This window comes from Myodes glareolus, chromosome 2 (assembly GCF_982192425.1).
Source record: "Myodes glareolus chromosome 2, mMyoGla1.1, whole genome shotgun sequence".
Taxonomy (NCBI): Eukaryota; Metazoa; Chordata; class Mammalia; order Rodentia; family Cricetidae; genus Myodes; species Myodes glareolus.
Window position 1 is genome coordinate 97,412,516 of NC_142027.1, and position 61,485 is coordinate 97,474,000.

At 47.0% G+C, this 61,485-nt stretch overlaps 1 long non-coding RNA gene and 1 pseudogene across 3 annotated transcripts; one reads left to right on the top strand and one right to left on the bottom strand.

Moving 5' to 3' along the window:
- Positions 1-18,500: 18,500 nt before the first annotated feature.
- Positions 18,501-21,264, bottom strand: LOC125411865 (uncharacterized; annotated as a pseudogene). The gene is made up of 2 exons (XR_015000192.2): positions 21,131-21,264; positions 18,501-20,367 (listed from the first exon to the last, which is right to left on the bottom strand). The product of XR_015000192.2 is annotated as an uncharacterized LOC125411865 (transcript).
- Positions 21,265-22,136: 872 nt separating this feature from the next.
- LOC146895517 (uncharacterized) lies at positions 22,137-32,853 on the top strand. Of its 2 annotated transcripts, none has more exons than XR_015000194.2 (3): positions 22,137-24,169; positions 25,485-25,682; positions 28,699-32,853. It is a non-coding gene; the product is annotated as an uncharacterized LOC146895517 (long non-coding RNA). The 2 variants fall into 2 exon arrangements; XR_015737249.1 differs by having other exon boundaries at positions 22,137-22,894.
- Positions 32,854-61,485: the final 28,632 nt, after the last annotated feature.

Consider the following 61,485-nt stretch of genomic DNA (forward strand, 5'->3'; position numbering starts at 1 on the left):
ATCTAGATTCCATCAGGATACTAGGTGGAGGCCCTGGTGAGTTTAAGGCTAAGAACCAAATAGCAGCAGAATTTAATTAGTGGTCTACCATAATGAAAATGCAGACCCAGCCAATAAAGAGTTGTGAATTACACTAGGAACACTACAGCCCATCAGTGGATGCCTCCAGGCAAATGGTATGATGGTTTGAATGGGAATGGCCCCATAGGCTCCTGTTTGATTGTTTGGTCCCCAGTTGGAAGAACTGTTTTGAGAGGATTAGGAGGAGGTGTGGCCTTTTTGGAGAAGATGTATTAGGGTGGGCTCTGAGGTTTCAAAAGACTCCCATTATTTCCAGTGTATGCCTCTTTCTCTCCGCCTTGTGGTTTTGGATGAAGATGTGAGCGCTCAAGCTGTTCCTTTGCTCCTCCATCACAGACTCTAACCCTCTGAAACTGTAAGCCAGTTAACTGCTTTCTTTTATAAATTACATTTTCCATGTGTGTTACCACAGCTATAGAAAAGTGATACAAACAGCCTGGGAAAACAGACTAACTACACAGGGTGTCAGCAGAACAGGCGTCTGTGTGGTGAGCAGCAGGCAGTATTGGGCTTCCACTCTGCACACCGGCTCACCATCAGGACCGTTCCTCGGGGCTGTTTCATCCAGTGAGTTATCTGAAAATCATGGAATAAGGGAATAGGGAATAAGGGAATAGGGAAAAGGGAATAAGGAATAAGGGACCCTTTTCTAATCTTAAGGAATGATGGTTTAAAAAATAGAAAGGGGTCTTGACTTCCCTGGCTGTGAAGATAGGAACCAGGCTTACAGCATGATATTGTGCAATCCCACACAGATGATAATTAATCCAACAACTAATTAAAATTGCAATTAATTAGTACAATTCCTGCATCTTGTATATGGTCCACACTTCAAACAGGGAAGTCAGAGGATGTTAATGGAATTTGAAGGATGAAAACATAACTGTGAAGGGGGAAATTATCTGGATAGAAACGAAATGTATCATCCTTGCTATCAGAGGCCTAAAAGGGTCAAAAGGAATTCCATTTTAAAAGAAATTTTGTTCTACAAACACCATATGCAAAAATCCCTTCCCAGTCGGCACTCTTTTCGGATCAAAATTCTTTGCTTGCAGCTGTGCTGTTACACAAGCGTGTGAGGGCAAGTGCTGAGCACGCAGGGACACACAGGACCCCTTTGCACTAACAGTAATGCTTGCCTGCTCCGTTTGAGCACGCAGGGACACACAGGACCCCTTTGCACTAACAATAATGCTTGCCTGCTCCGTTTGATACAGCAACATATCCTTCAGCCGAAAACATTTTCCCTGGAAAGACTTGGATTGTGTGGTAACTTTCTTGAGACTCCAGACCCATTTTTAATACTCTACTTCCTGGGAAAGATCCTGCATGGGCCATGACCCTCTGGGATGAGACACTCCCCAGGCAGAGTTTGGGGGTCCCCATGTACTTTAATCCCTCCACAATTCAGTCATCTCCAGGACGGTCTCTCCGACTGGTGGCTCCATTGCTGGCCCTGTCTGTGTTCCTCATGCCTTTCCCTAATCAGATGCCTCATCGTTAATCCTTAGCCTGCCTTTAAAGTGAGGAGGGAGGGACAGGCCAGCTTCCTGCACCTGTGAGCCCCCGGTGTTGCCACCTGTCAACGCCTAGGGGAAGACTCCGGTCACAAGCAATTTTATTCTGACTCTCTCTAGGAAAACTCTGTCTTTTCATTCCCTTCAGATACAGTTCCTAGATGAGACTTCTGTCTCCCTCACGGTTGTGCCCTGGACAACATACACTGTGTGGCCTCAAACGAGCAGGATGGCATTCTCCAGGGCTGAGTGTGGGCATGCGCTTCCCTTGCTAGGAGAGAGGGAGGTTGTGCTGCAAGGTGGGCCAAAGGAAACGCCCGCCAGCTGTGGGGCAGAAGAGCACCCGCCCCCATCACTGCCCGACAGAACTTGAAATACAGCTGCTTTGGAGTTCCCTCCTAAGAATGCATGTCAAGATGTTTATAAAAATGCAAATACAAAATGAGACAACTGCCCGTCTGAGGGTCTCTCAGATGGTGAAGTTTCTTGTACCTAATAGAATTGGATGGCTTCACTGGGACCAATATTTTCCTACCATAAGAACAAGCAGAAAGCAGGGAAAGATAGAGAAAATCATGGGACACAGGACTGGGAAAGAGACTCTCGCCCCGGGGTCTGAAACCTTCCCAGATGAGAAGTAGGAATCCAAGCACTACTAACATTTGCTGCGAAGGCCCCCAACAAGAGCCTTCCTCTCGTCCACAGATGCTTTGTGCGAAAGTAACAGAGTAGGGATTAGGACCTTGAGAAGGGTCCCTCTTCCCAGCCATTTACTGAGAATCTTGGAGTGCTACTTTTGTTTACAGTGACAATATCCTGCTTCCTGTGCCCCTGTGGTCTAGACTTTAACCTTATCAACTGTAATCCTGTCAGGGGTCCTCAAGAACCACCCTGTGCTCCATTTAGATCCTTAGCCACCCTTCTGACGACAGCTTCAGACCCCACCGAAGTCCTACATACAGCCATCGCACAACAAACGACGTTGATTCTCTCTGCTCTCAGGTGTGTTGTATTTGCTTCTGAGCATCCTGCTTCTCTTTAATGCTCACCCTTGAGTCCATATTTAAGTCTTCATTAAACCTGGACTCTGCTTCATAATGGCGAGTCCTGAAATTTCTTTCTGAATCAAAGCCACAATCCCCAATTTGGCTTGAGCCAATGTCCCCAAAGATTCGGGTCCCATCAGTGGCCCTGTGGAGCTGTGCCTTTTCCTCTATTCCCCACAGGGCTGACAGGACTTGACGGAATGGCAGACATGCTTTTCACTGTCAGTTTGCCCTAAGCCCCACCCTCTGTAATGGTTTTCCCCAGTGCTTGAAGGATTGATCTAACTAAATGCCTAAAGAGAGCTACAAAACTGGGGACCAGGGGAAGGCACAGGCAGCTGGCCAGCGTAGTCCACAGCAGAGGCAAGCTTGGGGCTGCGGTTGAACATCTCAGAAGGAGAACGATATCGAGCCTGGAAGTTCTCCAGTAGCCGGGTAGGTGGAGATCACCACCTGAGTCCAGCCATGGCCGTTTATCTTGGCGCTCCTTCCACATGAGAAGGATACAGGGGGCCATGGCTGAAATCTCTGCACAATGCAGGCATCTTCTGAGCTATCCGAGGAGACACAGTTACTCCCCTGTTCCATTTCTTCTCCAGCTACGAGGGCGTGCCAGGCACCTTCCTTTGTGGGATCTGGTGGGAGGCAAGGTAGGAGTCAGGGTCCTGCTCCTCAGACCCAGACTGCAAAAACAGATATCGAAGGGCAGGCAGATAGGGGGCTCTAAGACCTGGTTCACCTGAAACCAGGACGTGGCCCAGCTCCTATTTTTCTCCTGCTCTTAGAAGTCACCCGTAAGCAGCCCTGGTGCTGAACCTGCTAACCAATGGTTCTTCTACCCAGAACCACATTTAAACGGAAAGCCACAGGAGGCCACTTCACTAGTACAGTTGCTGAACAGACTGGCTGCAGGGAAGCCAGGGGCCATGGGCCCCAGTGAGGACACACTTCACCTAGCAACAGAGCAGCCTCTCAGTCATCTCTGCTGTTCCATTGGATGGCCCTGACAGCATCGTTGACACATGTTAAGATGGTCAGTTCCAAACTATGTTCTGCTCACAGAGAGAGGGATCTTGGTCCTAGTCACTGCTCCCGCATAGGACTCTCCTCGGGACTCTCATTACTATGCACAGCTTGTCCCCACGAGTTTCTGATGCTCGTGGCTGGGATCTCCCTCAGGTGTGTGAAAGTGTGCTGAGTCACACCTGTGCATATACCTGCCCAGGGCTTCAACACAGGGCCAAGAGACAGGAGGGTGGGGTCCCAGGTACCACAGCCTGCCCTCTGTATCCCACTACACCGATGTGTTGAGTGTTCACAGGGCTCTCCCATCCCGTGTGCATTGCTGGGCTTCTTCTGCCCTAGATGCAGCCTTCATTATTTCAACACCCCTAGGGCCTCACAGAGTGCATGTACCCAGGGAATATCCACAAATAAGAGATCCCTACCCAGGAGCCAACTCTTCCACAGCGGAAGCCCCAGGACAGAGAATCCTGTCTTCCTCATCCTCAGACTCTAGAGGCCTGTGCTATCCAGTATGGCCACTGTATGAACATGCTTTGTAATTAATGTGTTTGAGCAATTAAAGAGAGTCTAATCCTTTAGTCACCCTTGCCCCATCACAAATGCCCCATAGAGCTGCACGCCACTGACGATCAAGAACGCACTCTTTGCTTGGGACACCTGCGGGCATCTCTGACTCAACTTCTGCCATGGCCTGCTTTCCAAGCTCATGCCAAGTATGTCTGTCATGGTGGAGCATCAGGGCAGTGTGGCTGGAGGCGGAGCTGTCGAGGCCGGCAGGCCATGAGGAAGTGACATTTGCACCGACTGACTTGGCTCCCCTCCCTCGTCTTCAAGTTTGCAATGGCTTGCAGTACATTGTTAAAGACCTCTGACTGGAAAGCCTGGGGTGGGGGGGTGAACCCAAGAGTCCTGAGGAAGGAGCCAGGGTGTTGTGCGAGCCGTGGTGATCTTAACGGGTACAGGCAGAGGAGTACCGGTCACTACTAACTTGCTGCTTCTGTGTGTGAGCCTAAGCATCGTGACTCCAAGATGAGAAAGACGACTCTCAGGCAGGGACCTGTTCTCCAGGTAGGGCCCAGGGGAGACAGAATCACGAGCAATCAGGCGCCACCCACTGCTTCCAAGGCTGAACATTAAGATGGGAAGTAAAAGAAAATGTGTGCCAGTGTCTGCCTGTCACCTGCGTCTGCCGATAGCCTCTGGCGTGGAGTGTGCTGGCGCCGGCTCTACAGTCATCTTCCCTTGCTCTGGTGTTTAAAACTGCTTTTTCCGGGGAGGCCATATCTTTCCCACCTTTGCCCCAGCAAACATCAAACCAGATGTGCTGGTGGCACCTTCTGAGAACTCAGCACAAGCCATGAGCAACTGGGTCTAGGACGTTGACCCAGCAGAGAAATCTGCTGTGACAAGAGTTGCTCCGTAGGCACAAACTTGAACCTGCGGACAGCTTCCCCGTCAAGCGTACCCAGCGGAGGCAGGAAGTTGACCCTCACATGTGCCCAGTGGAGACAGGAAGTTGACCCCTCACATGTGCCCAGTGGAGACAGGAAGTTTACCCTTCATATGTGCCCAGTGGAGACGGGAAGTTGACCCCCTTGGAACTTTCAGCACTTCTAGGTTATAGCACAGACCAGGCCTGAGAGGTGTGAGGTGCAAGACATTGATGAATTGTTGTGTTGTTTGAATTTGCTGAAAAGCTGGCTTTAGAAGTCAAGGTAGCCCCCTCAGTTCAGACCTAAGCAAGTTTGCCTTAACTTGTCCTTTAGACTCCTTTGTCTGGGGATGTACTGGCCTCCCTAACTCTGTGAGGGATAGCAGAGAACAGCAAAAGAGCCACAAAAGCAACACTGTGTCCTTCAGGAAGCAGAGAACAACAAAAGAGTCACAAAAGAAACAATGTGTCCTTAAGAACAACTAGAAGGCGAATCACTTCCAAAATAAGTTACCACTGTTTATTTCATGATATAAAAAATGCCGGCAGTGGGAAGACAGGCAGTGGTGGTGCACACCTTTAATCCCAGCAATCAGGAAGCAGAGACAGGTGAATTTGTGAGTTCTACAGAGTGGGTTCCAGGACATCCAGGGCTAGACAGAGAAACCTTGTCTTGATAAAACAAAGCAATGCCTGCAATAGAAAATGGAGGAAAGTTGGAAGTTAGGTCATGGAGAGAAAGCTCAATCAGTAACTCCAGTTTACTGCCTCAACTTCACAAATTTGATCTCCCATGGATGGTGCAGGAGAATTATCTGTATTCTGTCAGTCATGTATTTTAATAAAGCGCTGATTGGCCAGGCAGGAAGTATAGGCGGGTCAACCAGACAGGAAGTAGAGGTGGGGCAATGAGAACAGGAGAAGGCTAGGAAGGAGGAAGCCCATTCCTCCATTCCTGCCCAGACCACAGAGAAGCAAGATGTAACTTGCCCTGCTGAAAAAGGTACTGAGCCATATGGCTAACACAGACAAGAATTATGGGTTACCATAAGATATAAGAATTAGTTAATAAGAGGCTGGAGGTAATGGGCCAGGCAGTGTTTAAAAGAATACAGTTTCTGTGTAATTATTTCGGGTAAAGCTAGCCGGGAGCCGGCGGGACACCGCCAGCAGTTCCTGTTACACATGGATGATTCGAGTGCCCTATTTAACGACCCCCCCCATTATCTATCACCCATCTATCTATCCATTCCCTGGTATGTATCTTTTCCTTTGCTCACTATGCACTTAGCTCCTTCTCTGGATCCTACAGAACTGACAAGGACGAGAAGGTCCCCCTAGAGATTGCTGTGTATGCCCCAGAATCCTAGGGCAATGAGGGAGAAGCATAACCTGAGCTCATGGGGGCCTCCACCACTCTCCCAACCCTATCTTGACTTGCTCGTTTCTATGAGACCTGAGTCTGGCTTGCCCCTCTGTAGCCAGGCAAGATCCCAGAAAAGTGTGGGAAGGGCCAGTCACTGGCCTCTGGGAAGCAGGACAGAGTTTCCCTGTCCTGAGACACAGTGCCCCAAGTGCAGTGCTACCGAGCTCCCTAGTTCCGATACCCTCATTTCTGTCAGATACACCCTCCTTCCAGTCCCTGGGCACCAGTGCAGACTCCAGCACCCACTGTCATGGCTTCAGCTTCTTGCCTTACCTGCCGAGTAAGGGGGTTTGAACAAGTCATGACACCTCTAGTCCTGGCTTTGTTATCTTTAATTTCTCTAAATGCAGAGTTTGTATGAGGATTAAACTCTCAAGAACAACCCCAGATAATCAGCACAACTGAAACCCTTCAGTGTCCCTGCTCTGTGCCATTCAGAAGGTGACAGTGAATGGTGAACAAAGAGCATGTGATTGCGTCCACTTTGTCCCTTCCCCTCTTGGCCTCTTGGACCAGCTCCACCCCACCCCCTTCTGCACTTCCATCAATTTCCTCCTGTCCACACAGCTGAGGTCCAGGGGACATCACCGCATAAAAATGTCTCCCTCCAGAGCCTCCTCTCAGTGTTAACCTCTTTCATACTATTGAACAAAGGAGCGAGCAATCCTGAGGAACTAGGTTGTGGGTTGCAACAGTTGGCCTTGGTCCTGCTACCCTGGACACGCCCACCCCAACCCCAGGTCTGCACTGAGACCTTGGACACTCATCAGCCTTCTTCTCTCTGTGGAATCCCCAGAGAGCGGTGAGGACCTCAATGGATGTGAGGAGAGGGAGGAAGGGCGTTAGGAGGAGAGAGGGTGAAGGCAGCGAGCACACTCCATGGGCTGAGCAGCGCTGAGGCAACCTTGACCACCTTCTCTTGGGCTACTTGGGGGAAGGACAGTCCACTTGCTCCAACATGCCGATTCCCACGGGGTGCTGAGCAGATCCAGTGATCCAGTGATCCAGTGAGCGCCACTGCGGCATCCCAGACAGTTGGGATGTGAGTGAGCTCTGGGGTATTCAGCCTCAGTGGAGCCTGGATGGCTCTGGGGAAGACCTGGTGGTGCTGAAGGTGCTGGAGTTTAGAGTTTTCATATGTGTATAACAAACAAAGCAAAGCCATGGCAGCTTCAGCTCGGCTTATGTTGAGGGCAGGACCCTGAAGAATTATGTGTGCTTATATAACAGTTCATCCAGGTCTAGTCAGTTAAATCCAAGCTTATACTTGGATTTATTCTATTTTAAGTGGCATTTTCTGCATTATTATACTGAAAATAAGTATATATATATTATATATATATATAGTATATATATATATATATATAAAAACTACCACAGAGTAATTGTTTCTACTGAAAGACAGATGACGTTTTATGGCAATGGAGAAATTAACTGTTTTTCAGGAAGAGGAAAGAACTGCTGGAAGCTGTCCATGTTCACAGTGCAAGCCCTGGCTCCATCACAGTCAGCGGAGCCCATTCCTTGGGTGCCTGCTGGAGCTAAGTGCTTTCCATCCTGAAGCTGTAAAAACCTCTTCCGGCTGTGCCAAGTCCACTGTCACTGGAGAGATCTACCTGGATGAAGGATGGGAGGTGAGCTTGTAAGAAGCTGTCAGGTCATAACTTGGAGGGGTTTGTGCTTTCCCTTCTGAAAATAGGCCTTCCAGGTGGCAAAGCCCTAAGCAAAGACTGCAAAAGAAATTTAATTGGGCCTTTTTTTTTTTGTGGAATTTCCCCACATAGTTACCCAGAAATGCCCTAAGAACTTGCTAAATACCTAGCACAGCCCAAGTATTGTACAACAAAGTAGTGTTTTCAACCTAGTTAGATGATGTCAAAAGATCGTGGGCCCCTCCAGGCACAAAACAGCACCCCACTTCTACATCATTCCCCAAGACTAAAAGATGACACAGTGTCCCCCTAGTGGCTGAAGCCTTTAGACTCTGCCAGACCTTTTGCCTGCCCCAGGCTTTTCCCTACACCTAACCATTTATAGTAACCACAGTGTCCGCATCTGATAAAAGGAGTCTGGCCTTGGTGCCAGGGTTGCTGAGGCCTGGACTCCTACCCAGCTTTCCCACAAGGTACCCCTGCTCCCTCACCTCTGTGTCCCCCGGTGATAAGATCCTGTGTCTGTGTTACAGATGCTAGAGCAACATGTGGGGGAGCAGTGACCTGAGGTCCCCAAAATGAGGCATTCACATCAAGCCTGAGGTCAGAGGACAGGGGCCATCTTCGTGTCTTGTCCTCTAACCAGATTTAAATTTGTGATCGTTTACTTTTTAGTTGTATAGATTTAGAACTAGCTTCAGAAAAACATTGCATATTTAAAACTGAAGTTTTCATTGTTGTTAAAAATAAATACACATATATCAAAACACAAGCAGCCCACACAAGGTAGACCTTAGTGAATTTTGTGAGCACAGTCACCAAGCTTTGGCAGCTCAGCTCCACAGCAGAAAGTCTGGGAAACATTGAAATCAGCCCCTTGCCCCACCCCCCAGCGAACTGCCGCACCCACTCATGCTAACTGTGCTCAGAATGCGCATGTCCTAACTCATTTCACTCTTGTAACCTTTCAGTTTAGACACTGATACTCCTTCACCCACCAGGAGACTGCTATTGTGACTGAACGAGATCAGGACTCTACCCTGACTGTCGGCATCAGGTGTATAAACTGACAGGGGCCAGTATTCCATATGTAGTCATACTGTGGAGTAATAAGCATCAGTTAAAACAGAAAGGTGCATCTTTCAATGAAGCACTCTTTCTGCCAGGGAGCTACATCTGAATTCTACCCAATATTTCAGGCAGAAATGAAGCCCTCTCCAACAAGGCAGGGACCTGAGGGGAGGAAACATTGCCACCCTGTTCTCCTTGCATCAGTAGTAAACACCACAGGAAAGGGGAATTAGAGACTGAACTGGGCCTGGTCAGGTTTGCCAAATCTGACGCCAGCCATTGACGCTCTGGCAGAGTGTTCAGAAAGGGAAGAAATTTGAGAGGCACGGGTAGGAAGTTCACGGAGCTGATGAGAGCGTGATCCCTCTGTTGGGCACTGCTGGGGGTGAGGAGGAGGAACAGTGGGCATTTGGTTGTAGCAGGGCTTAGGAAATCTGTGAATAGGGCAGTCTGGTCCAGCAGCTATCAAGTGACTCTTTAGAGGAGCACCTGGGCTGGCCGACAGGCTGTGGGGTGGGTTCTGCTGAAGAGGGAGGGGGTTGGGAAGGAGCACACTTAGACTGGATGCAGATGCTTTCTCTTCTCAGCCAGGTCTGCCTCTGCCTGCTGTCAGATCAGCAGGGACCACACATGAATACGTGCCAGCTTTCTCTACTAGCTTCTGTGGCATGGGGCAATCGGGTCACTTTGTCCCTAATAATTAGCAGTAACATTCACCCAGGCCTGGCTAGTTAAATCCAAGCTTATTCCTTGTGAAAGCATTCTGTAAGTGGTTTGGGAAAGGCCTGAGATCTGAGCCGCTTTGGAGCCAGAGGAAGCGTTAGCTGTCATCTGACCTCTAGGAGGAAGCCGACAGGTAGAAACGCTGGGGAAGAGAGATCGGAAGTGGGCTGCCCTGGTTTTTGCAGAGGGAAAATGGCATAGCTTATTTGGTCGGGATTGACTTGGGAAATGGAGTGGAGGCCTTTGCCTCTGGTCAGAGGGCTCAGGAGAACCAATGCTTCACATCTTGGGCCTATCACCCCCTGTCCAGCTGGAACAGTGGGCACGACCCACTACTCAACTCATGTACAGCCCTCCCTGCAGGTCAATGTGGTGATAACAGATCCTCCATATAAGCTACAAGGCACCAGACCCATGGGAACCCTGGATGGTGACATATCTTCCAAGTAACACCTTCCACCCCCATTTTCTTGCAAGATACAGCCACCTCATAATCTGGCTCATGCTCTGACCCCATGATGCATTCAGCTTAGGCACACCCCAAATGCACCAGACATTCTTCCTCAGGCTCTGTCTACGGTTTTATGTTGCACCTCGCAACACAGCACTAGTAAGTAGGCCCTAAGAGGATTCCAGTATCACAGAGTAGAAACTGAAGACAGTTCCCTGGGTCACACGGCTCGTGTGGGACCTGAGTACACGCTAGGCAGCAATCATGCCCACGCTTTGGTCATTGTATCGCCTCCTCTCAGTAAGAGCTGTGCTCTCCTATCAGCCCCTCCGCCCATGTGCGTTAAATTCATGGCACACTGGGAGACTCTTCTTCCTACGTCTAGCATGGACTCATCTGGTCCCGGGAGGTCAAGAACAAAAGAACCAGGAACCTGGAAAAAATAATACTTTCTTATGGCCTTCTGCCACCTGTGTGTCCAAAATCACCCATTGTGAGTTTGTTTCCTAAGACTGCGGATTAAGAAGCAAAGACACTAAAACATTCAAACATAAGACACACCGGAAACTGAGTCCCCAGTCTAGGGAAGCTACCACCTGTGCCAGCAGGGCCTGCAGCCTCCTAACAGCCTCAGGAAAAGACCACGAAGACTGTCAGCACAGGCTGGGACAGGACAGAGCAAGAAGTGGGCACCTTGCTGGCAGCTCTCAGCCCGGCCTCTGTCTACCTGCTCAGCCACTAGGTCAGACTTTAGTCAACAAAGACCCTGGGAGTCCAAAGACTTTTCCTGAGACATCTGAAGCCAACCAGCCACCTTCCTGCTTCTTTGGGCTTAAAGTCTTGTCTCCGGACTTGGTCAGTTAGGGAGAGGCTTAACTATCTATGCAACTGCCGTGTTGGCAGTTGGTTTGGAATGCTCCGAGTTCTGAGCCAGTTGGCAGTCCAGCAGTCCACAAACCCTCAGGGTGGCGCTGAAGGGCAGCGGGCCTCCTGGGCGTGCGAGTGCATGTGATGAATTTGAATAGGAGGAAGGTCCTGGGTGGGAACACACAGTAAGAGCTGGAGTGAAGAGAGGAAGGAATAGAAATTATGTAAATGCATTATACTCACATATGAAAGTCTCAAAAATTAAGATGAAGATTAAAGGCATTTCTATATATTCGATCTTTGTATTTTAAATGCACACTGTGGTGGTTTGAATGAGAATGGCCCCACAGGCTCATATGTTGAAAGCTTAGACCCCAGTTGGTGAACTGTTTTGGGAAGAATCAGGAGGTTTGGTCTTGTTGGAGAAGGTGTGTCACTGGGGGTGGGCTTTGAGGTTTCAAAAGTCCACTCCAGGCCAGTCTCTCTGTCCCTATCTCCTGCTTGTGGACCAGATGTAAGATCTCAGAGCTGTTTCAGCACCACGTCTGTGTGCCTGTTGCCATTTTCCCCATCGTGAGGATTGTGGACTCACCCTTTGAAACTGAGCAAGCCCCCAATTAAAATCTTTCTTCTACAAATTGCCTTGGTCATGGTGTCTCTTCACGGCAATAGACAGTGACTGAGACACACATCAAAATGCAAGGTCTGCTGTCATAATCTCTGCTGTGACCCAGTGGCTCCCCACCTAGAGATGAAGAGATTCCAATAACCCTGCTTCTACCAGAAATATGAGCTGCCATCCCCATGAAGGCATTTCCCTGCACCTTGTTGCAGAACATGGGAAAGATAACAATGAATTCAAAGTTTTGCAGGTGGGAGCTGATCCCCCCCCCAAACAAAATGAGTTGTCTTTCCACTCAAAAGCATCCACAATGAGCAGCTGGAACGGGAGTTAAAGTCTCAGTCTCCCACTTGCCATTTCGCTGACGCCTCTAGGAATTCAGTTGCTGACTCGAGTAAATAAGTAGTTGGTTTGATGCACTGTGGAGATCACAAAAACGCCACACTATGTGTTGCTGTGGGATAAAGCTCTTGTATCCTGTAAAGATTTGTCACCCATATTGATTTAATAAAATACTGATTGGCCAGTAGCCAGGCAGGAAGTATAGGTGGGGTGACCAGACTAGGAAAATTCTGGGGAGAGGAAAGGCTCAGTCTGCAGTCGCCACCCAGATGAAGCAAGATGAAAAGGCAGAACTGAAAGGTACCAAGCCATGTGACTTAACATAGATAAGAATTATGGGTTGACTTAAGTTGTAAGAGCTAGTTAATAATAAGCCTGAGCTAATAGGCCAAACAGTTTATATTTGATATACGTCTCTGTGTGTTTCTTTGGAACTAAACAACTGTAGGGCCAGGTGGGACAGATATTAGGTATTTTGTCTTAGACAAGCCTCTCTGCTGATGCAAATAATTCCAATCAGACCGAATTAAACCAAATTAAAAGATGCCTATGTTTAATGCAATGCTCCTGGTAGCCCCGGGAAAGCATGGAAGGGGAAAGAGAGAGAAGGGGAGACCATGTGTTCATTCTCTGAGGGGCAGTTTAAATAGCCTGTGGGAGTGGTCTTGACCTTCCCTGGGGAGGGGTTACCATTTGGTGGGCTTTCTTGACCCTCCTTGGGGAGGGATCACCATATCTGGTGGGCTTTATTTAGAGGTGGAGTTTGGACTAAGGCAACTTCCCAGGGGAGGGAGCTTACTCCAGGAGCTGGGGTGAAGCCACCAGGCAAACAATCCAGATTTTTTGTATAAAGGGGTATTAGGGACCTGGGGTGATACATTTGACCAAACATTCCAGGCTTTTTGGATAAGGGGGTGCCAGTGAGCTGAGGTGAAGCCCCTCAACCAAACATTTTTGACTTCTTGGATAAAGGGGTACCGGCTCAAGTCTGGCTGCTTCCTGTGGGCATGGGGCAATGTGGGAGGGGGGGAGCTGGGAGTCGGTGGGCTCACACTCAGCAAGAGGTATGGCTGGAGCGGCATCCAGTTTACTGTTATCCTGGAGACCTCAGGCAGCTGTTTCTTGAGGGAAATGAGAAGGCAGGTAGCTAGGACAAACATATATTGTTATTATTGGCCTTATGAATGCGGCTAGTCATGGGAAGAGTCATTAACTGCCAGAAAGAATGGGACAGGAGAGGCACAGGTGAATAAAACCAGATTTTCTTTGTTGGGTCGATGCCCATTTGAGTCTTTGTTTTTGTTTCCTCTTGCAGCATCTGCTAATCTAGTCCTTAATGGGACCACCTCTATGCTTCCCTGGCTTCTTCCACCTGCCTACACCAGGATTTTTAATTTGGTCAGCTGACACAGGTTCCTAAAAGTGATTTGTCTGTTAGAATAATGTGGTCATGGTATATCTCTGCGAGTATATGGGTGTGTTTCCACCACTCTATAATATGTTTGCTTTATTTCTCTGTGTGTATGTGTGTGTGTTTTAAGATCTGTAAAACTTATAACTCTAGATTACAACAACTCTGGAAAAATTACAAACATGTGGGTAACCTCCATTTTGACCCCACCACCACCTTGGGTAAGAGTACCCGTGTACGCTAGTATTCCTTGACTTGTTAAAAATATTCCTTTTAATCTTCTTACATTCACTAGCATTGGTAAGCTGCAACTAATTGGATAAAATATCTAAATTTAGCTTATATGTGTAGTTTAAATACAACAGGTACCCAATTCTCAAGTGCTTTTACAGATCTGAGAGTATGGCATTTAACAAAAGAGCTTCTAACACAGAGACACAGCTGCTGCCACAGCATCCTATAGCTCCTGCAAGAAGATACATGGTTGCAAAAGACCTTCCACCTTGAGGCTTGCCTGTGGGTTTGGCAAAGACACCTGCCCAGCAAAAAACAGCCTTCCACCTCTTCAGCTTTCTGGATGCCACCCAGGGAATCGATCTTCTCAGCTTGCCAAGACAGATAGACTAAATCTAACCCCCCACAGGAAAATCTTTGGGCCTCTTGTACTCAGTAGCTAACAGCAAGCACTGCTTCTAGGCTGGTGTTCTCCAAGAACTAAGGAGAGACTTGGGATTGCCTGAGTGGCTAAAAAGCTGTCTCATTTCTACTCATTTATCCCCCTTAGATCTGTCTAATGGCATTTTATGACTTAAGGTAGTGGTAACTTATTTATTTGTTAGGTTTCTGCTAAAGTACAGACAGGTGTGCTGCTTTAACAGGCTTCATAGTCCAGGACTAGCAGGTTTCAGGTGTAACTTCAGAGGTTGAGAGTTTCCAATTCCCTTTAATTGTCTCCTAAAATGTACATACCTTTTAACCTAAAGCAATATCCTTTTGCTATGACACCAAGATGTAAACCTGCTCCAGTTGTCTTACAGATACCTGCAGGTTCCTGGAAAAAAGTTCTGCTGCTGTATCAAAAATCAGATCTGGTAAAAACTAAGTTTCCAGAGTGTATTTTAAACCCACCCATTTTTAAGCATATTTTAAGGTCACTTCTGCTGTCTGGGCCAAGACCAACTTACAAAGTGCTCTCCAGACAATGCCAACATCTGCGCCAGTTCCTGGGACTTCACCATTGGTACTAACTCTCCTAGATCAAGGACACCTACCAACTAAAATATGGTTTTATCTGCTATTGTGTCCCACTTATAACCTGGGCCTCACCTGTACAACCAGGGCACTTCTCTGTCCCATTCTTTCTGGCAGTTAATGATTCTTCCCATGACTAGCCCCATTCATAAGACCAATAATAATATATATTTTGAGGTCTCCAGGATGACAGTAAACTGGATGCCGCTTCAGCCATACCTCTTGCTGAGTGTGAGCCTACCGACTCCCAGCCCCCCTGACTCCCACGTTGCCCCATGCCCACAGGAAGCAGCCAGACTTGAGCCGGTGTCCCTTTATCCAAGGAGTCTAAAATGTTTGATTGAGGAGCCTCACCCCAGCTCACTGGTTCCCCCTTATCCAAAAAGTCTGAAATGTTTGGTCAAAAGTATCACCCCAGGTCCCTAACACCCCTTTATAGAAAAAGTCTGGATTGTTTGCCTGGGGGCTTTACCCCAGCTCCTGGAGTAAGCCCCCTCCCCTGGGAGGGTCAAGAAAGCCTGCCAAACAGTAACCCCTACCCAGGGAAGGTCAAAACCACTCCCACAGACTATTTAAACTGTCCTCCTGAGAATGAACACGTGGTCTCTGTATTCCGCGTGGTCTCCCCTTTTCTCTCTTCCTTTCCCCATGCTTTCCCAGGGCCACCCAGGAGCATTGCATTAAACATGGGTGTCTTTTAATTTGGTGTAATTCAGTCTGATTGGAATTATTTGCATTGGCGAAGAGGCCTGTCTAAAACAAAATACCTAACAACAGAAACTTCAGTCTACAACATGACATAACTCATTTTTCATAAACTCACATTTGGAAACTGGTTTAGGCATCAGGTCTCTTGGAACTGGAGTTAGAGATGGTGATGAGCCAGCATGTGAGTCCTGGAAATCAAAGCCCTGTCCTCTGAAGAGCAGCCAGTACTTCCAACCCCTGAGCCATCGTTTCTCCAGCCCCAGGACATAGTAAGTTTTACATACACAACATTTCCCTGAAAAGAAACGGTACCTGGTTCCAGTCCATCTTTCTCCATACCCACCTGCCAGTCATAGAAATGCCTTCATTTTTTATAGGAAGGCTGCCTCTCTGTGTCTGGCTACTTCAATAAACAGAACGTTTCTGAGTTCATGTTGAGAATGTGCCCCCAGCGCACCGTCATGCAGAATTGGTGTTTCCCACCCCACCCTCAGTCAGCTGCATCCTTTCTTTTTAACTATGATTTTTGGCTACTTGGCTGCAGTCAAGACTCATATGAACGCTTTCATGGGAACTCTGTGAGAGTTCCTGACTGCGTACCTAGAGACTGGATTCCTGGTAACTGTTTAGCTCTCTGCCTTGTCTTTGCTCCAGGAGTGTAGGAAGGCTCCGATCTCCACAGGTTCCCTACCAATGTTACGGTTCTTTCTTTCCTCGTAGCCATTCTAACAAGTGTGGGTTCTCTCCGTGTTTTTGACTGTACTTCATGAGAAGTTATTGTAAAAAAATGGTACCTTCAGAGTGACAATCACCGCAACTGCTTTGTAGAATATCTGTTCTTTTTTTAATTGTAAAATGTTGCTTTGTGGTGTTTTCACCGTTGTTAGCGTTTCTCATAGTTTAAGATGTTGGCTCCTCTGAGCTACTACTTCCTTCCACTTTGTGGGCTGGAGTTTTTGACACACAAATGCTGTCAGTACTGTCACATTTCCCAGGGCTATCACATTGCCATGATGGACTGTACGCCCTCTGCAAGATGAAGGAAACCCTCCCTTAACTGTGTGTGCACATGCATGTGTGTGCATGTGTATTGTGTTGCACATGTGCCTATGTGTGTGTGCAAGTGCAAGTGTGTGTGAATAAATATGAAGTCATCTAGACACTGACCACCAATGCAAGGCTCTCCCATTCCCCACCCAGCTCTGTGCTGCTCATCTGGGCACCAGTGCGAGGCTCTCCCAACCCCAGCTCTGTGCTGCTCATCTGGGCACCAGTGCGAGGCTGTCCCACCCAGCTCTGTGCTGTTCAGCTGAGCATGGTCTTTACAGTGAGTTTTATTACTTTTGCTTCTAAATGGTGCTTGGGACTTGAGAAATTGCTCTTTTCTGTAGTTGGTCTTTTTTTTTTCTCTTTTGGCTTTTGGGGGGCCCACCACCCAGCTCCCCAATAATCACACAGAGACTTAGTCTTTCTCACGAGTGCCCGGGCTTAGCTGGGCTACTGCCTATGTAGCTTTTCTTTTCTTCTAAGATTTATTTTTATCAGGTACAGTGCTCTACCTGCACTATGTCTGCAGGCCAGAGGAGGGCACCAAATCTCACTACAGATGGTTGTGAGCCACCATGTGGTTGCTGGGAATTGAACTCAGGACCTCTGAAAGAGCAGCCAGTGCTCTTAACCACTCTTAACCAACTCTCCAGCCCTATCCAGCTTTTCTTAAATTATTCCCTCTACCTTTTGCCTCTGGACTTTTATCTCTCTCTATTCTGTATACCTTTCTTTACTTCTTACTCCACGGCTGGCTGTGTGGCTGGGTGAAGGGCGGTTGGCCCCTGGAGTCCTCCTTTCCTTCTCTTTTTCTCGCTCCCCTAATCCTCTATTCCCAGATTTCTCCTTCTGTTTCTTCTCTCTGACTGGCAGCCCCACCTGTCCTTCCTCCTGCCTTGCTATTGGCCATTCAGCTCTTTATTAGATTGATCAGGTGTTTTAGACAGGCAAAGTAACACAGCTTCAAAGAGTTAAACAAATGCAACATGAAAGAACGCAGCACATCTTTGTATCATTAAGTGAATGTTCCATAGCACAAACAAATGTATCACATCTTCAGCTAACACCCATAGCCCTCTCCCAGCCTTTACACAGGACAGTGTGACTCTCCACCCTTGTCATTCCTCAAGTTTTCTCAGTATTTGCAATTAGGCAACTCAGGTTTTTTTGTTTTTACTTTTTTGTTGTTTGTTTCAAAACAAGGTGAGTTTTTATTTCTTTGAAAAAAGTGGTGTCTTATTTTGGAGGAAAATGACTAGTCAAAAAGATACATGGCACATAGGCCACTGTTCTTGTTCCTCATTACTCTAGGAACATATAATATACTTCAACTTAAAAGTTGGTCTACTAAAATACAAAACTCCCCCCGTAACAAAAATAAATTTACCTCATAGTTGAAAAAAAAACAATTTGGCATAGGTCTCTGATGAATTTGAAAAGCAAGTCAGGATTTGCTTCGCCTGTGCGAATCCACCTAGACAGGACAACTGACTGCCTGTCTTTGCACTGTTCGGTTCCACAGCAGGACAGCAGGCAGATGGGAGGATACTCAGGACTCATAACAGCCGCAGGACCACTTACTCCAAATTAATCAAGATTTAGTGAAGAACAATAAATTACATCAGTAAAGAATCCCAACAGTTTTCCAGTGCCTGAAAAGCGAGTTGTAAGCTTAGAACGGATACTTCAGAGGGAGCAACACAGCATGTTCTAAGGCTATGGAGGTGAGAAAACATTTTCTTTCATTCCAGATGCCTTATGCACAATACAACAGTTTCCAGGCCAGCAAGGCCAGCAAAGCATAAAGAATAAACCCAAGCTGCTTCACTTTCTGTAATTCTCTTGAGTAGGAAACCCAGGCCACCTTTGGTCGCTTGCAGGGGAGTCTTTTCTTCTTTATTCTCAATGTAAATACTTGCTCCTTGGGTCACCAGTAACTTTGATTCTTCCTCTCTCCCCTCACCACAGGCTAAGTGTCCTTGGCTGCTCCCCAGTGCATTGCTGTAGCCTCATAATGGTCCTCAGCATCTGAATCAGCCCCACCTTCTAGTAACATGACAGCAACCTCATGCCTAGTTTTTGAGGCTGCATAACGGAGGGGAGTGTAGCCATTTTGATTGACAGCATTCACTTGTGCACGTTTCACCAGAAGGGCTTTGACAGTCTCTTCCTGGCCAGCAGAAGCAGCAATGTGGAGAGGAGACCAGCCTGCGCCATCTTATCCTCCACTGGCACTCCGACGTGCAGCAGGAATTCAACAACATCTGGATGACCAGCTGTGAACGACCGAGCAATGCTGCTCTGTCCTGGTCAGGTCTAGTAGCTAGAGACTCATGGGCCAACACGCTCTCTGTCAGCTCATCCAGCTTCCCGGCGTAGGCCAGGCCGCAGACTGTCAGGTCAGACACACACACACCCATTTTGCCTTCCCAAGATCTCCGTACAGCTCAGGTTTTTATTGGAATTTGTTCAAACTATAAGTAGGACTTTATAGTATTTTTACAGAGATGTTGAAATTTATTACATGGCTTTCCTTTTTTTTGTGCGTGTTAAACCTTACTGGGGTGTGATCGATGTACAGAAACATACACACATTTAATATATGCATATTGGTGAGTTTCTGCATAAAATCTAGTCCTGGTACCCCCAAACCAGCAAGTCATTAAACACCTCCACCAATATCCAGAATTCCCTTGTGTTTCGGGTTTGTTTGGTTTGGTTTTCATTAACCTATCACGTGAAGCCTCACCTCTGTTTCAGGCAGGGTGACGGCAGAACTGGTCATAGTACTTAACTGAAACTTTGTGTCCACTGAAGTTTCTCTCCCAGATTCAGGTTCGGCCACACTATTCAGGGATGCTAAGCATTGGGACCGCTAGAGACTTCCTATAATTAGACTCCTGCCACTTGTCCCCGTGGACAGGCTCATTTGACTTAGCATAATGTGTTCCAGGTTCATGCGTCTTGTCAAGAATAGCTGGGTTTCTTTGTTTACTGAAGTCGACTACTATTCCATGGCCACATTTGCTTGACTCAGTTCTTCTGTGACCATCATTTCAGCTGCTTCTAGCTAAGGCCTGGTGCAAGCAGTCAAGTGCAGTGCCTCGAAGCTGTGTCCCCAGGCCATCATTCACCTTTAGAGAGACATCACCGGGAAGTCTTCGGAGTAACACGGAACACGGAACATGGAAGGACTCACTAGCTCACCCCTTAACCCCTCTTACTGGTACCAAAGTGAGGGTGAAGTCCAACTTTTGGGCCATTACAGAGCCTCACTACAGCATGGCCTCGGTTTGCCAGCTTTCCCCCGTGATTGTCTGCTGAAAACCCGGCCATTCCCAGGGCTGCCAGCTGGAACCGTGTGGGCAGTCAGAGCTAACTAGGCAGCTCCCTTTTGGAATGACTTCACAGACTGCTGCTCTCTGGGTGCTTCTAGTCGGCTGAATTCCCAGCGTCACAGATGACTCCTTCAAGGGGCGGGTCTCCAGGAGCATGCCCAGTGCGGTTGGTTAGGGTCGCCTAGGCTGGGCGGTGAGGACGCGCCAGCAGTTCACTTAGTAGTCTGTCGTTCTTGCGCATGTCTGTCAGGGTGTTTCCAATGTGCCCATTCACTGTGCCAGGCCCTGGCGATACAGATGTAAAGGGGCCACGCTGAGCATGTAGCGTGGTTGACTCTCAACAAACACTTTCTGTCCTAAGAAAAGAAAGAAAAGGTGAATTACATAGTCCATAACTCAAAATCACGGGAAGGAGGGGAAGACAAAGCCATGAATAGGCTGAAGGACCAGGGGCATCCTCAGAGCGCACCCTTCTGATCATGGTAAGAAGCTCACTTCCAGCAGAAGTGGGAGCCTCCGGGGATCTGTAAACCAAGACACTATTTCAAAGGGGGAGGAGGAGGAGGAGGGAGAAAAGGAGAAAAGGAGGAAGGGGGAGAGAAGAGGGAGGGGGGATCATGAGAATTTAGCTTGTTAAATATGACGAGTCTATTAAGTCAGGCCTAGTGGCACATGCCTTTAGTCCCAGTAGAGGTGGAGGAGGGAGGCAGGACAGACAGAAGGCAGAGGCAGGAGGTAGGAGAGGAAGGAGGCAGAGGTGGCAGAGGCAGGAGAGGAAGAAGGCAGAGACAGAGGCAGGAGGCAGCAGCAGAGGCAAGGCAGGCAGGAGGCAGAGGTAGGCAGATCTCTGATTTGGAGGCCAGCTGGGGCTACATAGTGAGAATCTGTCTCAAAATCTGTCTACAACCTCATATTCAGTGGATATTATCTTTTTCAACTCTTGACTCAGAATTAACAAGGCTCTAGTCCTTCATTTCCTAGAAGAACAGATGTTTTTACTTTGCATAGTTGGCCCAGTGGATTTCTGGTTTAGTTGCTATTATTCTGCTGATGTGATAAACACCATGACACACAGTGGGCTGGACCTTCCATCAAGTAGCAATTAAGAGAATGACTCACAAATACAGTCACAGGCCAGTCTGAGCAAGACAATTCTTCCGGTGACATTTCCTCTTTCCAGGTGAATTGTAGGTTTGTGTCAAGTTGACAACTGAAGCAAAGGAGATCCAAGACTTCCAGAAGAACATTCAAAAGCTTCCAAAGCAGCCTGACTGTGCCGCAGAGGCCTCTACGTGCCTGTAAATGGAATCCATCTTGCTTGAGAGGGTCCTGCAAAAATTGTCCATGGTCTTGCTGGTTAACAGGAGATTGGGTGTACTCTGGCGCCACCCACTGGTCTTTCTGGATTGCAGGTTCTTAAACAAAGGCTCTTTCTCTCCTGGCGATTATCTCTTACTGATTGTTCCAGAAGACAACTGTGTGGCCCTACAAGAATCATTAAATCTCTTTATGCCTGGATCTCTAGAATCTCTGTAAGCTTTCCAACACTATGACAAAATAGTTGAGATCAAGTTGAAGGAGGAAGCCTTGGCTCAAGATGTCAGAGGACTTAGTCCATGATCCCTGGCGTCCGTATTAAGGTAGGGTGTTGTGGAGCAGAGACGCTCGTCCCACACAGCAGCTGCGAAGCCGGATGGAGCGAGTGAGGGTAAAGGATTGGGAACAAGATGTCACCTCTAAGGACACATCCCCAGCGACCCTCCTACCACTAGGCCCACCGCTCTACAAATCCATGAATGGGTTTATCCTCTGATGGTGTGGAGGCTCTGGGAACCAAGTTCGCAAGCTGCTCAGAGGCATTCCCGATCTTTAGCACAGCCTTGGGGATCGTACCACTGGTGAGCGCCATTTTGCTGCCCAGTTTTAGAAGGACAGACACCATCTGGGTGTCCAGTGGAAGGAAGATGCATTGGAAGCAAAGTAACCCACGCCGCCAAGCCATAGCTCTGCCAGCCGTCTTCTAATTATTTTTTCCTTTACCCTCATGGAGTCTGGATCACAGAGATGCACTCAGCCCCGTGCCAGATGCCTTTCAGATGTTGTTTCACTGGGTCGTTCTCTGAACATTCCCGCACCATACATGGGTACCGTCCCCATTTAACAGATGGAGCACTGAGCTCTATGGTAACTGAGGGAGGCATGGGTGTTGAACCAAACCTGGCCATTGTGCGCCTCCTTCTGGTGATCATATAAAACTACAGGGTCTTTCCTCTCGCTAACCCCACTGTAAGGAAGCCCCGGCTGCACACGTGGACTTCCTTGCAGTTCTGTTGTGGAAGCAGTCTAGCGCTCTAACAACATCTGAGTCTCTAGTCTTAGGCCTTGTGGGCACCGCTAAAGCGTCGCTCTCGCTCTGCTTCCACTCATCAGAACTTAACTGTTTTTGCTGGACTCTGGGCATCCTAGTTAGAGGAGAAAGGAAAAATAGATGGGAAGGTAGACTTTCGAGAGCTGCAGTTCCCAGCACTTCGTGCTCCACAATGGGGCCCTCCACCCTCCAGCACATCAGATGAAGACGAAGCCTGGATCACTTCTGAGATGGCCCCTCAACCAATGATTTAGACCTGAGGCACCGTGTCCACAGCTCACCGCAGCCACAGGACTCACAATGTGAAGGGGAGGGGTCACCAGTGGGGCTGTGAGTGGGACTTGGGGCAGAGAACAGGGGCACTTCTGGGCCTCACCTCTGTCTCCTACATTGCCAGAGCCCGAAGAAGCAATCAATTGGCAGTATCTTCCCTGCCCACCTGTGACTATGTGGCATCCCAGGACTACAACTCCCAAGATTCCCTGCTCCATGGCAGCAACGTTCTGATTCAGCAGGTGAGTTCACGTTGGGCTCAGATCTCGCTCTGAGAGTCTGGCTCCGCTTTGCACACCCATACACACCGTTTGTTCATTCATCCGTCTCCAGTGTCCCTGCCTGCCCAGCTAAGCAGCCAGCCGGCCCTCTTCTCTTCTTGCTGTCCACTTAGCCTATACCACACTGCCACACGCGAGTTGTGCATTCACCCAGTGAGTTTTCACCCCTCCTCCCCCTCCTCAGTCAGCCTGTCTTTACACCCATCCATCCATTCACCCGCTCATCCACTCATTTTCTACTCCACCTGTTGTGAGGCATTTTCCCCGCCACATATAACAGATGCCATCTTGAGGAGAAGATTAGCTTGGCCTGCTAGCCTTGGCTACTAATGATGAAAGCATTATAGTGATAGCCTGGTCTACTGTAAAAGCAGCAGAGCTATTGATATTTCCTGGTAGATGAGAGAGGGAAGGGTCGTGAGTCCCTCACCTGGGATGCAAGCTATTGTCCCTTCCGGGTCCCCCTTGCAGCTGCAGGTGATCTTAGAAGACATTAGTCTATGAAGAGAATGAACGGTTTCCTGTACGGGGAACCCCATGATGCAGCTGCCTTGGGGTCATCATCCAGGACAGGGTAGGACTTTGTGTGAAGATGCTGTTCTCTAAGTGTCCTCCTGCCTGTGCTGCGAGGAAGCATGATAAACTCATCCAGTTGGGCTTTGGTGGAATCATACTTTGCTCTGCCGTTCATGCCCAGTCGGGGCGATTCACATCTCCCCCAGAGAAAGCTAACAAATTGGCCCAACCTGGGCCAAAGATGAGCACGAGAGGAGTAACCGTGAGGCCCTTACTCCAGGTAGTAAGGCATACAAAGAAGGCCAAGCCTCTGAGGGGAGTCGCTGAGAGTCTTAAGGAATCCCAACATGGCCATTCAGTCCCTAGTGGCGGTGTGCCCTGTTGCTATGGTGTTGGTTGTCCCGCTGGTAAGACATGCACCTGAGGCTGAGCTGTCTGGAGACAGAGTGTCCATGGGGAGAATGCCGGCGTCCATTGTCTTCTCTGTGCTATGGACTCGGTACGCTTGCTCGATGAGTGAGTTCTGCCATGTGTCTGAAGATGGCTGGAAGACCCGAGTGGTTGCCCCAAGCCACTGCGGCAGCTGTGTGACTGCTGCCCTGTGTGATGGGAATGCTGCAGAGGCCAAGGCTGTTCCCCAGTAGGTGCCTGCTCTGTTTGGGAGGAATTACCAAGGAAAGGCGGACACAGCAATCGTCCTCCACATCAGCCTCAGGCTTGGTGAGTAAAGGAAAGAGGGAGAACTGGGGGCCCCAGATCATTGTTCTTAGGCTGGAGGGCTGAAAGGGAAGAGCTCTTGCCAGTCACACTAAAGAGCCAGGTGGATGCCAAGGCCATGTGTCAGGTAATGAGGAGAAAGTGAGACAGAAGTGACCACAGGCAGCCCCCAGGCCTGGACTCGACTCTGTTGGCACTTTTAATTCTCAAGCCAACACTCCCCTGGAGCTGCCATTATTAGTCAGTGTACAGAACGCCACCGAGACTGCCAACAGTATTTTCTACTGTTTGCAAGTTTTAGCATTAGGCTTGTAAAAACAGCTCGCTGAGACAGGCTTGAACATAGAACTATGGGGATGTCTTTTACTTTCCTGAAATGTTTCTTTTCATACCTTTCTGGCCTTTGTTCTTGCTGACGAAAAACTGGGGAGAGTCTGGTATTCCTGTCTTGATATGTGAGTTGTTTTTCTCATGCTGCTTTTAGTATTTTTTTTTGTTGTTTATTTGTTTTGAGACAGGTATTCACTATATAGCTCTGGGGGTCATGGAATTCACTATGTAGACCAGGTCATCCGATTGTCTCTGCCTTCCAAGTGCTGGGATAAAACTGTGTGTCTCTGAGCCCAGTTGTATTTTTCACGCCGTGACAATGATGTGACATGAAGAGTTTCTCCTTTGGTTATGTCTGTTAGGGTTCTAAAACACACACACACATATATAAATATATATTATATATATATATATATATAAATATTTTATATATATATTTATATGTATGTATCTTGACTTCAAAATTTGGGTCTAAGGATATGTTGCTTTGGAAAAGAGGTTTTGCTTTTGTTTCCACAGAGTATGAGAACCTGTGGACTTCTTCCATACTAATGTGGTTTGACAGACCAAGATCCCCTGAAAGGTCTCCAAAATTACTTCACCCAACAAACATCAGGAAGCAGTTTGGAGAGAACTATGCCCAAATTCCCAAATGTTGTTTATAAGTGTTTGTTTTCATTTAAAGGGGGATATGGTATAGAGATGAATACTTTGCTTTGATATGGATCTTGATTTATTGATAAAAATTTAAAGTCAATTTTGTTATATGCATATTTTTCTCTTGATTAAGGTATTGTGTTTGTGCAGCTCATCTAAAGATGTAATATATAGTTAAAATACAGATTAATATATAGTCATCTATAATAGTCAAGCTTGTAGTCGTGTTAGGTTTTCTATATGTACAGAGATATATTTTAAATGAACAGATATTCTTCAAATATTTCAAATACTAATAGAATATGATATTTAAAATGTTTTAAAAACTTAGGACTTTTCATGACAATGAGACACATCTGCTCCTAGCAGCACCAATTATTTCAAGAGGAAGATGGGCATTGAAGAGGCTCCTTATAAAATTTGCTAACCATTTGGGCAAGAAATAGCTCTTGCCTCAACTACTTGATGTCATGCTGATGAACTGGATATGCAGGACCCACAGAAAAATGACTGCTGAACTTGCCTAAAGGTGAGACGGTCTGGTGTGGGACAATTGTCTATATTCTGTCAATTATGTTTTAAATAAACACTGATTGGCCAGTAGCTAGGCAGGAAGTATAGGCAGGACAACCAGACAGGAAGTAGAGGCAGGTCAATGAGAACAAGATAATTCTGGGAGGGAGGAAGCCCATTCCTCCCCAGTTCTGTCCCAACCACAGAAGAAGGAAGATATGATTGCCCGCTGAAAAAGGTACCAAGCCATGTGGCTAACATAGATAAGAATGGGTTAATATAAGTTATAAGAGTTAATAAGAAGCCTGAGCTAATGGGTCAATCAATTTTTCATTAATATAGACCTCTGTGTGATTTCTTTGGGGTTAAATGACTGTAGGACCTGGTGGGAGGACAGAAACCAGGCAGGACAGAAGCCCAGACAACAATGGTCCTTCAGGGTTACTGCTTCATCAAAGAGTCTGCCAGACATTCTGCAGGACACAGAAGAGAGTGACTGACAAACTGCCAATATAGGCAGACCTCTCTTTCAAATTTCCTGCTTCATGGAAAAGTCTACCAGATACTATGGCCCTGCAGGCTGAAGAAAGATGCCCCAATGGTACAGAAGAACTTTGGGTGAATGTCCACGCAGTGAGATGTTTCTATCAATTCTAGAGTTTTGGAAGTTTCTTACAGTGCACTTCCTATTTACTTACGTAATATTATATCCTTCTGGAGTCTTTGATGGAGTTGGAGAATAGTTATAATTATAGTTTTCCTTAGTTATGATAAAAGATAAAGTAGATATAAATATTGTAACTATAATTCTTGCTTGATAACTTTTATTGTATGTAGTCTTGCTATGTTAAAGTTAAAGCCTTCCTTTTTATTTAGACAGAAAAGGGGAAATGATGTAGGATTGCCCTCTGTGTATGCTGTGATTACTGTTGGTTAATAAAGAAGGTGCTTTGGTCCTATTGCAGTGCAGGATTGGGAAGGATGGGAATTCTAAGCAGAGAGAGGAGGAGAGAGTAGGTGGAGTCAGGAAGACGCCATATAGCTGCTGCAGGAGAAAGATGCTGGAACTTTGTCCAGTAAGCCACAGTCACATAGTGATACCCAGATTAATAGAAACTGGTTAATTTAAGATGTAAGAGTTAGCTAGAAATATGCATAAACTAATAGGCCAAGCAGTGTTATAATAATATAGTTTCTGTGTGATTATTTCTGATCTGAGTGGCTGGGAAACAAACGAGCAACTTCTGTCAACAACTCAGCCGTCTTTTCATGAGCAACTTATCGAAACTGGGGGCTTTGGTAAAGGGTAGGCAAAAGACAAGGCTTTTTAGCAGTATTGCTTTGTGAATAAAGTGGCTGGTTTTTGTTGTAGATTTTCCCTGTAGCTGACTCTCCTTCTGCTACATGTTTGGGAATTAGTTCCCACAGTTTAGACCTGTCTCCTATGCCTTTGGGGCTTACTAATCTCATTCCCCTAGCTACATGTGAAAACAGTTGCCTGCTGCCAGGCCTTCATTCCTCTCCCCTAGGTAAGTGTAGAGATCTGCCTTCCTGCAATTATCTTTATCAGCAGGCATTTGGTCAGTGTTTAGGGACCAGGAAGGAGCATTCCACCTAAGATAGTCACCATCTCCAAGGACATGGGATTACTACTTGTCCAAGCTGCTGCCCTTATTTTATCTCATTTACCGATAAGGAATACAATGGCCCAAAACTGACTTTCATTAAAAGATCCCTAACTCTTTATACTCTCTTTCACCTCAGTTTTACTGATGATTTTAGTTCAGGAAATTTACTGTTTGTGTTTTACTCTTAAGTACAGCAAAAGAGATAATTGCAATCCAGAGAAAGAGCCACTTCCCGCTAGAGCCGCAGACCCACTATGCCCTCAATCAGAACAGCTGGTTAACAGCATACCCCAGAACTGATAATTTAGAGACCTGGGTCTCCTCTTTGTTTCTACTGCTTAGAGCCGTCAGTGTAAACTCCAGACTTAGGTCCCTTAGAAATTGCAGCATCTGGTGAATGTGCTAATCAGATCAGGAGCCATTAGCTTCCCCCCCCCCCCCACACACACACACTGTTTACATTGGTTGCCTGGTTACCTAGTATCCTCTATTCATGCTGGGAGAAAAGAAGTGGTACTCTGATTTGAAAAAACAATCCATGCCCTCTTCATAATTTCACTGAAAATAAACCTTTTAGCTCTTTTATCTACCACCTAAAAATGTAGTGTAGTGCACTAGCCTTCCCCTCTAGAATTCCCTGATGATTTAATTTTAATTTTTTTTCTTAACTAACTTTCTTCATTAAGTTCACCAGATATTCACTAGCCACTCCCACCTTTGAGCTGACAGCCACGGATCTCTCTCTCTCTCTCTCTCTCTCTCTCTCTCTCTCTCTCTCTCTCTGTGGTGTGTGTGTGTGTGTGTGTGTGTGTGTGTGTGTGTGTGTGTGTGTGTGAGAGAGAGAGAGAGAGAGAGAGAGAGAGAGAGAGAGAGAGAGCTCATATCAGATTTTTATGGGGAAAGGAATTTCAGTCCTGGAACCTGCTAGGGCTGGGGAATTGCTAGTTGTAAGGGTATAAATATTACTAGGAATGTTTGTAACAAGAGATTTTAAAAAGAAGAATAAAGAAACATGGATAAACAGAAACTGTTGTGAGCAGACTTCTTAACTCAGATTCTAGCCCCCTTCACTTAATTACGGTGTCTTTAATTGAACCCTGAGAGGGGTTTCTTAAGAGCTGGACTCTTAGGGACCCCGTCAGCCATCCGCTATTCACTCACCAATCGGCAAATACATCTGTCCAGCCTCCCTCTCATAACGCATTCTCCCACGGTTCAGCTCTCTCTGTGATTTTGAAACCCGCTATTGGGCAGTTGGCTGGGTAGATGCAGTCATGGTGGTGGTTGTGTTGTGTTCTTTCTTTGCTGTGTCTTACATGTTTGTTGGAGTGAGTTATTTTTTCAATTTTGACTTCTCCTTCTTTTGAGTTCATCTGGATGTTTTGTTTTCTTGACCCTTCCTAGGGTGATGTCTGTTTGGAGTTCAGCCAAAGGTGAAAATGGTGCTGGCTGTCATAGAAGCCCTGAGAATATTCCAAGTTGGTTAAGGACCAAACTGTACTGAACACCAAGGAGACCAGATGATGTCAAGACCCTGGTGATGGTTTGGATTCTGTGACACCACTGGGGGCCGTGGTCAGAACCACAGGCTTGATGTGACTTCTGGACCCAGAGGAGTGGAGCTCTCAGTCTCGCAGTGACCACTAGGACCTCAGAAGTTAAGACAGCAGTTCCACACTGGCCTTTGGGAGCTCTGGTCTCTCAGAGGACTCCCAGCCCACTGCAGCTGGAGCCCCAGCTCTGCTCTGACTGCTAGGGCTGCTAGTACCAGAGGCTCAGTCCTGCACAAGCTCTGGCTTATTTTTGATTACATATTAGCTTTATCACTACAGTTTTGAGAAAATATAATTAGTTTAAATATCCCTAAAATATCTTCACAGGTCACGGTTAAGTCTTCCATGTCACTGTGTAGTACGGAGGTGTGGCGGGCTATGTCCCACTGCCTGGCTAGCTTAGCCCCAAAATAATTACACAAAAACTGTATTCATTTAAACACTGCCTTGCCTATTAGCTCTAGCCTCTTACTGGTAACTCTCACATCTTATTAACCCATTTTTATTAATTCTGTGTATTGCCACATGACTGTGGCTTACCAGGAGAGATTCAGCATGTCTGACCTGGTGGCTGGCTCCATGATGGTTCTCTGTGCCTGCCTTCTTTCTCCCAGCATTCAGTTCTCTTTTCCCCGCCTATCTAAGTTCTGCCCTATCAAAAGGCCAAGGCAGTTTCTTTATCCAACCAATGAAAGCAACACATAGAAAGAAGAACCTCCCACACCATTACTGCCGGACAAGAGTCACCAGTGTTCAACTTTTCCATATATGGATTTTTTTTGTCCCTTCAAGAGAAAAAGTTGATGAACTCTTCACTCATGGGCCAACTGTAGCTTTATACCTTGTCAGTATACTAAGGTCAGAGTTCTACTGTTGTGAAGAGACACCATGACCACAGCTAGACTTATAAAGGAAAGCATTTAATGGGCTTACGGTTTCAGAAGTTTAGTCCACTATCATCATGGTGGGAAACATGGTGGCATGCAGGCAGGCATGGTGTCGGAGAAGGAGCTGAGAATCCTGCATCTTGAACTGCAGGCAACAGGAAGTAGTCTGGACTAGGGGTAACTTGAGCATTGGAGACCTCAAAGCCCACCCCCTCGGTGGTGCAACAAGGTGTCCAACAAGGCCATACCTACTTCACACCTCCTAATAGTACCACTCACTATGAGCTTATGGGGTCAATTACATTCAAACTACCACATACTTGGTTTTGTAAATACAGCCACAATTTTAGTTTATGTATCGTTTATGACAGTATTTGAGTTGTGGTGGCAAAGTTGTGTGGTTAAAACCAAGTTGAAACTATTCTGTCAGTCCCTTGACATGGAGTGGGAAGTGACTTCTAAGCAAGAGCCCACAGTGCAGGAGTCTAATCTGGATCATTTGAGGTGAAAGGCCCACCTCAACTATGGGCCACACCTGGTGGCAGTCCACATGAAAGCACCCGGAAGAAGGAAGCTTTTACCTTTCGCCTGCTTGCTCTCATTCTTATCTACCCTGCTCCTGAGGCTTTCCTTTGTTCATATTAAAGGCCGTCTCCCAGGGATTCCAACACAGACTGACTGGCAGCTCAGCCAGACTGGGACTGCTGAGACATCCAGTCTTGTGGACTGAACAACTACAAAATCCTTGGTCTTTCCTTCATAAGACATCCATTACTGGACTACCTGAAGCACAGCCTGTAAGACACTCTGATAACACACACACGCGCACACACACACATGCACACATTATTTTTAAGAAAGAATGTGTGTCTCAGAAGTGATACCGCTGCTGCATGGTACCTCCTCATGGGAATGTGAGTACATGTGGTTCAATCGAGACATGCTCAATACATCCTTGGTTCTATGTACATTTGAACATGTCTCTACCTTTTGTGGAGGCAAATCTTGTGAAGAGGTTACTTCCTCCAGAAATGTAGGATGTTCATATTACCCTGCCCACCCTCCTGCGTGGTATGAAATGAAACAGATTTTTAAAGGCAAATTCTGGGAAGGCAATTTTCTGGTTTGAATATGAAGTGTCCCTCATGGGTTCACATGGTTAAACATTTGGTCCTCACTGCCACACTGTTTGGGAAGGGTATGGGAGCTTTAGGAGGCAGAGTAGCCCTGCTGGAGGAAGGACTGCTCAGAACTGTATACCCTAGCTACTTTCTGCTCATTCTTCCCTTCCTGAGCCTGGTCACTTCCTGTTCACTCTGCTTCCTGGGTACTGATCCTCTCTTTCTGCCATGTGGGTCCCAGAGATGGAACTCAGGTCATCAAGTTTTGTGGCAAGTGCCTCCACCCCCTGAGCCATCTTACCAGTCCAGTTACACCTAAATAGAACTTAATAGTTGATTAATGTTTTCATACACGGTCTTAGCTACTTTTCTCATTGGATAAAATACAGAACTTAATGAAGCAACTTAAGGGAGAAATGGTTCATTCCGGCTTACATTTCCAGAGGGGTACAATCCATCCTGGTGGAAAGACATGGCAACCATCAGGGAAGGCAGGAGTAGGAAGCTGGCTGGTCCTATTGCATCTACACTCCTAATGGTGGCAGCCTCCATCTGAACCCTGTCTAGCCATTTCTCCACTCACATCCCTGGGAACGACGTGGCATCCCTCATGATTTAGTCATCTTCTCCAGGCATCCCTTCATATTTACATCCCCTGGGTACCTACCATCGTACACAGAACGTCCCCAGCTCCTTCTTGTGTCTCTTCACTTTCTCAGTGAGTCAGGGAACAGTGTCTACTTTTCCCCTCCTCCCGTCTCACTGTTGGCCTGCTACAGTGACCATTGCCCTTGCACAAGCATTGCTAACAACACATGAAATTCTGTCTCCGTGAAATTAAAGATGCTCAGCCAACATGCAGAGGAAGCCTGAGTGAGTGAGTGAAAGCCTAGGAGAATGTGGATTCTGAAATGGGCACAGCCATGTGAAGGACACTCAAGGTAAAGCTGTTACCATATGGCCCAGGCTCCTGAGAAACAGCAAACCCTTTACCTGGAGTTTGAGTGTTTGTGTGCAAAGACTAGCAAGTTTTGCTTCTTCCTCCTAGATGCCCCCAACCAGAGACAGCTACTGAGAATGGCTAACCCCTCCCCTGTAAACACTCTGAGGTTCCAGGCTGTGGTGGTAGCATCGGAGGATGAACCCAGCCTCATGATATATACATATATTCTTTCTTTATCCTTGGTTTTAGGGACCCATCCCACACAGCACACAGCGATGCATGGTGCCATTTGCTTGCAAGCCCAGCACTTAGGAGCTAGAGGTAAGAGGACCAAGGATGCACATCCAGCCTCAGCTCTGTAGAGTTTGCCATCATTCTCGGCATCTTAGTCACCACTCTATTGCTGTGAAAACACCATGACCATGGCAACTTCGATTTTTCAGAAAGCGTTTGCTTGGGGGCTCGCTTACAGCTTTGGAGGTTTAGTCCATTATCATCATGGCAGGGAGCACGGCAGCACACATGGCCCTGGAGAGCTACACCCTGATCTGCAAGGAGAGAGAGAGACTGGGTCTGGCACGGGCTTTGAGGTTTCACCCCCAGGGACACACTTCTTCCAACAAGGCCACACCTCCTAATCCTTCTAAGATTTTAGAAGCGTTCCACTCCTTAGTGACTAGTCATTCAAGCATATGAGCCTTGTAAGACTTTAGACAATTCTGAAGCCATTTCTGACAATTCCAAACCCTCTCAGCCTCTGTGCCTCAGCGCTTCCCCTCCTTCCCTGGGAACCAAGGACCTAACAGCTACACATGCACGTACTCAGTTCCTGAACAATTACCCATACACGTAGGTTTTGACTCAGTCCCCTGGGAAACGGGGTCAAAATGACCTCTTACCTCATCTGATCTGACAATAGTTTTCCAGTCAATTATTGATATTAGCCCTTTTCGAATAAGCCAATCATAATGGGCAAGGAACAACCCCTCTTGTTTCTATGGGGCCTTCTCCTTTAAAAATAGACTGTACCAGCTAGTCGGGGTCTCTCGGCTTCCCGAATGCTGAGGGACCCCGTCATGACAGAATTAATAAAATCCTCATGCTTTTGCATCGGCTGTGGTATATGAGGTGGTCTCTGGGGGCGACTCCTTCTCGGTTTGGACACTAGAGTCCAACAGCCTGTGGGGATCATTCTCATTCAAACCACCACACTGAACTATATAAGACCTTGACTCAGAAGAGAAGACAGGATTAGTGATGCTCAGCCTGCGCCTGTCCAAGGGCAGGAAGTTAGTAGCTCACCATGTGCCGGTTTGTAGTCTGGATGAGCAGCATGTTCTGTGGGCTTGTGAATTTAAACATGTGGTTCCTGGTTGGAGCCCTGCTGGGGAGGCTGTAGAAACTGGGTTGTGAACCTGGCTGAAGGGAGTTTGGCTTGGTTTCGCTTTCACACTGATGTCCTGTGATGGCCTCACGGTGCATAGAAGAGCACATGTGTGTGTGTCTGATCCGCCTCCCTCTCCCCAGCTCTGGGAGGGGATTTCTGTGCTGGTTTGTATGTGGTAAGCAAGCACTCTGCCAACCAAGCTCCTCCCCCAGATCCTGGTGGGTTCTTCCGAAAATTCAGTTTTCTTTTACTCTATACTAAAATACCAGCTTTGTGTTGAAAGATTTGCTTTAGCTAATTTGTGACTTTGTTTTAAGAAACTGAGATCCTAGGCTGGGCAGTAATGGCGCACACCTTTAATCCCAGCACTCGGGTGGTAGAGGCAGGCAGATCTCTGTTAGTTCGAGACCAGCCTGGTCTACAAGAGCTAGTTCCAGGACAGGCACTAAAGCTACAGAGAAACCTTGTCTCAAAAAAAAAAAGAAAAGAAAAGAAAAAAGAAACAGGAAGGAAGGAAGGAAGGAAGGAAGGATGGACGGACGGACGAAAGAAAGAAAGAGAAACCGGGATCCTGCCACTGACAACCACGGACGAAAGAAAGAAAGAGAAACCGGGATCCTGCCACTGACAACCATGGTAATCCCAGATAAGCCTAGCACACATTCTGCTACTCGCTTAAGAAATAAGGAGTTTCTTAGCCTTAGGTTGGGAGAACATTGAGCAGTTTGCATCTGTGATGCAAGAAATACATAGTTCAGGCTTGAAATAACTGTCTTCATTCTTTTAACTTTTTAGCCACCTTCTTACTATAACAAGGTCCCAGACTTAGTAGGCCCTGAGACCTTAGCACAGTTGACTCCATGATGAATGTGCCACTCAGACTGTAAAACTCAACATGTAGGAAACACTGCCTGCCGAAACTAAAGCCCAATCCTCCAAAGTCCATGAGGGAAGTCTCTAATGCACTAACCTTGCTTTTTAGCCTCTGTAGTTCTGCTTCTGGCCAACTGAACTTTGTCAACCCAGGACATATGTTTTGCTCTTTAAAGCTCACCCTGAGAAAGGCTCTGGGCTACACTGGGATCCTGAATGCCCAGCATAGTTGCCAGCCAGCTACTAAAGACTTTCTATTGGCTTGACTCCAGGTCTGGTGAGTACCCTACAACATTACCAGATCTTCACACCTTAAACTTCTGTGGCCTCTCCAGCTCACCAAAGTTTCCAGAAGACCTCCTACCATCCAAGCAAGCCTCCCTTTGGCCATTTCTCTCATGCACTTGTTGGCAGGAATCTCTTCTGGGTCACTTGCCCGTTTGGAAAGGATAATAATGCCAGTGGGGCTATTTTCTGTGTCCACAACAACCACAGGGCTACTCAATGTCCTGAAGACATAAATGATAGCCTTCCTTGCTGGACACTGCATCTGCAGAAGAGTTTGCAGTAATGACTGAGGGATGGGACAAAGCCAATCCGACCTCAACATCACTAAACGTACGCATTTCTTGTGTTCCGTGGTCTTGAGTGCCTCCCTTCCCACTTCCCTTAGGGGCAGCCTCTTCCCTTTGCTCTGATTGAGTTGCAGGTGAGTCCTAGGAGTCTCAGGAGCTGGGTTTCTCTGACCCATTCTTACAAGACGAACACTCAGAGCAGGTGGGTAGCCTGAGCCAGACACAGCCAGGTTAGAGGCTGTCTGACCAGGGGGACTCTGGGTCTGGAGACTCCTTCCCCTCCCGCTGCTTCCCAGAATCAGCTTCAGGACTCTCCCATCAGAGATGTAGCTCTTCTTGGCTTTCTGTTGTGGCTCATGAGGCTTTGTCCGGGCAGGGGGTAGCCCTGTCTCCAGGACAAACAGAACTTTTGGCTTTATATGCTCCCTCTTCTCAGCACAGTGACAACACCAGAGAAGAAACAAGCCGAGGGAGGAACGTCTCTCGTGGCTCGTGACTTCAGAGGACTCAGGCCTCCGTGGCAATTTTCACCTGCGTTCTCAGGAAATGGCTACCTGTTTTTGTGGGGCGCTTGACTTCTTTTGTGAAATGCCTGTTTGCAAGTTTTGTAATCGGAGTGTTCATTTTTAAAATCTCTTTTAGGTGGGCTTTTTTTTGTGTGTGATGATGGTGGTGGTTCTGAGAGGAGGTCTCACTACGTAGCCCTGGTTAGCCTCTGACCCTCCATGAAGACCAGGCTAGCCTCAACCCAACAGAGACCTATCTGTCTCTTCCTCTGCCTCCCGAGTGCTGGGAATTAAAGGCGTGCGCCACTGTGGCTGACTTCTTTATTATCTATTTTTAAAATATAACAGAGTTTTGATGTCAAGCCTAAATTTCCCTTTCTTACACCAGAATCCAAAGCATTTCTTGTATTTCTGTCCCGTCCCCGCTCCCCTCTGCTGGTCTCTCTGAGGTGAGCCAGAGATCCCCCCCACCCATTTTAGCTCTCCTTAGGGACTCTTGACTGGGTTCATGAGGCAAATCAGAGCACAGCAGATAATCCAGAGAAATACGTACAAGTTTTAAAGTTTAAATTAGCTACTTTTACTTATTTTAAAATTTAACTTATTTTTATTTTTTGAAGATTTTGCTTTAAAAAAATTACGCATATGAGTGTGAGTTTGTGCACATGCATGCAGTACCCAAGGCAGTCAGAAAAGATGATTAGATCACACGGAGATGCAGTTACAGAGGCAAGGTAACCACCCACACAGGTGCCTAGAGCCAAAACTCTGGTCCCCTGCAAGAGGCAGTACCTGCTCTTAACTGCTAGGTCATCCCTCCAGCCTTGTTTTTTATTTTGAGACATGGTCTCATATATTCTAGTCTGGCTTATGTATCTGAGGATGACCTTAGACCTCTGAACCTCCTATCTCCGCCCCCAGAGAGCTGGGACTGCAGGCTTGTGCCTCTATCCCTGGAGTTATTGGATGCTAGGTGTGGAATCCAGGGCTTCATGCATGCTAGGCAAGCCCTCTACCAGCTGAGCTCCATCCACAGCCCCATCGAGTTTTCCTCCTCCATGTACATGGCGAGCTTCACAAGCAATTGAAAACAGAAATGGTCAACGCGTAAAGCTGTACACAAGGGATTTTAGATAAGTGAAATAAAATTCTAGGGAGGTCACTAGAAGGCATATGGACGGATGGAAGGTTCCTGAAAGGTACAAGTGTTTTAGTGAGCTATTTATGCAGCTTTATGATATTGTGTCTGGTAAGGTAGCGGGTGTTCTCGCTGGCTTTGGGGCGCCACCTGGTGGTTTCTTTTATAGTGTTTTCCTCTGCTGCTGTAGTCAAACCAGGGAAGGACAGAACCTCACCCAATGCCCCAGGTAGAGTTCCTAGAGGTAGGTGACACTGGGTGGGTGATCTGGACCACCACAGGGCATGGGTGCCCGTCTGTTCTCAGGAGTCATCGGGCGGCTACGAAGCTTGTGTGGCTACACTGTCAGCATTTGGGCAGGGACACAGTTCCACCCTGGCATCCTGAGGACTGTCCCGACACTTTTAAGGTCACCAGGCCAAATTAGGGCTCATGACTTAGATGCCGAAAGAAATGGCTCCCACACACCCAATAGCCTTCCGCAGAACTGTGGAGGTTTAGAAACCACGGTCTCACTGGGAGATTTGGAAACCCCTGCCTCGCCCAAGGTATCGCCTGAGGAACCACGGTGTCGGGTGGCGCCTCCTGTAGGAGTGGCTGCTGAGAAAGCTGTTGGTTTGCAGCTTTACCCTTACAAACCAAACTTCACAAGACCCGTAGCCAAGTCTATAATGTGCTTTGGGATCATTTATCACCGTGTACTCATTCTGCTTACACACTGCCAATCTAGACTGTTCAGAATGAACCGACCTTTAAGAAAAGCAGCGTAGGGGCTGGAGAGAGGGCACAGAAGCGCTGTGTGCTGCTCTTCCGGAGGAGCCAGGTTCAATTCCCAGCACCCATATGGTGGTTCCCAATCATCTGTAACTCCAGTTCCAGGTGATCTGACACCATTGGGCACCAGGCATGATATGTGCAGACATACATGCAGATAAAATACCTGTACACATGAAATAAAACAAAGTTTTTAAAAACCAAAGTAGCAAAGGAAAAGCAGTGTATATAAACCAATCTCCCTATGCTTTGAACACTCTGCTGTGTATGTGTTTGTATTTCTCTTTCTCCTTATTTATCCTTCATTCAGGCCCCTGACTCAGAACAATGTGTATGTGTATGGCGAGGCATAAGACCAAAGACCATTTGCTGGAAGCAAAGAGATTTCAAAAGCAATACCCACCACACACCCAAGAAAACAATTGGAAGCAACATATGAATACAGGTTGGTGACACCCCGTAAACAGTTCCACCATTGTTAGGCTCCTACACATAGAAGTCCCTCTTTCCTCCCCATTACTACCTTGCCATGCTGTGCAGCTGTGCAGTCGAGAGGACGGTGCTGGACTGAGAGACCGGGACAGAGCAGGGTAAATCAGACCCACTCTTGGGTAATCAGCACCAAAGCTTAGTTTCTTTTCTTGAATGTGGCGCAGCCTCAAGTTGGGGGAAACTGCTGAGTTCATCTTTCCCAGGGAGGGAAAACAGAATTCATGAAGTTCACAAATCTCCAAGCACCACAGGCACTGAAGAGTTTTTCTTTTTTCAAGTCCATGGCTTCCTCCACTATTAACAGTCACACTGCAGTGCACACGAGCAGGCTCTGACCTGGTGTCACACTGGAGTGCACACAAGCACGCTCTGACCTGGAGTCACACTGCAGTGCACACGAGCAGGCTCTGACCTGGTGTCACACTGGAGCGCACACAAGCACGCTCTGACCTGGAGTCACACTGCAGTGCACACGAGCAGGCTCTGACCTGGTGTCACACTGGAGCGCACACAAGCACGCTCTGACCTGGAGTCACACTGCAGTGCACACGAGCAGGCTCTGACCTGGAGTTACACTGCAGTGCACACGAGCAGGCTCTGACCTGGTGTCACACTGCAGTGCACACGAGCAGGCTCTGACCTGGAGTCACACTACAGTGCACACGAGCAGGCTCTGACCTGGATGCAAGCCTGCCCCCACATGACTGCTCAGACTGCAGGTGGGGCCAGAAACATGGTCCTGACAGCACTGACAAGCTCGGCTCTGCCATCTGTCCTCAGTGGATCAATGGAAGAGGCAAGAAGTGTTGAGAGATTTATGTAATGTGACCATGATGGTAAGGGGGACACAAGAAGCAGTCAGGAGATCCCATGACTTTAATCCCAGCACCAGGGAGTTGGAGACAGGAGCGATATGGCTGGGCAGAGAGAGGAACATAAAGGGGACGAGACAGAAACTTAGTGGAATGTGGAGTCTGAGGTTGGTAGAGAACATTGCAGGATTTCCCCTTTGTTTGTCTGAGCCTTGGTAGAGGTAAGATCTCTCTAGTGGTTGGCTGCTTTGTTTTTCTGATCTTCAGCTTGAACCTCAATATCTGTCTTTGGTTCTTATTATTCCTACTACACTGTAGATACTTTGGGGCTACTGCCTCAATAGTCTAATGGCCAAGGCAAGGGAAAGCATTGTCTCTCTTTGGAAGCTCTTCACTTCAGGGATGGTTGCAGAAGGGTCCCATCATGTGCTGGATCCCGCTGTGAAGCAGAGACCTTTAAATAGCCTGGTCATGGTCCCATAGACTGTGCCAGAAGATAAAGGTTGTGTCACGTACTATCAACACAAGATACAGCTCTCACTTCAAAAAAAAGTAAGGAATCATTTATTCTGAAGCCAAATCTAAGTGACCCTGGCCTGCATGTCCTGCTTCCTCCACCTCCAGCTGGCAGCACACCTTTCTTCTTCCCCAAGACCTCTATACCCAGAAGTCCCACCCAACCTCTCCCTGCCTAGCTATTGGCTATTCAGCATATCATCAAACCGATCACAGTGACACAGCTTCACACAGTGTAAAGAAATATTCCCCAAAACTCTGCTTCTCCCCTCATTCGGCAAGGTGAGCATAGACAAGCACCTCCACCATTTCACTCAAAAGCAAAAAACCTATGCTTTAAAAGTGCTCAGAATACAATGCACACGACATGCAAGTCCAGCTGAGGTAAGTGGTCCGATTGCTACGACAGAGCTTGCCTCAGAAGGTGGGTGGGCCTGGGAGCTTCATGAAGGACTTGCCTCGTAAAGAATATTCTGCAGGTTTCATGGTTGGCTGGTTGGCTGGTTGGTGTTTTGAGTACAAGTCTCACATGTAGCCCAGGCTGGTCTTGAACGTGATACGTAAGGGAGGCTGGCTTTAAACTCCTGATCCTCCAGCTGACTTCTCAAGAGTAGATTACAGGTTGTGCTCATATTTATTGTAATCATCATAGCTGTCCGGACTGCTGGCGATCCCAGCCATCTGCAGACCTTCGCTCTCCAGTCTGCGCCACTGGGTGGCCACTTTCGGAAGTGTTCTTATTCTCTGAGAGTCAGCAACAGGACCAGGGCTATGGGGAGACACCAGTGAAGCCAGATACCAGTACCACCGGCTCATATATGTGCCTGCATTTTGGCAAGAGCCCCTGTGCCTATAGAAGGCGTCCACCAGACTTCTCAGGCTTCCCTCCTTCTGTAAGGAAGCCCAGACAGTCCACGAAGCACAGGATGATCCTCGAGTCTCCAGGGACCAGATACAGCCTAGTGTGGTTTCCTGAGCTACCTGGCAGATGCCTCTAGTTTCCTCCTGGTTCTGTACCCGAAATACAGATTGCATCCAATTCTGCCATGTATATGGGGACAGCCTCTGGTAGTCACCAGCAAAATTTAGATGCACAGATAACAGCCTTGAGTCTTGGTACAAAAGCTGGCGGATAGGACTTGCAACTCAGCCACTGTTTCCCTCCACTCAACACTACAGTCTTTGTTGACCCGTGATCTAGATTGTTACCTTCCACAGAGTACCCCTGGGAAATTTTCCCATGTCTCCCAGTGGGGCCACAGACCACATGGACTGGAGGAGGAGGGGATTCTCAAGCAGGGAGTGGGTGCCTGTTGACCAGGCAATCCTCCGCCTTCACACAGGTTGTTAGAAGGCTTTCTGGTGACTTTTTGGGTGTTTTTGTTTGTTTGCTTGTTTGTTTTTGTTTGTTTTTCGAGACAAGGTTTCGCTGTAGCTTTGAGCCTGTCCTGGAACTAGCTCTTGTAGACCAGGCTGGCCTCGAATTCACAGAGATCCTCCTGCCTCTGCCTCCCAGATACTGAGATTAAAGGCGTGTGCCACCACCGCCTGGCTTCTGGTGACTTCTTTGACAGTGTCCCACAAGGTGGACTAGATGGCCAGAGGGAACAGGCTAAATGAATCATGAGAATGAGGAGAAACGCTGAGATTACCCGGATGAGGAATCGGAGGAGATCTAAAACGTAACATCTACTACGGTTTACGGTAATTGGGGCTGTTCACTGCCACCGTTGTTTCTACTTAATGTCAGCTATGAAAACACAAACATGTAACCAAAAGGGCTTAGACGAAAGAAGATAAAGGACTGCTTTAGCCCTGGGAGTTTTCTAAAGCCACCCGCAGTCCTCGGTGCTGCCCAGAGATGCCCGGTCATCCAGAGAACCCTGAGTATAGCCAAATGGGGGCAGCTGACCCCACAGAAATATGCTAGTGCCTGCCTATGCCATAACAAGGGGCAGGTGAACAGAACTGGGCATCGCAAGAATCTCAGGAGCGCCGCTCAGTCCTGCCCCAGTGGTGACTTTTTGTTTGTTTTGGTTTTGTTTGTTTTAATGCTGTTTCTGGGGCGTGGTACCAGGTGTGCTTTCTGAAACACCTGGCCATTCCTTGGGGACAGGAAAAGCTCACGACAGAGAGCAGCCGAGAGTCCAGTCACCTGCAGAATGTCACTGTCTGGAAGCCAGAACCAGGTTCATGCATGCCTGTGTGTTCCAGTAAGAATCCAGGCAGAAATCTGGGGTGGGGAAGTACCTAGAATTGGCCGTCAAGGGACACACAAGCCAGCAAGCATCTTCCCTGATGGCTCCAGATCAGCCTGCAGACAGGAAGGCCTGAGCTGGGTCCCCTAAGCCCAGCATGCCGCCTTTCTGGGCCTGGGTGAGAGAGGCTGTCTGCCTCAGGTCACTGCCATCTCTAGAAAGTATGGCCTGCCAGGTATGGTCCAGGCAACAGAAGGTAGAGCTGTCCACACCACACTTCACGTGTGACACAGCCCGCACAACTCCCAGACCACGCAAGAGTTAGACGGAAAGTCTGAAACTACCTACAGGGGGAGGGATCAAGGGAGCAATGAGAGAGACTGCATCTGGGCTGACCCGCTAGGTGAAGCTTACTTAGGTCACAAGACTAGAAATGACAGAGACATCTCGCTGCCTGGATAGTCACCCAAAGTTCTTCAGCCTATAGGCATCCATCTTCAGCCTATAGGCTCGTAATAGACTTTTCAGTGAAGCAGGAAATTTGAAGATCTGTTCTGTCTTGTACTGACAAAGTTTGTCAATTGCTTTTTTTTGTGTTCTACAGAATGTCTGGCAGTTTCTTCTGTAAAGCAGGAACCCTGAAAGACCATCTCGTCTTTTGGAAAGTTCAGCAGTCACTTTTCTGTGGGTCCTGCATGTCCAGTTCATACAGTATACCATCAAGCAGTCCAGGCAAGAGCAGTTTCTTGTCCAAATGACTAGCCTTGTCACATTGAAGGCAAATTCCATAATGAATTTTCATTTTATTTTCTTTCTTAAACCTATGTACAATTTTTTAACACACTGTAACCTATTTAGAGGGTTTTTCTTTTTATCTGGATCTGTCTTTATTTTTCTATCTCTATCCTTCTCTGACCGCATGAGCCAAACTTTAAGCTGCTAAGTGTGGGTAGCCAGGCCCTCCTCTGGGTCCCTGAACGCCAAGCCTAAGCCTGCAGCCCCAGTCTGGAGCTGTATTTGACTGGGAGCTGCATTCGCTAGCTCCAGCTCCAGGAAGCTGGAGCGCCTCACTGTGGCAGGCGTTTTTACTTAGCTTGCTGCTTCTGCTTACAACACTGGCTTTTCCCACAGCGATCTCAGGCCCTGTGTGGAAATTCAGGCCTCATGTTGGAACCCCAAATGTAGCAGGCTTTTTCTTTTGGGCCACCAACCAGCTCCCAAATCATGACACAGAGGTTAATCATTGGTTGTGAATGTCTGGCCTTATCTTAGCTCTTATTTTAGTCTGTTTCTCTTTATCTACGTTTTGCCTAGGGGCTCTTTACCTTTCTTTCTGTACGTCCTACTCCATCTAGGTAGCTAGCGGCTGCCTGATTGGCTGACCCAGGTGTTTCCCTCTCTTCTCCCTCATTCTCTCCTCTTGTTCTCTCTTATCAAGATTTGGGAGCTGGTTGGTAACCAAAAAGAAAAATTCTGCTACAGGGTAGGGTCCCATTGTGGCTTAGACCCCCAAGGGGGGAGCTCACAGACACCAGGAGAGTGTCTACTGAGTCTCGGCACCAATGTCAGGATTCAGCTGCAGATGGTACCTTGGTGGCTTGGGGCCAAGGTGTGGTTGTTTTAGTCACAGAGTACAACAAACCTACGTGGAAGTTTATTAGAGAGTGTAGGACTCAGCCAGACATGAAAAGCTTAATAGAAACAGACCACCCAAAGGAAGTTCTTAACTTCCAACCATTACCACCTGCCAGTGTAGGACCCAGCCAGGATGAGCTTAATGGAGGCCTGAGTCTCAGTAGTTTACCCTGAGGCAATACCTGGTTGCAATAAGGATCACAAACTGAGATTATCCAGGTACCACCCAAGAACAGACCATCCAAAGGAAATTCCTAACTTTCCAACCATTGTAGATAGATCACCTGCCAGCACACACTCACCAGGGCACCCCCAGACAAATGTCAGCCAATCAGGGGTCTTGAACCCTAGGAATCCCTAACCCCCACCTTTAGTACTATAAAAACCCAACTCTAACTAATCTCAGGCTTTCCATTATTCTAATATGTTGGGCATATGGAGAGTTTGCAAACTTGTATAAAATAAAGGGTCTTTGCTTTTACATACAGGACTCAGTATCCTTGTTGGTTTTGCAGGGGACTTTGAGGATCTGGGCATAACAAGAGAGGGAGGGATGGGAAGGGGTTGTGGTGATCAGTAGGGAAAGGAAGTGAAGAGCCAAACAGGCTTGCTTAAAAGGGAAACTTTGCCCGTGTGTGTAATCGTGGATTTTCCATACAACACGTGACCACTGCCATTTTGACTGAAGTCAGGTGACTTCACCACCATCTTAACTGAGTGGCTTTTCCATACAACATGTGACCTTACCACCATCTTAACTGAGGTCAGATGATTTTACTGCCATCTTAACTGAGAGCCAGATCAGGTGACCAAGTCCCACCATATTTACTAAAGTATACCCTGCCTGGTCCCCCAGTTTACTTATGTTTTTGTCTCTAAATTCCTCTTGTTGACTCTGTTGCATGTACGTTTGGAACAGTAGCATGCCTTTGGTAAGGCCCACCAAGAGCATCCACTTCAGCCAATTTCTGTTCACTCTGTGTGTGTGTTCACATATGTAACTTAAATGCACCTATGCTTACTGTTAAATATTATAATTGTCTGTTCATTGCATCTCATTTAAGACTACAAAAACAATAAGTCTCATGTTTTAAACTGGCATTTACTTTTAAGTCTCTTACAAAAATATTTTATATTTAATTCAAATTTTTAATCTTAAAATACATTAAGATGTTCTCTACTATTGTCAGTTCTGCCATTAACCTTCTATTGCAAGCAGTTTTTTTCTTCTTTCTGTCTTTTTATGAGTGTGAATCTTACCTGTTGAGAGCCAGTACAGTCAGGCTCAGACCCATCCCTCCAGGCAGATGCTATGCTGTAGTTACACCTGATAAACAGCCATCAATTGCTCAGAGATCTGGGAAATATGGCATTTAAATATTTTTTTTAAAAAAAACATTTCATAATAAAAAAAAGACAGTTTGGCTCCTAGCAGCACTCTACTTCCTCCAAAGAAGGCAGAAGACAAATGGGCACACAACAACGTCCATCTCAATTTGCTTCAACTGCCGAGTGCTGACCACTGGGCAAAAACTGCCTTTCATCTAAACTGAAGATCACCAGACGTGGACAGAATTGCTGGAATCGACAGCCTAGCTGCTCAGGTCAAGGTAGGCTTGTCTTCCTACAGATGCCTTAGCCCACAGGATCTTCTGAAGCCTGGCAGGCACTGCACTAAACAGCAAAAGGCAAATGCGATTTTCAGCGACCATGGAGGACCCTGAGGAGAAGCTCTAGGTGCTACTAGTAAGTTCTCTTTTGTCTTTTAATCAGTAACTCAAGTAAAATTTTATCTTTCCCAAAGATCTCTGATGCAGTTTGACATCTGAGAGGTTTTGTCAGTTTAAAAGGACAACCTCACCAAACAATTTTCAGTAAAATACAAATACAAGATCTGCAAGTTATAAAGGTGTGAAGACAAATACAAGTTAATCAAATTTCTCTCTCATGCTGCCTTCCATAGTCTTAAAAATACTTTTCATTGTGCAAAAATATCTGTCACAGTCATTCTGACATAAATATGCTGTTGTTTATACAATGTATATGTCTAAAACTTCTGTTTTCACAAACCCAAAGAATTTTTGTGAGTTCCATGTAGCCAAATTGAAGGATCCACATTAAACAGCTCAGATATACCCCTCTCAATTCCCTGGTGCTAATTTTTTTTCCTAAACTTAATTTTGTCCTCTGTTCTGCCAATACCTTAAACAGGCAGATTCAGGAATCAGTGGCTAGGACTGCTCCGAGCAGTCCTGACAGCAGCGAGGACCACTTACAAGAGTTCTAAAAAGGAAAAAAAGAACAAAACGCATACACACACACACACACACACACACACACACACACACATCTGAACAACACACAGACCACTCAGAATGGTCCACTCACACTTTTGGCTATGGGAAGCAATGAGGCAGAAAAATATCCGAGGGACCCTGGGCCCCAAAAATGAATGCACCGCTCAGTGAGTGCAGAGCTAAGGGAGAACCCGAGAAAAGGTAGTCGTGGGGAGGCTCTATGCCAGGGCAGGTCTTATCAATTGTCCCAAAGGACTGACAGAAAGTTGGGAAGTGGGCTTGTAAAAGGTCCAGGTTTAGGATTTTTGTCCACAGCACAGCAGTGTTAGAAACAGGGCTTTGTGAATGGAAGAGAGACAGATTCCACAGCTGTGGTGGAAGGCAGCACGGCAATGAGCACCGGAGGGACAGATAGCCTGTTACGTCCCCAAGCTGGAAATCAGAGTCGAGCCCACGAGACAGAGCAGGGCCCGGCAATGATGGGAGAAGGTGGGAAGGGAAGAACCGGGGGAAGAGGGAGAAGGGTAGAAGTTGCCTCTCCAGAAGAAGGGCAGAGAAAGGAGGGGGAAGTGTAAGAGGAATTTAGAGACAAAAACATAAGTAAACCATAAGACTAGGCAAGAAATACCTCAGTAAAGATGATAGAACTTTGTCACTTGACCTGCCCTTAGTTAATATGGTGGTGAGGTCACCTGACCTTAGTTAAGGTGGTGGTGAGGTCACCTGACTTTAGTCAAAATGGCTGCGGTCATGTGTTGTATGGAGAAACCACATTTTTAGAGCCACAGGATTTTTAAAAATATAGCAAGAGGCTGTGTAGAACACACATTTGAAACAGAATTACAACCATGTAGCCACACCATTTACACATTCTTTCATACATGAAGGAAAATTACTCAGCACCATGAGCCACTGTGTTGCCACCACACCACCAGCTGTGGTGAGGAGCTGAAGGTTGGAGCTGTAAACAGTTGCCTCGTGGATCTGACTAATTTTGTCGGTTTCTGCAGGACCAGTGGTAGCGGTGGCAGAAATAGAAGGGATCGGAGTAAGAGAAAAATAGCATTTACAGTGGTCTGAGTCCAGGGTTCCCACATGTCCTCAGCTGGCCCACCTGCAGGCAGGAGGGAATGTGGAGAGAACACGGCAGCGTCATGCAGTAACGCTGTTCTTTTTAAAGGTATAGTGGGGGGTGGCGGTCCCACAAGGGGCAGCCAGTCCCACAAAAGGTAGCATTGGTGACCTGAGTGTTATGGTAACTATAAAACAGTGCTGTTCCCCAACATGCTCACGGGTCACGAGGGGCAGCAGGCCACAAGGCAGGCCACACAGTGGGTGAGAGACCTCCTGGTGGGTCAGTCAGTCCCACGCGGAGTCTCGGTGGGTGAGACAGATGGCATGCCGTGCAGAGAAAGTTGGTATGTATTTAGTAGGTTATGGGAGGAAAGAGAAAGGGGAGGGAAAAGAGAGAGGGGCACAGAGAGAGAGGGAGAGTGAGGTGGGGAGACGAGAAAGGGATGGAGAGGACCTATGGCAGCAGCCACCTCTTCCAAAGAGAGATGCAAAGGAAGAAGCACAGGCTGGAAGCGGAAGGAAGATCCACTTGCCCCTACGGGGACTCGGGGAGAGAGTGGATGGGGTTTGTATCTTAAAGGGACAGGATAGACATTACATTCCCATCTCTTTTTTATAATATAAAGGTGGGAGAGGTTAAGCACAACAGGTTAAAGGAATTGGGGCAGTGGATTCTCAAGACTGTTTCCTGCTTATTTGTGGGTGTTGTCCTGGGTGGGGAACTTGAGAAAGCCGGGTGTTGGTCACATCCTGGGGTAGTTGCTCTCTTTACTCCTGTCTGGTGTTTGTGGTATGGAAATGTCTGGTGTCTCTTACACCTGCTTAAGGCATTGGCAGAACAGAGGACAAAGTTAAGTTTAGGGGGCTGGAGAGATGGCTCAGAGGTTAAGAGCATTGCCTGCTCTTCCAAAGGTCCTGAGTTCAATTCCCAGCAACCACATGGTGGCTCACAACCATCTGTAATGGGGTCTGGTGCCCTCTTCTGGCCTGCAGGCATACACACAGACAGAATATTGTATACATAATAAATAAATAAATATTTTAAAAAATTCTTTCTTTAAAAAAAAAGTTAAGTTTAGGGAAAAAAAAAATTTGGACCAGGGAATTGGGAAGGGTGTATCTGACCTGTTTAAGGTAGATCCTTCAATTCGACTTTCTGGAACTCACAAAAATGTCTTGGGTTTGTGAAAACATAAGTTTTAACATATTTACATCAGATTGACTGTGACAGATATTTTTGCATAATGAAAAGTATCTTTAAGACTATGAAAGGCAGCATGAGAGAGAATTTTGTTAACTTGTATCTTACAGAAATTTGTTTGGTAAGGCTGTCCTTTTAAATGACAAAACCTCTCATCTGTCAAACTATGTCAGAAATCTTTGAGAAAGATAAAATTTTACTTGAGTTATTGATTTAAAAACAGAGAACTTACTTGGTTGGCACCTAGAGCTACTCCTCAGGGTCCTCCATGGTCGTTGAGGGTCATATTTTTCTTTTGCTGTTTAGCTCAGGGTCTGCCAGGCTCCAGAAGACCCTGTGGGCTAAGAAATCTGTAGGAAGGCAAGCCTACCTTGACCTGAGCAGCTAGGCTGTGGATTCCAGTGATTCCACTCATGCCTGGAGAGCTTCAGTTTAGATGAAAGGCAGTTTTTACCCAGTGGTCAGTGCTTGGCAGTTGAAGCGAATTTCAGATGGACATTGTTTTGTATCCATTTGTCTTCTGTCTTCTTTGGGGGAAATAGAGTGCTGCTGCTAGGAGCCAACCTGTCTCTTTTTGTTATGAAAAGTCTTTTAATGATTAAATATTTAAATGCCATATTCCCCAGATCCCTGAGCTGTTGAGGGCTGTTTACCAGGTATAGATGAGTTATAACTACGGTAGAGAATTAGCCTGGAGAACTGGGTCTGAGCTCGACTGTACTAGCTCTCAACTTAACAGGTAAAGCAGGATTGGATTAAGAGACTTAAAAGTACATACCAATTTAAAACATGAGATTTATTGCTTTGTAGTCTGGAATGAGATACAATGAACAGACAATTATAACATTAACAGTAAACATAGGTGCATTTAAGTTATATGTATGCACACACACACACACAAACACACACATAGTGAACAGGAATTTGGCAAAATGGATGATTTTGGTGGGCCCTACCAAAGGCATACCACTGCACAAAACACATATGTAACAGAGTCAGAACCAGGGAACCAGGCAGGGAATACCTCAGCAAAGATGGTGTGACTTGGTCACCTGACCTGGCCCTCAGTTAAGATGGCCATGAGGTTACCTGACCTCAGTCAAAATGGTGGAAGTCACGTGTTGTATAGAGAAGTCATGTTTTTTGAGCCGCAGGAGTTTTAAACATAATAACAAGAGAGACGTAGAGGTGTGGTCTGCCCTATTGCTGAGCTGCCGCACCACAGGCCGTGGCGGGGAGCAAAGGCTAGAATTGAAAACAGTTGCCTCGCAGATCTGACTAATCTTGTCAGTTTCCATGGGACCTACAGTAGTGGTGGCAGGGATAGTCTGAGGAAAAGTGGAGCTGGCAGGACACCGGCAGAGCATTTACAGGTGGGTGGCTGATATTCCATAGCTGAAAATGCGAAAACATGCAAGAACAGTGACACCATGGGGCTTCTAGGAGGACGTCTCCTCCCTACAGGGGATGGTGATGAAACAGGGACACCACAAAGCCTACAGGAAGACATCTCTTCTCTACGGGGGGGGGGGGGGGTGAAGCTTGACTGGCTCCAGTCCGGGTGACTCGGAAGCTCCGAAGTCTCTCACGGCTGGGATCACTTAAGGAGAGGTCCAAAAGAAAAGAAAAGAAAAGAAAAGAGAAAGAAGAATCCGAGGGACCCCGGGCTCCAAAACAAACACACTGCTCAGTGTATGCAGTGCTAGCATGGGTGGACTACCCTGGGTCATCCAATCACGTTTTTAGTTATGGGAAGCAACCAGAGGTGAATGTCAGTGAAGGGCTCAACCATAGTCATGAAGGCTGTGGTTGGGGGCTTCCCTCCATTTCTAGGAATATCAAAGGATTTCTGGGAGCTCAACAGTCAATTTCTCAGGCTCAGAGAAACAGATTAGCTGACTGGAAGGGGAAAACTCGCCACCGAAGCTGCGGGTGTGCATAGAGGTTGGTGTTTAGGCAGATAGAATGTGGGGCTATTGTAAAGAAACCCAGCTCCTGAGCCCAGGGCTCCACATGTCCTCAGCTGGCCTGCCTAAGGGCAGGAGGGAATGTGGAGAGAGCCTGTCTGAGTTATGAGAACCAATGTTATGGCAAAAATAAAACGGTGCCATTCCGCAAGGGGCCCATGGGCCATGAGGGGCAGCATGTCATGAGGGGCAGTGGGCCATGAGGGGCAGCATGTCATGAGGGGCAACGGGCCATGAGGGGCAGCATGTCATGAGGGGCAACGGGCCATGAGGCAGGGAGCTGTGCAGCAGGTCAGCCAGTCCCACGAGGCACGCCATGCAGAGTGAGGTTGGATATTTATTTAGTGGGTTATGGAGGGGAAGGGTAAAGGGGAGAGGGAGGGAGGAGGGGGATGAGAAAGAGGCAGAGAGAGAAAGAGAAAGAGAGAGAGAGAGGTGGGAGGGGAGAGGAGCCATGAGGTGACGGGGAGAGGCAAAAGTTGCCTCTCCAGAAGAAGGGCAGAGAGAAATAGAAGGGGTAAGTGTAAGAGGAATTTAGAGACAAAAATGTAAGTAAACCGCGAGACTAGGCAAGGAACACCCCAGTATAAATGGTGAGACTTTGTCACTTGACCTGGCCTTAGTTAAGATGGTGGTGAGGTCACCTGACCTTACTTAAGATGGCAGTGAGGTCACCTGACCTTAGTCAAAATGACAGTGGTCACATGTTGTATGGAGAAATCACCTTTTTAGAGTTGTAGGAGTTTTAAAAATATAACAAGAGAGACATAGAGGCTGTGTAGAACATACATTTGAACCAGAATTACATCCATGTGGCCATACCATTTACACATTCTTTCATACATGAAGTAGAGAGGAAAATTACTCAGCACTGTGAGCCACTGTGTTGCCGAGCTCCCACACCACCAGCCGCAGCGGGGAGCGAAGGTTGGAGTTGTAAGCAGTTGCCTTGTGGATCTGACTAATTTTGCCGGTTTCTACAGGACCAGTGGTAGTGGTGGCAGAGATAGAATAGAAGGGATAGAAGTGAGAGAAAAATCGCATTTACAGCGGTCCAAGTCCAGGGAACATGTACAACTGGGGCTGTATGAGATCATGTCACAAGCAAACAGACTCTTTGCCACCGTCTCCATTGGTCTGATTGCAACGTTTCGATATGGGACTTCTTTTGTTCATCCTGTTAAAAGTTTACTGAGCTGTTTGGCTCTTTGTATTTACATGTTTTGTCATCTTTGGGATAGTTTAGCATTATTTCTCCAAATAAGCGCAGCCTGTATCTCCTCTAATTCTGAAGCTTATATAGTATTCGTGTGGGTCCATTGGTGATGGTCCATGAGATCTGGAGATCCTTCATGCTCAGTTGGAAGCTCCCCTTTGGCCTCACTTCTCCCTATTCCAAACCCTGCTCCTCTCAGGAAGCCTGCCAAGGGATGAGCAGAGCAGCTCAAGACTGTGCCTACAGGGTATTAGAGCTCAAGTCCCTAGACCTGCTATGTGATTTCTCCTCTTACCTCCCCCGCCTCACTTCTGGGGGGCTCAAGAATCACCTGGGAATGCTTTGCTCATTAAACCTGGACTTTTAATTCAACTTGATCTGGCTTACTGTATTGGCACAGAAACCTACTACCGGGGATCCAAATACTTATTATCTGGTGCTGAACTGGGTAGAGTTGAGTCTTTCCTGCAGCCACATGGCTATGGGAAGCCACTCTCCCTTTCACCCCGCCCTCTGCCAGACCGAATTGGCTTTTGGCTCTGTTAAGTAACCCATTCCAAGTCATTGCCTCTTGAGGCCCAGGAACTCTTCCAATTCTACTTTTGGGGTACCCTGCCAGGGCAAGGCACTGCCAGGGCAAGGCCAATCCATTTCCTGAGCAGTTTGTCTTTGTTCTGTGGGACCTTTGGTTAGGAGACATTCCATCCAAAGACACCTCCTCCCCCACCTCTTGACTCCAGGCTATCTCTTGGGATACCCTGCCTTAGTGTTTGGTCTCCAGCAAAGGCTTAGAAGTGGGCAGCGCCAAGTCTAAATCCAATCCCCAGTTGCTGCAAAATTAATTCAAATGGGGGCTGTCACACACCATACGACAGATGATTTAAACCTCCTCATCCAGGGTCATGAGCTTTGCACTCCGCCTCCCTTCCCTTCTCCCCATACTATGCTAGAATTCTACCCACCCACTCCACCTGTAACAAATCTGTTGTCCTTGAATAAACTCTGCTATACCTTCCTCTCCCCTAAAAACCTTTTTCCAAATTCAGCTCGCTCATCCAGTCTTTCTTTAGATCTTGGGCAACCCGCACTGATACTTTGTTTTTCAGTTTCCCTCCACAGCGGCTTCTTCTCTGGGCTCAGGTGCATGAGGTCACTACTGCTTGGAAGTCTACGGTTCTGAGCCTGCCTTGGACCCTGCTGCCCGTGAGCCTAGTACCATGAGAGGCAGTGCCTGGTCGCCCACAGCAGGCTTCCCCAACCCTTTAGGAGCCATGTTATGGTCAGGAAACATCTTTTATTTCTATGGTTTCTTACATGCTGCTCTACACTGTAAACTTATGTTTCTGGATTTTTAAGATGGTCATCTGATATGGTTGCCCACGGAGAATTTTGTTTATCCTTCTGCTAAAAAGTCCCATCTATTTTGTGTGTATGGATGGGTCTGTGACTGGATGTTTGCTTCAGGCTCAGTTGGATGTGTAAATGTAGGTGGCCACTGCATGTTTATTTCTGACTGGTCTTGGATGCCTGAGTTTATGTGTTCTGTGTGTCTGGTAACAACTAGCTGCCTGGGCTCAGATTTTGCCTCTGGGCTTTGCTGAATCTGACATAATGACAGAGAAAGTTACTTTATGCTGTTCCACCCTATTTTTAAAAAATGGCTAAGAAATTGGGTATGGGTAAAAATCTGTGACAAAAAAAAAAATAACTTCAACTGGTAACTCCAAATTGGAGTGCTCTGAAAAACAGCACAGGGTCTGCCACCTCTTTAATTAAGTGCAGCCACATAGGCAGCCAACATTTTGGCAAAAGATGGAGAACAGCGAGGACCATGGCTTCACCGCCTTCTTGGTAAAGGTGACCACGTGGAATGGGTCCAAGAGACAACAGGTCTCGAAGATATTTTAGGTTAGAATAGATTTCTGTATAATGATTCTTGTCCTGTCCTAAAAAACAAGGTTTATGAAAGATTCTAAACAACGCCGGTTTGCTGAGGTGTTAAAGCTGCCCCTCCTTGCATTCATGCGCATGTATTTTGAAGCAGCCAGATTTTGTAACCTAAGAGTAATCCCCTTGGTACTGATTTTAGAGATGCTGAAAACTGGGCTTTGCCATCTAGAAACACTAAGCTGCTTACACTAACAGGTAACGATCCCTGGTCCTTAACTGCTTCAGGGGTCTGAGAATATGGCATTTTAATTAAAAAAAAAAAAGTTTCTCAGGATAGAGACATGCCAGCTCCTGGCAGCACCACCTATCTCCTCCGAGGAAGATGGATTGGCCTCAGAAGAACTTCCACCTGGAGCTTGCTTTAAATGTAGCAAAGTCAGTCAGGGAAGAGAAAACTGCCTTGTACTTTAACTGCTACCAAGGCCCAGTCCAGACTGTGGACAAACAGGATACTGGGGAATTGACTGCCCCACTTTGCTAAGACAAGGTAGGATGACCTCCCCAAATTCCCACTCCACCCCACAGGAAAGTCTGCCAGATCTTCTGGGCCTGGCAGCTGAAGACTGATGCTGCCTTGGAACTTCTGTCCCCAACATCCGCGAGAGAACCCGGGATAGCTGCCTAGGTAGCCGGTCTCTGTCCCCAATAACTGCGAGAGAACCTGGCGTAGCTGCCTAGGTAGCCTGTAAGTTTTCACTTCTGCTTACTCAGGTGAAATTTATCCTTCTCAGATCTGATGGTGTTTGATAACTTGGGTACTGATAAATTTGCCAGTTTAACAACTCTCTCCCAAGGCCACAACCACCTTGGTAGATCATCAGTTCATTAGTTAAGTTTCCTGTTAAAAATACAGACAAGGTTGCCTTGTTCACAGGCTTCATAGTAAATGATAAACAATCTTCAGAATTTCAGCATTGATTAAATGCAGTTTTGATAAACTGGTAGAACACTGACTATAAACAGTTTTTGGGTGTCCCTAAATTTCTGTGGGCTTTATTGGCCCCAGCTTTTAGGACTGCATAGAGGCCTTCCAGCATTACTGTATTGTCTTCAGCCACATATGGCAAAGCTCTGCTGAAATGCCAACTCCTTCCCCTCTGACACAGGTTAGCATTGACGAAGGTATGGAAGCCTGCAGGCATGTTCAACTCTGCCCCTCCTCCCCTGCTCTGCTCCTCAACCTCCTTCCTCCTCCTTCTCTCACTCAATATCTTTCGTTCCGTAAATTTCCTCTGGTTGTCTTCTAAGTATGGACTTAAAGGTATGTTGCATCAGGCTAAAACCAGGCCCTAAGAAAAATGTTCTAACCCGAAGACCTAGCCTTTACTATGACACCAAGGAGTAAATCTGTCCCAACTGCTCTACAGACACCTGCACGCTCCCAGGAAAGAGTTCTGCTGCTGTATCAAGGAATCTGGCCTGGTGGAAATTACTATCAGTCTCTGGAGCCCCTCTTAGATCCCACGCATCTTTGAACCCATATTTTATAGGTCCACTCCTCTTGCCAGACATGTGCCAAGGTCAGCTCACGGGGGAGGAGGGCTCTATATATGTTATCCCCTGCACCAGTTCCAAGGGCGTCACTTGGGTGAGTACTGGCAGGTTGACTTCACCCACATGCCCACTCACTGAAAGTTCCGTTAGCTCTAACTCTTGTTGTTACCTTTACAGGATGGATGGAGACACTCCCCACCTCCAGGAAAATAGCAGATGTGACGGCTCAGGTACTCCTGGGACCCATCATCCCTCTACTTGGCATGTCATCTCCCTAAGCTCATTGACATCAATGCTGATACTATCTCTCCAGGCTCAAGCGGGCACCTACCAGGATAAATGGTCTGTCCCTCCACTCCCCAGTTTTCTGAATTTTTCCCATGAAGGGCCTATCTGCTCTTCTGCCTTGCTCATCCACATTTGCCAGGTGACATCTCCATTCCGTTTATTCTTACTGGCCCTCTCCACTCTCTCCACGGCTATTCCCACTCATAGGGCTGGTGTTAACAACCCATTTTTTTTTCTCCTAGAAGTCTGCCTTCTCCTCTTCCTCAAGAAAGAGATCCCTGAGGTCTCCAGGATGGCAGTTAACTGAATGCTGCCTCACCCACACCTCCCGCTGAGTGTGAGTCCACTGACTCCTGACTCCCCCTCCCCATGTTGTTCCATGCCACCATGAAGTAGCCAGACTTGAACCTGCACCCACAAGATCAGGATCATCAGTTGGAAGCTTGACTTTGGCCTTGGTCTCCTCCCCCATTCCAAACCCTGCATCTCTCAGAAAGCCCACCAAGTCATGGCTCCTCTCCCTGAGTTGCTCAAGACTGTGCCTCCAGCATATTTAAGCACTAGTCCCTAGACCTGCCATGTGATTTCTCCTCCTCCCTCCCATGCCTCACTTCTGGGGACCTTGAGAGTTACCTGGGGCACGTTGCTCATTAAACCTGGTCTTTTTAATTCAGCTTGATCTGACTTATTGCATCGGTGGAAAAACCCACTACCGGGGATCCAAAAATACTTATCACTTCAATCTTAGCACTTCAATTTGTCAGACTTGATCTATTTGTCTTAATGTGGTGAGCTGTAATCTCAGCAACTGGGAGGTAGAGTCAAGAGGATAGGAGTTCAAAGAGGCTCCAGAGGCTCCACAGTGAGCACAAGGTCAGCTAAATAAGGCCCCTTTGACTGGTATGAAACTCACTATACGGACCAAACTGATCTCAAACTCACAGAGATTGATTGGCCTTCTTTTGCTTTGCTGGGATGGAAGAGAGCTGTTTTAGTGTGTGATTGGCTACGTACTCAGCCCTACGTACTTACTGACCCTCCCCATGGCCAGTGACGCTAAGTCTGAGGACTGAAGAATATGGCAAAGATCTGATATGGGGGATAACCAGGGGACTGCAGGCATTTGAGCTCAAAAGTAACACAAACAAAACACTTCCCATTTTTATTATTGAAGCAAGCAAAACATGGGGCGATGCTTACAGTTAGCTTATGCAAATATAAGAACTGTGAGGGACTATACCCAGTGGTGTTTTATCATCTTTGGTCTTGTGAAGAGCCAAGAACATTCCTCCCAGGCCTTTGCTTTCCCCAGAGACGATGTGGACACATCAGGCACTCCCTTCAATGTCCTTGCTTCCAAGAGTTCACTTCTCGTAGTTTATTCTTTCTAGAAGGCACCTTGTGCAAAGAACTCTGTCCCACCCATAGCTCACAGTACATTCACAGCTTTCTTACACAGGTTCCCACATGCAGTAGCTTTTGAATGCCCTGTTCATTAATGTCTGACTCCCATAGGGGGACAAAAAGAAAATGAGGGAGAGAGGAGAAGGACAGTGACCCTTTATATCTCCTGGAAGTCTCATGAGGCTCCAACAGTTGTGCAAGGGTGGAGCTGCCTGCATCTGTCTGCCCCTCTACCAGCAATAGCATCAGGGGCTTGGAAGATGGCTCTGCTTCTTACACAGGCATGCATGACCTGAGGACCAGAGCTTGGTGCTGTGGGACAATGGTCTTTTATCCTGTTACTTGTATTATTTTTAATAAAACGCTGATTGGCCAGTAGCCAGGCAGGAAGTATAGGCGGGGCAACAAGAATTCTGGGAAGAGGTGTAGGTACACAGGTTCCCCATTTTTCCGAGGCGCTATGCAGGGCTGTTCTGCTTCCTGGTTCCACTGCATCAGCTTGAGGGTGTAGCATAGAACTGCCCTCTCTTGTTATGTTAATTTCACCTACGGCCCAAGGGTGTAGCTTAGAGAGAACTCTTCTGTCATGGTAATTCCACCTGCAAGCAAGGTTCTCGCTGCAGGCAAGGTTCCCAGGTCAGAGAAAGAAAGGTTCCTCTTTTCTCTATTCAGCTGTTCTCCGACCTTGGGTGCGGCCCCCTGATTTTTCTCTTTCCTTGTTCCTGATGGGGGGCTGGTGTCTTTCTGCCCCACAGTATATATACCCGACTTATGCTTAATAAAGCTGCCATTTGCCACTTGCTCCTTGGCAGATGAGCCCGGTCTCTTTGTGTGTGTGTCATGTGTTTTAACCCCTAGGACAATCGTTCGTTCTCGTGGGCTCGAGTCAGAAAAAGCGCGCGCCTGTTTCGAGGTTCGGGTGTCCACGGAAAAGTGCGGAAGCTTACAAAGAGGGAAGTTTGAATCTGCAGTCGTGATCCAGACACAGAGCAAGCAAGATGTGACTGCTTCGCTGAAAAAGGTACCGAGCCATGTGGCTAACACAGACAAGAATTATGGGCTAATGTAAGTTATAAGAGTTAGTTAATGAGAAGCCTGAGCTAATGGGCCAATCAGTTTATAACAAATGTAGCCTTCTGTGTGATTCTTTGGGACTTAATGGCTGCAGGACCAGGAAGGACAGAAGCCTCTGTCAACAAATGGTGCCCAACATGTGGAAACTGCATCTGTAAGACTTTAAGACAATTCTGAAGCCATTTCTGACAATTCTAAACCCTCTCAGCCTTCGTGCCTTAGTGCTTCCCCTCCTCCCCTGGGAACCAAGGACCTAACAGCTACACATGCACGTACACAGTTCCTGGACAATTACCCATACACGTAGGTTTTGACTCAGTCCCCTGGGAAACGGGGTCAAAATGACCTCTTACCTCATCTGATCTGACAATAGTTCTCCAGTCAATTATTGATATTAGCCCTTTTCGAATAAGCCAATCACAATGGTCAAGGAACAACCCCTCTTGTTTCTATGGGGCCTTCTCCTTTAAAAGTAGACTGTACCAGCTATTGGGGGTCTCTCGGCTTCCCGAATGCTGAGGGACCCCGTCATGATAGAATTAATAAAATCCTCATGCTTTTGCATCGGCTGTGGTATATGAGGTGGTCTCTGGGGGCGACTCCTTCTCAGTTTGGACACTAGAGTCCAACACATCTACATAAAGCCTGAGAGAGCTTGGGAAGGAATTATAGACAAAATCATAGAGTTGAGTACAGCTTATTACTAGCAGCTCTTTCCCGGGTGAGCTCTGCTTGCTAGAGGCAAGGGCTCTCCTTTAAGAGAGGCTTCCTGACTCAGCTTTAGCTGCGAAACCTTGCAGCTGTTTTAAGAGGTCCTGCCACAAAACGCTTCAATGATGTTGATAAAAAGCTGACCGTATGCTTTTTTCAGTGGTGGCAGGGACCTTGAAACGCCATAGAGTTGTGGCAATAAACATGGCTCCGGCCGGTACCTCCACCATGAGGCCAAAATCTCATGAAGCTAAGAAATGGACTGGATCCAACCGTCAAAGCCACGGCTTTAATCCTAGCCATATTGTTTATCAAATTAAAGACTCATGTGGTCAGAAAAAGAGAGATACAGTAAAGATAGTTTCAGAAGAAAAAGCCTCTAAACAGTTTATAGTGCATTTAAAAATATATGTAGGCTTGGGAAAGAAAAGAAAAAAGGCTAAAGTCCTTAAAACAAAAAAGAAAGAGAGTAGTTGGGTGTGGTGAAACACATCTTTAATCCCAACACTTGGGAGACAGAGGCAGACAGACCTCTGTGAGTTCAAGGTGTGGTGGCACACACCTTTAATCCCAGCACTTGGGAGGCAGAGGCAGGCAGATCTCAGTGGGTTCAAGGACAACCTGGTCTACAGAGTGAATTCCAGGATAGCCAAAGATACACAGAGAAACCCTGTCTCAAAGAGCCAAAAATTAAAGGTAAAAATAAAAGAAATAGAATTTAAAGTAAAGCCACATAAAGATGGAAAATACACAGAGAGTCTGGATACTGTATATTATTATGCTGTCTTTGAATTACTTGACAGCTGAGGAAGGAGCAAAAGCTGCTAAAACACATTTAAATATAAATGCTGCTGGATTAATAAAACATAAATATTTTGCAAATGCCTTGACTTCAAAATTGAAGTCAAAAGATATGTTATTTTGAAGACAAGATTTTGCTTTTGTTTCCACAGGAAATGAGAGGCTATGGATTTATTCTGGGCTTAGAAAAATAAGGTTTGATCAAGGAAGACCCATTCCCCTGAGAAATCTCTGATAGGAGCAGATGGCCCAGATGTCAGAGTTCTACATCCAGAACGATTCAAGACTGCCGCCTGAGATGATCAAGCTTCACAGGACACTCCAGTCAGGACTTGATCATAATTCTAAATTTTCTTTAGGTCCCCATAAGATTATCAGTGCCCCCAATCAGCAGGAAGTAGCCTGGAAAACTATGCCCACATTCCCAAAAAATGGACTATGGATATTTTCCTTTGTTTAAAATGTTGGTTACAAGTTGTTATGGATAATGGTCAGGAGAAAAGTTAAATAAAGGATATTAGATTCAGAGTTCTTGTTTGTTTGTTTTTTAAAGGGGGAAGTGCTGTAGGACAACGGTCTTTTATCCTGTTACTTGTATTATTTTTAATAAAACGCTGATTGGCCAGTAGCCAGGCAGGAAGTATAGGCGGGGCAACAAGAATTCTGGGAAGAGGGAAGTTTGAATCTGCAGTCGTGATCCAGACACAGAGCAAGCAAGATATGACTGCTTCGCTGAAAAAGGTACCGAGCCACGTGATTAACATAGACAAGAATTATGGGCTAATATAAGTTATAAGAATTAGTTAATGAGAAGCCTGGGCTAATGGGCCAATCAGTTTATAATGAATGTAGACCTCTGTGTGGTTAATTGGGACTTAACAGCTGTAGGTCCAGGTGGGACAGAAAACTTCAGACAATAGCTTGAATACCCAGAACCCATATGAAGGCCAGGCAAGCTGGTGCCACCTGCAGTTGCAACAAATGGGATACAGGCACAGAATCCTCAGCACAAGCTGGCAGGCATACTAGCTGGACTCTGAGGTCTGCACTCGGGAAGAGAACAAGATGGAAAAGCAACAAAGACACCAACTTTGGGCCTACACACACACACACATACACACACGCTCACCACACTGTTTTTAGAGCATCAATCTACAACAGGAACAGAAGTCTCAATATTTAGAGAGCATTATTGCCTCCTCTATCACAACTTTTACATAAACTGCCCCAGGAACACACACATAGATGCCGAAGTGAGAGCTGAAACTCACCAAATGACCCACAAATTTTCACTTAGAAACAGTTTCCCTTGGAAACTGCAGGCTTCACAGCCTGAAGGCAGACCTGGAGTATGTTAGGAGCCCACATGACAAGGTGGTGTCTTGATACTTTCTGCTTACTCTCAGAATCCTCTTTATAGCCTTTCTCAAAAAGATTTTTTATTTTTAATTACATGTTTGTGTCTGTGTGTGGTATGGGCACATGAGAGCAGGTGCCCACTGAGCCAGAAAAGGTGCCGTATCCCCCTAGAGCTGGACTTACAGGTGACTGTGAGCACCCAGGTTTGGTGGCCCCATCCTCTGCAGGTGCAGCGCCTATCTTAGCCGCTGAGCCATCTCTCCAGCCCTGGGTTTGTGTATGGTCTATTTTGTGTGCTGTTAGCAGAGCTGCAAGTGCTCACTTTTGGTTAGTGGGGAATATTACTTGCCCTGTGTGAAGATGTGTCACTGTGGTTGGTTTAATAAAAAACTAAGTAACCGATAGCTAGGCAGGAAGTACCAGCAGGACTTCTGGACAGAGAGAGCACAGGGAAGAAGAAATGGAGAGTCATCTGCTAGATGAAGAGGAAGCAGAATGGCCAGGACAGAGTAAAGGTAACTGAGCCATGTAAAAGAAGGTGGATTTCAAAATCTGGGTTAAGTTGTAAGCACTAATTGGGAACAAGCCTAAACTAAGGCCGAGCTTTCATAATACGACTCCGTGTCATATTTTTGTGAGCTGGTGGCCCAAAGAAAATCTGGCTACAGGTTGGTTTGCATGTTTCAATCTTTTTACTTCCCAATCTGTGTCTAATAAAGTGAGTTTCTTATAGAAAGTGTACACTTTAAAAAAAAAAGTTATTCAGACAAACTGTGTTGTTCTCCTGGGTAGCTTAGCCCATGCGTGTGAGGGTGCTGTTGTGGGGAGGGCTTGTGGTCACAGTTCTCTAACATCCCGGGTCTGAGAGCTCTCATTCCCCTTTTATTTGTCTTTATTTTGTTGAGGCTCAGGTAATACAGGGCTTTCCCAGAGTCCCTGATGAAAGGTCAAAGGGAGCACTAGTTCTGTGGCTTTGTCCACCAGCCAACTTGGCAAGGTCCAGTCTGGGGCTGAAGCCAGGGCCTCGAAGAAGTCAAGGTTGTGGCTTTTGGGGATCGAACGCTTTGTCCTGGGCTGTGACTGATTGCCCTGTATTCTCCCGCTAATATTGTCTGACTTAGCTCTCCACTGACCTTGGCCATATCCCTGGTAACTAGTATAGAAGATGCTTGGCGTAAGTTATCATTCATGCAAGGCCTGCTGCTCCTAGCTTTTGCTTTTGTCTTCTTTATTTGTCACCCCATCTTCCCCGGACACGCTGCCATTTGGGACCCTGACTCCTGATGGTTCAGGTCACTTTTTTTTTTTTTTTGGTTTTTCAAGACAGGGTTTCTCTGTAGCTTTGGAGCCTGTCCTGGAACTAGCTCTTGTAGACCAGCTGGCCTCGAACTCACAGAGATCCATCTGCCTCTGCCTCACGAGTGCTGGGATTAAAGGCATGTGCCACCACCGCCCAGCATAAATAAAAATCACTATTGTGGTGAACTCAGAAATAAAAGTTAGATGAAGGTAGCCATTCACACACGTACCCCATCTCAAGCCCTATACAAAACAATTCTCCAGAGTGGTTCTCAGCCTTCCTGATGCTGCAACCCTTTAATACTGTTCCTCATGTTGTGTTGACTGTAATGATCTGCTCTGTCTCTTTAAGAGATAAGCCACGCCCACTCCCTCCCCAGTCTGCTGAGACAGGCTGATCTTCAGCTTCCAGCCTGAGTTCCTTCTCTTTTCCATCTCACTCTCGAAGAGGCAGCTTCTACCTCTCCCCACTTCTCCCCTTCCCCCCTTCTGTCTCTCCCTCTCTCTCTGTCTCTCTCTGCTCTTCTCCCCTTCCCCTTTCCCCCTCCATAACCCCCTGAATAAATATCCAACCTCCCTCTGCATGGCGTGCCTATCCATGTCTCTGTCTCTTGCCAGCCACTGCTCCTCCCTCTGCATGGCGTGC